Raw genomic sequence first — 60948 nt, forward strand, 5'->3', positions numbered from 1 at the left:
TAATAATAACTTAAACAACTATTTATTTTGAAAAAACCTATTAAACTAACCATGTTTTATATAATACTTTTCAAAACCCTTATCAAATTAACAATATTCTTATAACAAAGGCCTTATTTGCTTGTTATAAGAAATGCATTATGATGATGTGACAACGATAATGATGGTAAGATGAAGGCAATGAAGATGATGAATGATGATGATACGAAGACCATGATGATCATAACAATATCAATAAAATTATTGGAACAACAATAGAAGTAACAACTAATATAGAAACATCAACAGCAACAACAACACTAAAACAACACAACAACAAAATACAACAATTACAACAACAAAAAAATAAAAAAAAAATAATAACAACAACAACAACAACAGCAACAACATCATAAGCAACAAAACACAACAAGAACAACAATAACAACATCATAAGAAATAAAACACAACAACAACAATATCTACAAAGCATAACAACAGCAATAACATCTACAAAAACACAACACCACCAACAAAAGACAACAATTTGCAGAACACCAGCAACAAAACACAACAATAGCAACAATAATAACAACAACTAATATAGAAACAACAACATCACCAACAGTAACAACAAAACACAACAACTACAACAACAAAACACGAAAACAATAATAACAACAATAACAAAACACAATAGTTACAACACCACCAACAAAACACAACAACAACAACAACAACAACAATAACAATAATGACAACAACGATAATGATGATGCTAATGACGAAGGTTAGAACTGTGATGATGGTCAATATCAATCACAACTTTTTTTTTATTTATTGAAAAAATTAGTTTAGTTAAAAGTGTAAGAAAGATACATTAATACATTAGTGTGGATTATTATTTTTTAACAAGTATATAAGTTTGAAAATGTTATATACAATTATTTTTTATAACTTGTTTGATTCAGTGATTTTTGCAAAATGCTTTGACATTTTTTGTAAAACAAACTACCATTTTTTAAAACTTTCTTACTAGAAAAATGATTCCAAATAAATTTTTAAACGCAAATTAAGATTGATGATTAAAATCAAAGTGATATTTTTAAGAATCCAAAATGTCACTAGACTTTTTGTGTCACTCTAAGCCCATTTTTTGATCGATTTCACTAATTTTTTATTCTTAATAGATTATAATGAATTATTAACGATTTCACACATTCTGTGCTATAGTTTCATAGAAGGTAGATTTTTTTTACTATTTTTTATTTTAAAAAATATTTATAGATATTTTAATTGATCTTATTCTTTATTATACTTTTGATCTACCCTGGTTGCTTAGGTTTTAATTAACACGAGTTAATGAAAGTCATGAACACTATAGATATCCAAACCTCAAAAAACCTAAAAATCTAAGCAAATTTGGCAAGAATGATTTTTCTATTTGATCATTTTCATGTAAGGTCTTGTTTCGAATTATTATTATTATTACATAATATTAATTTTATATATTTATTTTAGTTTTATAATGATTACATCATTTTATATTATATAATTTTAATATTAATATTATTTATGAATTTCACTTATATGATTGGATTATATATCTACATAGTCTATATAAAATATATGTGTGTGATTGTTAATCAAAGTAGCAACAACAACTACGATGATGTTGATGATGATGATGATGATGGTGGTGATGATAATGATGAAGGTGAGGTTGACAAAGATGATGGTCGACATTGATCACATATGACATATTTTGTGGTACTTTTTAATAGAACAATATTTTTGTGGTTTCTTGAAACAATATAGTTTAGTTAAAGTTTATACAAAACTTATAATAATACGTACACGTTTATAATTATTTTTGAATAAAGAAATAGTTTTAAAAATAAGTTTATACAATCAATTTAAAAACTAGGCTGGACCAGTAATTTTAGGAAAATACTCCAACTTTTTTTGTGAAAGTTTATACCATAGATGCTTTTGCAATTGTATCAAAAGCATTAGTGGTCCCATCCACTTTCACTTCAAGAAGTGCAGTATGTATTCCTGCCTGAGGTCACTTCAGAATTATTCATATTTTAATTTGAACCGAGCACCTAAGGGACTGTATAAACTTTGTTGGTGGTTATCTCCCAAGTACAGTATGTATTCCAGCCTGAGGTCACTTCAGAATTATTCATATTTTAATTTGAGCCGAACACCTAAGGGACTGTATAAACTTTGTTGGTGGTTATCTCCTAAGTTTTTTTCTTACTAAATTACAATGAATCCCACACTAATATTAATCAATCGAGCTTGTCTATTTGAATGGTCGATTGTGTTATTTTCCTTAATGACGCTACATATGTGCTACAGTTACATAGAAGGTGGATTTTTTTAATAACTATTTTGATTTTAAAAAGTACATGTCTATGTATTTTATTATTAGATATTTTACTAGCCTTGGGCTTTATTTAGATAAAAATCTAAGAAAATTTGATGAGTGTGATTAAAAAAAAAGTTTGAGAGCAGAAATGTCACCCAACCCCCATTCATCCAAGTGAGACCCATCTATCAATGTTTATAACTAAAATGGAAATGTAACATAAGAATGAATTCCTAGGGATTTCCTACATTTAGTTGGAGATTAGAGGGTTCAATTATCTCCGGTGGACTTACACACCAAAATTTTATTATATTGATGACTTCAAGTTTTTTGTAGTTGATCATTTGTCATATTTTTTGTTATTATTCTATAATTTTAATTTTATAAATGATTTTATATCATTTTATGTTGTTAAAATGTAATATTAATATTATATATAAATTTTAGTTTTTTATATGATTAGTTATATAAAAAAATTTAATCATTTTTATTTTAAAAAACCCAAAAAAAATTATTATAAAAAACCCAAAAAAAAAATAAAATTTTAATTCGTAAAAAAAATTAATTTTTAAAAAAATTATAAACACGAACCTTTTTCGACCTTTAAGGGCCGAAAATTTCTCTCTTATTTTCTCTCTCCTACTTTCCTCTCTTTTCTCTCCCTCGATTTCATTCTTTCTTCTCTCTTTCTTCGTTTTTTCTCTCCTATTTTCACCTCTTTTCTTTCATATACTGAGATCTTGATCTTAATCAACGTGATCATAATCATGATCAAGATTATGATCGTAATCATGATCATGATCAAGATTATGATCGTAATCATGATCGTGATTGTAATCATGATCATAATTGTGATAAAGATTGTGATCGTGATCCGCATTGTAGGACAATCATGATCACGTTGATTAAGATCAAGATCTCTCATATTTCTCTCTCTTCGATTTATTTGCTGATCGATTATAACAACACGATCATGATTGTGGTTGTGAGATCTTGATCGTGATGTTAATCAATGTGATCATGATTATCCTACGATACAAATCACGATATCTTGATCTTAATCACCGTGATTATGATTGTCTTAAGATGCGGATTACGATCATGATCAAGATCTCACGATCACGATCTTGATCATGATCAATATCCCACTATCTTAATCAAAATCCCACTATCTTAATCAAGATCTCACGATTAAAATCTTGATATGATCAAGATCTCAATATATGAGAGAAAAGAGGTGAAAGTAGGAGAAAGAAAATGAAGAAAGAGAGCGAGGGAAGAATGAAATCGAGGGAAAGAAAAAAAGAAAAAGTATGAGAGAGAAAATATGGATGAGAAATTTTTGACCCTTAAAGGGCTGAAAAAGATTCGTGTTTATAATTTTTTTAAAATCTAATTTTTTTTACGAATTAAATTTTATATATATAATTTCTCCTAAAATATATATTTGTGGCAGTTAATTATTTATACTTATAAATTTTTATCTTATATGATTGGTTTGTATTTATAAAATATGTTGTATATAAAATAAATATGAAATTAGAAATTAAATGTTTTATTTTTTTTCTTATTAAATTTGTATAAATATTTTATTTTTATTCATATTTTGAATTATTATTATTTCAATTCCAGTGTGTTGGTCCACTAAGAGAAATGTTACTCTCTTTTTGAGTCTTGATTAAGAATTAGGGTTTGCTAATTCTTTGGTCATTTACATATGAATTAGGATGACATTAGCAAAAGTTGTGGCAATAGGATCTCTCATGTTTTTAATATTTAAAATAATTATTTTTTTTACTTTTTTATTTATTCGATATTTTTCATATTTTGCTAATTTTTTCAAAAGCTTACTCTTGCCGAATTATTCCCGAATCCCGACTTTGTCACTATGCATGTTGAAACCGTATTTTGCAATAAATGCATATCAATTTTATATTGTTTGGACTTTTACTTAGCATTTGTAATGAAATTAACATACCTCACCATATTTTGAAATTGATAACTTGATTTCAGAAATTTGTCAATTTCAAGCACCCGTGACCGCGATCTTCTTCACAACCCACCATTTTCTTTGGCATCCAAATCTCCAAAAAGGGAAAAAATAGGGAAACCAAGTATGATATTTGCCCATTAGCTGGGAAACCAAATATTTACTTGCCCTTTACAACTTTATTTTAAACAACCTATACATATCTTTTAACTAAAAATAAAAATAGGGAAAAATCAAGTATGATATTCGCCCATTATTTGGGAAATCGAATATTTACTTGCCCTTTACATCCAATTGAATCAATATTCAATAAAATCATCCACCACCACCAACCATTCATTGATTTTAAATTGCCCACAATATAAAATTGATATGCAATTTAAATAAGAAATTTATCAAAATGCTAGAGTTTTCAAATTTATTTACCAAAATGGTAAATTGTAACAAATATTTCTTAAAATGGTAATTTACCGATTTTGGAATTTTTTTTTACCAAATCAGTAAAATCAATTTTTTTTGTACCAAAAAACCCCTTTTTTAATCTTGTAAGTTATACTTACAACTTTGACTATTTAGATTGGTCTTGTTACCAAGATTAATTTGGTACCTCAAAAACCTTTTTCATGAAAAACACATATGAGATGATTGAGAAGTAGAAAAAACACAATGATCATCAAGATTGTTTTTTTTTTTTTGGAGATATCTTAAATGTTGCTCTAATGATTTCATAATTTTTCAATTTATTGTAAAATAGAATCATTTAATTCGATATGGCTGAGTTTTTAAAACACTAGCAGAGATTTGTCTGAAAATCCAAAAATTTGAATCGTTTTAAAAATTTTCGAGTTCAAAGAATGGCAAAGGGTTGGTACTTTCTATTTAAAACCGCCCGAGTTATAAAAACTTTCTTTGATGAAAAAAAGCTCAGCAATCAAACAAACACCAAATAGGAACAAAGAAGAAAAGAAACTTACTTCAAAGGGACGAGGGGAAGGGGTTGTCGAACTCTTCGGCTGATTGTAAAGAATGCGATCCTGAAAATAATATTGAAGAAAAAACAAGCATTATTTGGAGAGAAATATGAACTTTTTTCTCTAATTATTACTTAAAGATTGTTGGAATGAAATTTGCAAAAAATCCAAATATTTGACTTGAACTTACTCATGCCAACATTATTATGTATTTAAATTTCATAATTTTATAACTTGAGATAAAAACCTCCCATTTTGTGTGTTCATCAGAAGGTAGAACCAGATATGTGTAGATAGGCTCCACCAAGTAAAAAACTCCATTTTTTTTATTTGACTTTAAAATCCAAATTATAGAAAGAAAAAAAAATAGATTTTTTTTTTCCTTGATTCATCCCTAAAAAGAAACAGAAACAAAGCCCAAACAGAAAAAATTAAAAAATAAAATGAAAATCCAAATATATGGAGAGAAGAATCCAATCCACTAGAATAAGCCAAAACAACTCCAAAAACAGAACTGCAGAAGCAACTTACATTTTCAATTTACACAAAATGGTAGAGAGAGAGAAGGAAATAAAGAAAGAAAATAGAAAATTTGAAGAAGGGATGGATACATTGGAGACGATATAAAATGGGGACTCAACTACACCTGGAAAAAATGTCGTTTAAGGGAATGAAAACTTTAGATCGGATCTAAGAGAAGAATGTCATGAAGTTTCAGATCAGATCTAATTAGGGTTACAGAAGATATAATTAATTAGGGTTCTTCATTTTCTTCAATTAGAGAGAGAGAGAGAGAGAGAGAGAGAGAGAGAGAGAGATCAAGCCCAATGATTCTGTAGTTCTTTTGATTTTATCTTCAATTGCAGAGAATTTCACAGCTGAAAAACATAGTTGCTTATAAATTCTTCAAGAGATCAAAGACAGAGAAGAAGAGACACTACTCACCTCTCGATTTCTGTGGAACAATCGGTCTTGATTGGATTCGATTCTAATTCTTCACACCGTTGCTTCGGTTCTCCCCTTCTCCTCCTCCTAAGTTAGAGCCACCTCTCTCTCTGTCTCTCTCTCTCTCACTCTCAATGAATCTCACTATTTTCATTGCTTTTGAACTTAGGAGGCACCTCTTATAACGGTCTCATATAGTTCAAAATTTGGCCGTATGATTGCTTAGATCGAATCCTTTTTTAACGGTCTAATTTCTTTTAAAATGTGGCCGTTCATTGCGGGAATCCAACGGCTGAAAAGGTGGTCTCCAATGCTTTGAGTTTAACATTCAAAAATGCCACTAATTTCTTTTAAAATGTGGCCGTTCATTGGTGATTTTTTCAACCGATTTTGATTTGAATATATTTGAAAGGGCTTAAAAATAAAAAAAAAAGGTTTTATACCCCTACTCACATGAGATTTGATCAAATGTTTAATTGTGATTTTTAAATCCAGCTTCTAGGAGAGAAAATTTCAAAGATTGTCGAGAAGAATAGTTTAGATATTGAATATCAAAGCCATATATGGTGCTTGGTCAATCGAAATTGAATGAGAACTTGGCCGTACAAGCAATTCTGAATATGGACTTTACCTGCCTTTTCTGACCTAATAGAAACAGATAAGAACCGTTTTCTTTTTCATTTATATCTTTTAAAAGTTGGTATTTCATTGATCGGGACAAACAATGAATCAGCGAGTAAATCGAGAAAGATGCACCCATTCCTAGAAATTGGCAAGAGGAGGAAGACAAAATCATGTCAAGGGTCCCACATTATTGGTTGATCGAGAATCAAAGTTGAATCACAAAATGCTATGGTTCATAATATTACACATATCCAATTACATCTCTTAGAGAAGACTAAGGTCAAGCGTATCTTTTTGAGTTTGAAAGGAGAGGGTATCTCCAACATGATTTTAAATCTCGTCTGATACATTTCAATATCATCAACTAATGATACTGATAAATAAGTCAAATGTATCAGACAAGATTTAAAATGTATCAGTAATACCCCTTAAATTCAATTGGTCCAATATAATTTCAAAATGAATAATTGTATGGTTTGGGCTCCGTCGACCCAAAACAAAAAAAAAACAAAAAATGAATTAAGAGAGCACACAATCCCCAATCGTGTAAGTTGGGAAGTCCAACTATTAAAATTTATACATATCCCCATTGAAATATGTATCTAGAGAATAAGTCCTGATCGTTGGATTTTGCACTAAAATCGTGGGGAACGTGTTTTGTGTGTTTTTTCTCGAGTCATTTTTCAGGAGTCAATGAACCTGAGCCTACTTATATTCTCCAATAATGTTTGATATAAAGCATTCAATAAAATTGTATGTCACTAAAATGCTTTAAAGTTTTATCAAAATAAAATAACAGAAATACCATATAAAAAGATTTATAATCTATAAATAAAGAAAGTGTAACTCACTCTATTAATATATTGAGTAATGATAATCTGACACCCTCCGTGGCATACTCAAAATACTTTCCTGACGTGGGATGTGCCAATCCATGGATTTTCTTTAATTGGGATACACAAAATCTGTGCAGTTTTGTATCTAGAGACATAAAGTCTATGGTTCTAGCATGTGCCACATCGGGAGAGTATTTTGAGTATACCACATGGGGGAGTAAGATTATCATGACTCTAATATATTATAGCTGTGAGATTATTTATAATGGCATTTCCATGGTGTGCAATTTTTATAGTGTTGGATGCTTGATGTTATGTACAATGGATTATAGCTGTCAATGGGTCTGGTTTTAGCTCGATCCGCCCGACCCGTCATGAACATGTGTTTAGTCCATTTAATTATCAGGCAGGCTAGGCCTGCTTTATTATTCACAAATGGCCCGAATATGGGTGGACAAGCTATAAGTGGATTGGGCTCGGATTAAAGTTTTATTTCTTAAACCCGGTCCATTGACAGCCCTATAGAACCATAAATCCTTTTCCTGTGTATCCCGGAGCAAAGGATCTACAGTTAGGTGAAGGGTACTGTTTATATTTATATATATATATATGGAAATGTTCAGCACCCTAAGTTTTACCACACAAACAAACGCGTTTTGTCTTACATGGGTTAGAAGTTTCGGAATGAGCTGATTTTTGGTGAGGATGATCTCTATGGTGAGAGATCATCCTCACCAAAAATCAGCTCATTCCAAAACTTCTAACCCCATCCAAATTGATTTACAAAATGGACGGTCCAGATTTTTCAACGTGTAAACATGGGGCTAAACATTTCGGAATGGGCTGATTTTTGGGGAGGATGATCTCTAATCAAGAGATCATCCTCACCAAAAATCAGCTCATTCCAAAACTTCTAACCCATGTAGGACAAAAACGTTTGTTAAAGTGTGGTAAAACTTAGGGTGCTGAACATTTCCCATATATATATATATATATATATATGGGTCCCGTTCGCACCTTAGTTTTACCACACACTTTAACAAACGCGTTTTGTCTTACATGGGTTAGAAGTTTCGGAATGAGCTGATTTTTGGTGAGGATGATCTCTATGGTGAGGAGATCATCCTCACCAAAAATCAGCTCATTCCAAAACTTCTAACCCCATCAAAATTGATTTCAAAAAATGGACGGTCCACGATTTTCAACGTGTAAACATGGGGCTAAACATTTCGGAATGGGCTGATTTTTGGGGAGGATGATCTTCTAATCATAGAGATCATCCTCACCAAAAATCAGCTCATTCCAAAACTTCTAACCCATGTAGGACAAAAACGTTTGTTAAAGTGTGTGGTAAAACTTAGGGTGCTGAACATTTCCTATATATATATTTATTTATTTATTTAGAGAGTTTGTAACAAAATTGTGAATGTAAGATTCTTAAAGAAAATTTTATTGATTTTTGGGGAGTCAATATAAATTAATAATTTTTTGGGTTGGGTCTTCCCAACACAAGAGTTGTTTTTAATATTTATTGTAGGAAAATATTTGTTTTCTTGCCGTCTACATTTAATAATATGGGCATAGAGTTGACATGGTCTCGATACCTACATTTACGTTTACAATTAGATATCAAAGCATATATAGATTGAATCGTGATAATTTGACGATCCTTTTTGTATGCTCTCTGACCTGGCAATTCAAAAATCATAAATCTTTGTCCTTGTGCATCCTAAAGCAAAAGATTTACGTTTATGTGAAGGGAGCGTAAAAAGAACATCTAAAAAAGAGCGTCAGATTATCACGACTCATATAAATTATATGGGTTCAAACCCATCCAACTAAAAAGCCTTACTTAGGTTTTCCGCGAGGGGGGGGTTGTAGAAGAAAATTTGGTTATAGTCAGTTACTCAATATGGGATAATTAACTATGGCCGATTTTTTCTCCACATGATCTAGTTCTAAAATATGAGAAAGGGAAATTTTATTGACACGTCAACAAATTCTAAGAGCCCTCTTATTTTCTAAAAATTTTAAAAATTATTTTGGACACTCCATGTTAAAATCAATTTTTTTTAAGTTCTAGATTTTAACATTGGCTGCCGGCCCTTAGAAGTTGGGGTGTGTCAAAATAACTTCCCTGTGAGAAAAAACACAACTTTCCTAATAAATAATATAAATTTTTCTAGGAATCTATATTTTGGAATCCTTGGGAATATCCTTTCATCTAAATTGTCCCTTTTATGGAAACTTATATTTTCCATAAGACTATTCAACTCTAGAAATCTCCTCGAAATCAGCAAAGTGTGATGGGAGAAGTCAATAAAGAGATTTCCTAGAAAAATATCTCTCTTAAAATCTGTATTGAATTCTAAAAAATAAAAATATAATACTATTCCCTAGAAATTTTGTGATTTTGTTGGAATAATGAATGATAAATTGAAGTTTGGGTTTCAAAATCTGAATTCATTCCAACCGTCAACATGGGTAGTTACAAAATCTATTCATAATAGTCATGTGTAGAGAAAATTATTAAGAGTTGCAATACATTTTTTTTAGAATTATGTACATCTTCAAAGAGTTGTATTAAATGTACTTTTTTCAAGAGTTATGTATCTCTTCAAATAGGTGTATTAAATGTTTTTTTTTTTTTTTCAAAAGTTATGTACATTTTCAAAGAGGTGTATTAAAGCGTAATAGTTGCAATATCTTTTCAAAGAATTATATACCTTTCCAACTGTAATGTCCCTTCATGAATATGTGTTTAACTGTTTTGTTTATTTTATTTATAGTCCATCTTTTATTATATTTTTTACAGAATTTTTCTTAATCATTTTTCATATTAGTTTTATAGAGAGAGCGTGTGTAAATCACAGTTGTTTCGTTGTTTTTGTGGGTTGAGATACTAGTATTACAAGAAAGAGATTGTTATATCCTAGGAGATAGTCGCCAAAGATCGTGAGTAATAGTGCAGGGCGAATATTGCCTTAAGGACATAGTGTCAAACTCTAGCCTTGATCTCATTCATTTATTTATTTATTTTTTTCTATTTTTTTGTATACATCATTATAAGTGTTTTTGATTTAAAAAAAAAAAATAAGTTTCCATTGGATATTTTTTCCTTGCTTCTTCAAGAAGAGAAAGTATATTGTCATATTCAATAAGAATAACAATCTTCAGACAATATTTTTTAGAATTTGTACTTTACAAGAATGACTATTACATCTATTACAATGGAAACCCCTACTTCAAAAGAAAATGAAGCTGATAGTCAAGTATTGACTGCCGTACATGCATGAAAACATTCTGATTTTTTATGTAAAAATTATATCCTTAATAGATTAGACTACACATTGTATAATGTGTATAGTCAAATCAAAACTTCTAAAGAGTTATGGGAGTCTTTGGATAAAAAATATAAAACAAAAGATGTTGGCATGAAGAAATTCATCGTTGGTCGTTTTCTTGATTTTAAAATGATTGATTCAAAGACTGTCATAAGTCAAGTCCAATAATTGTAACTTATTTTGTACTAAATACATGCAGAAAATATGATGCTTAGTGAATCATTCCAAGTAATTGTAATAATTGAAAAATTACCACCAACTTAGATAAACTTTAAAAATTAACCCTAAAAACAAGGCTATACGAAATATAATCTCGAGCTCATTGCAGCACGACTCATAATTTTTTTGTTTGGATCATCCTAGAGTTGTCAATGGCCGGGTTTTGACTTGATCTGGCCCACTATGAATTAGGTTTGGATTTAGTTATTAAGTCCATTTAACTATCGGTCCGGGATGGTCTAAACCCATTTAATAATAGGACTAGATTTGGGATTTGAATGTAAAGCCTGACGAGTGGTCCGGTCAGCTATATACTATATTAAATATAATATATAATAATTTTACTATAAATTAATAACGATCCCCTTACCTTCACAGTTGAAAATGGATTTGACCTGACCCAAAAATGGCCCAAATGTAAGTGGAAGTGAATCGGGTTTGAACTAAGGTTTTATATATTAAACCTAGTCCTTTGATGGGTTGGGTTAGGGTCTAATTTTTTAACCTAAAAAAACCCAACCCAGCCCAGTCCATCGACAGCCCTCATCATCCCAATACAAGATTCATTTTTTATTGTAGGAAAATGTTTATGCCTTCTTAGTAAACTGCCCTCTACATTAAATAATAAAGACATTTGATGATACAGTCTGTTTCCAGACATCAACATTTAAAATTAGAACACCAGATATCATATTGATGCAGCACTAATTTTGAAGCATCCAGCTAACATATATAGATTATATATCATTATGTATCCGAGTTGTTCTTTGTATTTCTTTGACTAAGGTAAAGTAGGGCTAGAAACATGGTTTCAAAACTCAGCCAAGCCCGAATCCAGAGTCATCTCAGTATTGGGCATGGACGAGACGGACAAGTCAAAATTTTCAGACGAGATATAAAATCCACGTTCATTTTTCATTTTTATGAACGAGACATCTCAAACGTATCGGAAAACTTGTCCGACACGACTCAATATCTAACATGAACAAGACGAGACGAGACGCGAAACCGAGTTTTAAAATCATGGCTAGAAAGCCATACTAAGGTGTTCGAGAGGGTGCGTAGAAGAAAAATTGGTTATAGCAAATTACTCAATATGGGATAATTGGCTATAGCCGATAGTTCCTGTGGTGCCATAATACATGGTCTGGGTCTAGAATACGTGGAAAAACACAAATTTCCTAAGAAATAATATAAATTTTCTAGGAATCTATTTTCTTGGGGGGTATAAAAGAATACTTTCTTTTGCACACATTTAGTATATGTCATTGTAAACTCCATTCCTCACCAGGAAATCAAAAAATAATTATAATAAAAGATAAAAAATACCATATATATAGTTGCTTTAATGTAGATATGACTGTTGTAACTATAGATGAGGATCAATCTATCTTAATGTGCTTCATCTACAAGTGAAACAATCGATGGTAATTTGTACGGTGCTATTATAGCTTCTAAAGGACAAGAATCCACAATGTGAAAACTGGAAAATTCAATGAGTTATGAATCACAAATTTTAAAAATTGAATTCGATAGTCCAGGGCAGTCGAAACATTTTTATGTTTTCAGATTCGATAGTTTAAATCCGTGGAGTGTCGAATTCAATTTTAAAAGACAAAAGGTAAAAACATTCAAACAATACTCAAAGTCTCAAACCCCTTTTAGTTTCTTTCATCTATTCTCTCTTCTTCAAGTTTTTTAAAGAAAACCTAACTGTTCGTCCCCCTCACCTCACCACTCGCCACCTTTCTTAGTTTCTTTCATATATTTTCTATATATATATATATATTTATGATTTTCATTTTTAATGTTTTATGTGTGATGCTCTGTTTAATATTTATTTTGCTTATTTTTAAGTTTTTACTATAAAATTTTACTATTGAAAGTAATAAGTATGAGAATCGAGAACCGATCCGAATCAAAGGTATTGAATCTTAAGCCAGGCCAATTGATAAAATCCAAGCCCCCCCTCCTAAAAAAAGTTATTTTTAAATTTGTTCTTTTTCATTTTACAAATCTTATCATATGAATTAAAGATTTCATCATAATTAGGGACTCACACTCCTTATATTATTGAGTTTGATAATATTAATATTTTGAGTTCAACATAATTATTGATGAACTCAATGCTTTTAAGTCATATTTAATTACCATCGAACTCGACAATAAAAAGTGTTGAACTCGATACTAAGTGGTGAGCTCAACAATAACAATGTTGAACTCGATGCTATAAATGTGATCTAGATTTTTTTAATTTTTCATTTAGTTGACTATGATATTAGATAGATCTTCTTGAAATACCTAAAATGCATATATGATAGTCATAAAATGGACACTTGGGTCGAAAGTTACGATAAAACCTTCAAAAACATTATAATCTTAATTTCGCTCTTCATTTTTTTATTCTTTTATAAATCGCCGAAAAAAAATCTAAATGCTCCATTTATCATTTACGATAAAAAAAAAAATCGTAGAAAATAATCATAATCTCCGTTTGAAAACCTAACTATGTTAAGAAAATGAGAAAAAAAGATAATTTGGGTATTTCAAAAACAATATAACTTCAAATGAGGTTTGAAACTAATTTTTTTTTTTTTTTCCCAATTGGACTATTTAACAAAACCTAGAAACTATTTAGAAAAAGTCCTTCCACCACGGTCCTTTAAGTAATTTTTTAAAAGGGGGTTTCTTCGACATGGGTAATTGATTATCAATTTGTGATAATTAATAATAAAAAAATAGTTAGCATTTTGAAAAAATTACTCAACCAACATGTTTTTGAAATATATATAAACCAGACAAGAATTTAATTTTTTTAATTACCATTACTTACGTATCTATAACAAATATATTTTGATGATGAGGAGGATGGTGACGATGATGATTACAAAAATGAGTTCGATGATGACAATAACAATGATGCTAATGATCTTTATGATGATGACAATGAATATTTCACTTATGATATTTTTATGTAGAACTTATTTTTGATTTCTTAAAGGGTTGGGATTTGTTAACTCGTGAGAAAATATGTGATCCCAACTATTCAATAGTTGGGATTTTTTCGTATCTTGATAACATAAATATAGGAAATACATATCTTGATAATGTATTTTTTCACGAGTCATTCTTCAAGAGTCAAGGGATCCTGACCCTTTCTTAAAATATATTGTGTTTTTTTTTTTTTTTTTTTGGAACATAGTATCCCTATTGGTAAAGGACCAAGAACTAGCCCATTAGGTGACATAGGAGGTCAACCCAGGTTTCCTGGCCATACCCAATAGGGCTAATCCATGACCACATGCACCGACTCACACAACACGTGGCATTTTATTTTAATCAAGAAATGGTCTTCAGTTTCGAACTCACAACCTAAAGGAGCAAACTCTAGTTGTTGGTCTTACCACTGAGGCACACCCCTGGTGGGTAATAGTGTTTTATTTTAGTTAAAGTTTGCAACATAATAATATGCATTTGCACGGATAATTATTTTTGAACAATTAAGGACATGTTTTACTGCAGGTAAAAAATATTTATCTAGCAAATCATTCGCCAGGCAAATGATTTCCTACGAAAATGATGTATTGGACAATCATTTTTTATTGTTTGAGCACATCATGAAAAATTATGTTGGAAATCTCTTTCTACTGTTTCATTTAAATTGGAGTGTATTGATTTTTTTCGTTAAGTTTATTTATTTATTGAGAAAGATTGATCTAACTACCTCGATAAATTTTCAAATCTTACAAGGGTCGCTGAGCACCTTGAGACATTCAAAAACATGATTCGATACCACAGGGATGTAGAGGACAAAATTCTATGAACTTTTGTATAAAAAGAAAACACTTAAAAATTTTCCATGAAATTTAGAGGGTTAGATCGCTAATTTTGTAGTCCATTTGAACTCAACAACCCTTAGTAAGATTTGAAATCTTGCTAAGTCAGTAAGGTAATTTTTTTCTCTTTTTTTAGTTAAATTAGAAGACGGTGTGACCAAACCTACATATATCAAAAGGTTTATTTATAATTTAAAATATTGATTAAAGGATTTTTAAAGATTATATAATTAAAAAAAGATATTTTTATAGTTTTAAAAACTAGTCACCTTGGTTATAGGGTCATTAATTACAATTTTTTTTACCAAGTTTAAACGAATAAATATTGGTATTTAGGAGATCTAAATTCTATGCCCTATGGAAAATCATCTTCTTAGTGAGGCCGCAAATCTCACATGCGTAGAAAATCATTTTCCTCATTTTTTCTATTTGTTTTGCATCCAAACATTCTCAAAATCGAAATTTTACATGATAAACAATTTCCTTAAGATGTGTCGTGCCCGAGAAAAAGTAGTTAAACATATTTTTTAATCGAAAAATGTTATGTTGTTCTAAGAAAATGATCCTATATATAAAAAAATGATCCTATATAAAGAAACAAATCCTATATATATAAAAAATTTTAACTTCGAACCATTGGTGATCATAGTGGATTTTATACATCCAAGTCGTTTATCAACCTCATAAACTAACTTTTGGTTGATTTTATTTTTTGTTCTTTAAAAAATGATTTCCTCAACACTATTAACTGAAACAGTCTTCGTATTTGAGAACCATTTATATATTAATTTGAAAAAATAACTTAAATAGCTATTTATTTTGAAAAAACCTACTGAACTAACCATGTTTTATATAATACTTTTCAAAATCCTTATCACATTAACAATTTCTTGAATTTTCCTTTATTTTTATATATTTATATTCTTTAACAAAAAGCCTTTGTTTTTTGTTATATGAAACAGCCTTATTTACTTGTTATAATAAATGTATTATGATGATGTGAATGATGGTGAGATTATGGCAATGAAGATGATGAATGATGATGATATGAAGACCATGATGATCACAACAATATTAATAAAACTATTGCAACAACAATAGAAGCAACAACTAATATAGAAACAACATACAACAACAACAATAACATCAACAAAACATAACAACAATAACAACAACATCAATAGTAGCAACAACACTAACAACAACAAAACACAACAATAACAATAACAAAACAACACAACAACTATAGCAACAAAACACAAAAATAACAACAATAACAATAACAACAATAGCAGTAACATAAGCAACAAAGCACAATAACAATAACAACACAACACCACCAACAAAATACAACAACAACTAATATAAAAATAACAACACAGCAACAACATCAATAAAAACATAACAGCAATAACAACAATATCAACAGCAACAACAACACTAACAACAACAACAATAACAAAACACAACAACAAAACACAAAAATAACAATAATAATAACAATAACACAGCAACATCAGCAACAAAACACAATAATAACAACATCTACACAACACAACACCACCAACAAAACAAAACAATAACAACAACATCTACAAAACACAACACCACCAACAAAACACAGCAACAACATCAATAAAAACATAACAACAATAGCAACAACAAAACACAAGTACAACAACAAAACACAAAAACAACAATAATAATAACAACAATAAGAAGAACAATAATAACAACAATAACAACAATAGCAAGAATAACATCAACAAAACCCAACAACATTTACAAAACACAACACTACCACCAACACAGCAACAACAACAACAATAGCAAGAATAACATCAACAAAACCCAACAACATTTACAAAACACAACACTACCACCAACAACACAGCAACAACAACAACAATAATGACAACAACAAAGATGATGATGATGCTAATGATGAAGGTTAGAACCACGATGATAGTCAATATCTATCACAACTTTTTTTTTTTTTTGGGTTTCTTGAAGAAATTAGTTTAGTTTGAATTAATACATTAGCTTGAATTATTATTTTTTAACAAATATATAAGTTTGAAAATAGTTATATATAATTATTTTTAATAACTTGGTTGATTCAGTCATTTTTGCAAAATGCTCTGACAATTTTTGTAAAACAAACTACAATTTTTTAAAACTTTCTTACCAAAAAAGGAGTCCAAAAGTATATTTTTAAGAGTCCAAAATGTCACTAGACTTTTTGTGTCACTCTAAGCCCATTTTTTTTTATTGATTTCACTAATTTTTATTCTTAATAGATTAAAATGAATTATTAAAGATCCAACACATTCTATGCTATAGTGGCATAGAAGATAGATTTTTTTTACTATTTTTTATTTTAAAAAGTATTTATAGATATTTTAATTGATCTTTTATTTATTTTACTTTTGATCTACCATGGTTGCTTTGGTTTTAATTAACACAAGTTAATGAGAGTCATGAACACTATAGATATCCAAGCCTTAAGAAACCTATTTCTGAAAAATACATATTCATACATCAAGATCACTAGGACTGATTAGAAAAATCTAAGCAAATTTGGCAAGTATGATTTTTCTATTTGATCATTTTCATGTAAGGTCTTATATCGAATTATTATTATTACATAATATTAATTTTATATATTTATTTTAGTTTTATAATGATTACATTTTATATTATATAATTTTAATATTAGTATTATTTATGAATTTCACATAGGTTATATAAAATATATATGTGTGATTGTTAATTATTTATACTTGTACATAATTTTAATCTTATATGATTGTTTGTGTTTATCAAAATATGTTGTCTATAAGATGAAAATTAAAAATAAGTTTTTTAATTTTATTTTAAGAGAACTACTATTGGTAGCCCAACTTTTACTTATTACACCCCCAACTTATTAAATTTCATTCACCCTCAATTAACACGTTCAAATAAATTCAGAAGTGTTTACAATTATGATTAGGTTTGAATAAAATCCTAAATCAAAAAATTAAAAATCTTGCATAGAAACAAGAGAGTTTCTTTGGGCACCCAAACTTTTACCTATTTTCAATCATTCACATATTTTCTTTATTTTTAATTGGGGTGTAATAAGTAAAAGTTGGGGTGCCAAAAGGCTCTTGATTAAATTTGCATAAATATCTTTTAATTCATATTTTGAATTATTATTATATATCAATTATGTCACTGACTACCATTGGTTTAGTGAAGGCAAATTTTATACATTCAGGTTATGGCATCAACTTCAAACTATCTTTCATTTTTGTTTGATTTTATTTCAAATTTAGTTTTCTTGTTCTTTAAAGTAAAAAAAAAAAAGTACTCAACACTGTTAATTGAATTAGTTTTGATTGAGAACCATATAATATTAATTGAACAAAAATATATTTTTTAAAAATTATTGAACCAATCTTGTTTTCTATATAATATTTTTCAAAATAGTTATCTAATTATTAATTTGTTGAATTATCCTTTATACCTAAGAGATTTTTGTAGATATAAATCTTTTAACAAAGGCCTTTTTTTTTTTTTTTTTTAATATAATCATAAAATAATGTATGATGATGATGACTAGGACAATGACACTATTGATGACAATGATGATTATCACAACAACATAACAATAGACAACAACAACAATAATCAAATAAATAACACCAACACCAACAAGAAGAGTAGCAACAACAACGATAATCGTAAAATCATCAAAAACACTAAAATAAGAATATCAAAAGCAATTGAAAAAACAATGATAATGATCACAACAACATAACAATAAACAACAGCAAAATAATTAAAGAAACAATAACAATAACAACAACATAGCAATAAACAACAACAACAATAATCGAAGAAACAACACCACCACCAAGACCCATAACAACAACAATACCAACACCCCCACCCCCAACACCAACACCAACACCAACACCAACAACGCCAACAAGAAGAGCAACAACAACAATAACAGCAAAATCACCAGTAACACTAAAAATAAGAATATAAAAAGCAACAACTACGACAATGAAAAATAGAAACAATAATTGAAAAAACAATGATAATAATGATCACAAACAACATAACAACGATAATTGAAGAAACAATAACACCACCACCAAGAATAGTAGCAACAACAATGAGGATGATGATGGTGACGATGATGATGGTGGTGATGATAATGATGAAGGTGAGGTTGACAAAGATGATAATGATGATGATTGACATTGATCACATACGACATATTTTGTGGTACATTTTAATTGGACAACATTTTTGTAGTTTCTTGAAAAAATATAGTTTACTTAAAGTTTATACAAAACTTATAATAATACGTACATGTTTATAATTATTTTTGAATAAAGAAATAATTTTGAAAATAAGTATATACAATCATTTTAAAAACTTGACTGGATCAGTAATTTTTGAAAAATACTCCAACTTTTGTGTGTGAAACAAATTGCCTTATTTAAAACTTTCTTCATGTGAAAGTGGATGGGAACCATAGATGCTATTTCAATCGTATCAAAAGCATCTGTGGTTCCCATCCACTTTCACTTCAAGAATTGCGATATGAAGTTCCAGCCTGAAAGTCACTTCAGAATTATTCATATTTTAATCCGAGCACAACACCTAGGACTGTACTGTCACTAAGACCATTATTAGTGGTTATCTCCCAAGTTTTTTTCTTACTAAATTACAATGAATCCCACACTAATATGAATCAATCGAGCTCGTCAATTTGAATGGTCTAGTATGTTGTTTTCCTTAATGATATACTACATATATGTGCTACAGTGACATAGAAGGTAGATTTTTTTTTTTTTTTTTACCATTTTGATTTTAAAAAGTACATGTCTATGTATTTTATTATTATGTATGTTACTAGCCTTGGGCCTTCTTTGGATAAAAATCTAAGAAAATTTGACGAGTGTGATATTAAAAAAAAAATTGAGAGCAGAAATATAACACATCTCCCATTCATCTAAGTGAGACCCATCTATCAATGTCCATAACTAATATGGAAATGTAACATAAGAATGAATCCTAGAGATTTCCTACCTTTAGTTGGAGATTAGAGGGGTCATAATAGAAAGAATTCATATCTCTAGTGGACCTACACACTGAAATTCTATTATATTGATGACTTCAAGCTTTTTGTAGTTGATCATTTGTCATATTTTTTGTTATTATTCTATCATTTTAATGTTATATAGTTATTTTACTTTTATAAATGATTATATCATTTTATGTTATTAAAATTTAATATATTTATTTTACCAAATTTTAAAAAAATTATACACACGAACCTTTTTCAACCCTATAAGGAATGAAAATTTTTCTCTCTCCTACTATACATTTTCTCTCTCCTACTTTCCGCTTTTATCTCCCTCAGTTTCATTCCTCCCTTTCTCTCTTTCTTCGTTTTCTCTCTCTTACTTTCACTTCTTTTGTCTCATATATTAAGATCTTGATCTTAATCAATATGATCATGATCATGATCAAGATTGAGATCATGATCAAGATTATGATCATGATCATAATCGTGATGAAGATCGTAATCGTGATCCACATTGTAGAACAATCATGATTACGTTGATTAAGATCAAGATCATGATCACGATCGTGATCTTAATCAACAAGATCATGATTGTCATCAAGATCTCTCTCTTCGATTTATTTGCTGATCGATTACAACAACACGATCGTGATTGTGATCGTGAGATCTTGATCTTAATCATGATCATGATCAAAATTGTGATTGTGTGATCGTGATCTTAATCAACGTGATCATGATTGTTCGACGATACAGATCACGATATTATGATCTTAATCAATGTGATTGTCCTAAAATGTAGATCACGATCATGATCAAGATCTCACGATTACGATCAAGATCTCGCGATCACGATCAAGGTCTCATAATCACGATCACTATCTTGATCATGATCAAGATCTCAATATATGAGAGAAAAGAGGTGAAAGTAGGAGAGAGAAAACGAAGAAAGAGAGAACGGGAAGAATGAAACCAAGGAAGAGAAAAGAGGGGAATGTAGAAGAGAGAAAATGTACAGGAGGAGAGAGAAAATAGAAGTGAGAAATTTTCGACTCTTAAGAGCTGAAAAATGCTCGTGTTTATCATTTTTTAAAAATCTAATTTTTTTACGAATTAATTAAGTAATTATTTATTTATTTTATAATTTTTCTTAAAATATATATTTGTTGCTGTTAATTATTTATACTTGTACTTAGTTTTTATCTTATATGATTCGTTTGTATTTATAAAATATGTCGTATATAAGATAAATATGAAATTAGAAATTAAATGTTTTATTTTTTTTTCTTATTAAATTTGTATAAATATTTTATTTTTATTCATATTTTGAGTTATTATTATATCAATTCCAGTGTGTTGGTCCACTAAGAGAAATGTTGCTCTCTTTTTGAGTCTTGATTAAGAATTAGGGTGTGCTAATTCTTTGGTCATTTACATATGAATTAGGGTGGCATTAGCAAAAGTTGTGGCAATAAAATCTTTCTCTTTTTTTTTTTTTTTTTTTTAAATATTTAAAATAATTATTTTTTTACTTTTTTATTTATTCGATATTTTTCAGATTTTGCCGACAATTTCAAAAGCTTTCTCTTGCCAAATTATTCCTAAACCCCGACTTTGTCATTATACCACGTTGAAACCGTATTTTGCTATAAATGCATATCAATTTTATATTGTTTGGACTTTTACTTAGCATTTGTAATGGAATTAACATACCTCACCTTATTTTGAAATTGATAACTTGATTTCTGAAATTTGTCAATTTCAAACACCCGTGACCGCGATCTTCTTCACAACCCACCATTATCTTTGGCATCCAAATCTCCAAAAAGGGAAAAAATAGGGAAACCAAGTATGATATTTGCCCATCAGTTGAGAAACCAAATATTTACTTGTCCTTTACAACTTTATTTTAAACAACCTATACATATCTTTTAAATAAAAATAGGGAAAAATCAAGTATGATATTCGCCTATTATTTGGGAAACCGAATATTTACTTGCCCTTTACATCCAATTAAATCAACATTCAATAAAATCATCCACCACCACCAACCATTCATTGATTTTAAATTGCCCACAATATAAAATTGATATGCAATTTAAATAATAAATTTACCAAAATGCTAGAGTTTTCAAATTTATTTACCAAAACGGTAAACTGTAGCAAATATTTCTTAAAACGGTAATTTACCGATTCTGAAATTTTTTTTTACCAAATCAGTAAAATCAATTTTTTTTTGTACCAAAAATACCTTTTTTTGTAAGTTATACTTACATCTTTGACTATTTAGATGGTCTTCCTACCAAGATTAATTTGTTGCCTCCAAAAACTTTTTCATGAAAAACACATTGAGAAGTAAAAAAACACCATGATCATCAAGAATTTTTTTTTTTTTTTTTTTGAAGATTTCTTAAATGTTGCTCTAATGATTTTGTAATTTTTCAATTTATTGTAAAACAGAATCATTAGCAGAGATTTGTCTGAAAATCCTAAAATTTGAATCGTTTTTAAATTTTTCGAGTTCAAAGAATGGCAAAGGGTTGGTCCTTTCTGTTTAAAACCGCCCGAGTTATAAAAAACTTTCTTTGATGGAAAAAAGCTCAGTAATCAAACAAACACCAAATAGGAACAAAGAAGAAAAGAAACTTACTTCAAAGGGATGAGGGGAAGGGGTTGTCAAACTCTTCGGCCGATTGTAAAGAATGTGATCCTGAAAATAATATTGAAGAAAAAACAAGCATTATTTGGAGAGAAATATGAACTTTTTTCTCTAATAATTACTTAAAGATTGTTGGAATGAAATTTGCAAAAAATCCAAATATTTCACATTGAACTTACTCATGTCAACATTATTATGTATTTAAATTTCATAATTTTATCACTTGAGATAAAAACCTCCCATTTTTTGTGTTTATCAGAAGGTAGAACCAGATATGTGTAGAAGGCTCCACCAGGTAAAAAAACTCCATTTTTTTTTATTTGACTTAAAAATCCAAATTATAGAAAGAAAAAAAATAGATTTTTTTTTTCTTGATTCATCCCTAAAAAAGAAAACAGAAAAAATAAAAAAATAAAATGAAAATCCAAATATATGGAGAGATAAGAGTATCAGATTGTGTTGTATCTTACTGTGGTGTAGACTGATACATTGGATCATTATCTCATGTAATTAGGGTGTAGTTATACAGTTACATATGTAACTGCTCCATGTAATCTTTATCTATTTCAGTTATTTTGAAAGTCTTGTCATGGAATCAGAGCCATGGCTGGCTGGTTTCGATCCTACAATCTGACCGGCCATGATCCTACCCTTTGTTTTCTTTCTTTAAACCATACTATTCTCAACCATCATATGGCACCGGGCAACACTCCCCTTCAGTTGTAAACCCTTAATGGGTATTTTATCAAATGGTTCATGTGCAAAATCGTTTGATCATCTCAGCCATGCTTAAACATCGGTTTGTTTCCTTCTGGATTTTCTTCAGATAGTTCACACGCACAGCCCATTCATCAGCCCACTAGAATTTCTTGCCTTTAAAAAAAAATGCAATCTTTGATTAATTGGGGTTCTTCATTTTCTTCAAGTAGAGAGAGAGAGAGATCAAGCCCTATCTAGTCTCAATGATTCTGGAGTTCTTTTGATTTTATCTTCAATTGCAGAGTATTTCACAGCTGAAAAACATAGTTACTTATAAATTCTTCAAGAGATCAAAGACAGAGAAGAAGAGACACTACTCACCTCTCAATTTCTGTGGAACAATAGATCTTGATTGGATTCGATTCTAATTCTTCACACTGTTGCTTCGGTTCTCTCCTTCTCCTCCTCCTAGGTTAGAGCCACCTCTCTCTCTCGATGAATCTCACTATTTTCATTGCTCTTGAACTTAAAGAGGCACCTCTTATAACGGTCTCATATATTTCAAAATTTGACCGTATGATAGCTTGGATCCAATCCTCTTTTAACGGTCTAATTTCTTTTAAAATGTGGCCGTTCATTTGCGGGAATCCAACGGCTGAAAAGGTGCTCTCCAATGCTTTGAGTTTAACTTTCAAAAATGCCACCTACAGTACTTTCCAGACCACTAACTCCTTTTATTGTTATATATATATACAAAGTAAAATTAGTCCTGATTGGTGATTTTTTCAACCGATTTTGATTTGAATATATTTGAAAGGGCTTGAAAAAAAAGAAGATTTTATACCCATACTAACATGAGATTTGATCAAATGTTTAATTGTGATTTTCAAATCCAGCTTCAAGGAGAGAAAATTTCAAAGATTATTGAGAAGAATAGTTTCAATATTGAATATCAAAGCCATTTATCGTGCTTGGTCAATCCAAATTGAATGAGAACTTGGCCCTACAAGCCATTTTGAATTTGGACTTTGCCTGCCTTTTCTCACCTAATAGAAAGAGATAAGAACCGTTCTCTTTTCCATTTATATCTTCTAAAAGTTGGTATTTCATTGATCGGGATTCGGGTAAACAATGATTCAGCGAGTAAATCGAGAAAGATGCACCCATTCCTAAAAATTGGCAAGAGGGGGAAGACAAATCATGTCAAGGGTCCCACATTATTGGTTGATCGAGAATCAAAGTTGATTTACTAATGAGTCGGGAAATGCTATGGTTCGTAATATTATGCATATTCAATTACTTCTTTCAGAGAAGGCTAAGGTCAAGCGTATCTTTTGAGTTTGAAAGGAGAGGGTATCTCCAACATGGTTTTAAATCTTGTCCGATACATCTCGATATCATCCACCAACGATACTGATAGACAAGACAAACGTATCAGACGAAATTTAAAACGTATCAGTAATACCCCTTCAATTCAATTTGTCCAAGATAATTTCAAAATGAATACTTGTATGGTTTGGGCTCCATCAACCCAAAACAAAACAAAAAATGAATTAAAAGAAAGCACACGATCCCCCATCATGTAAGTTGGGAAGTCCAACTATTAAAATTTATACATATCCCCATTGATATATGTATCTAGTGAATAAGTCCCGATCGTTGGATTTTGCGCTAAAATAGTGGGGATCATGTTTTGTGTGTTTTTTCTCGGGTCATTTTTCAGGAGTCAATGAACCTGAACCTACTTATATCATCCAATAATGTTTGATATAAAGCATTCAATAAAATTGTATGTCACTAAAATGCTTTAAAGTTTTACCAAAATAAAATAACAGAAATACCTTATAAAAAGATTTATAATCTATAAATAATGAAAGTGTAACTCCCTCTATCAATATATTGAGTAATGATAATCTGACACCCTCCGTGCATACTCAAAATACTCTCTTGACGTGGGATGTGCCAGAACCATGGATTTTCTTTAAATTGGGATAAACAAAATCTGTGCAGTTGTGTATCTTGAGACATAAAGTCTATGATTCTAGCACGTGCCACGTCAGGAGGGTATTTTGAGTATGACACATGGGGGAGTCAGATTATCACGACTCTAATATATTATATTATAGATGCGAGATTATTTAAAATTGCATTTCCATAGTGTGCAATTTTTATTGTGTTGGATGCTTGATGTTATGCAGATTGGACTAGAGCTGTCAATGGGTCTGATTTTAGCCCGATCCGCCCGACCCGCAATGGAACATGTTTGGGTTTACTAATTTAGTCCATTTAATTATCAGGCGGGCTAAGCCTGCTTTATTATTCGCAAATGGCCCGAATATATGTGGACAAGCTATACGTGGATTGGGCTTGGATTAAGGTTTTATTTCTTCAGGGCCGGTCCATTGACTGCCCTACAGAACCATAAATCTTTTTCTTGTGAATCCCGAAGCAAAGGATCTACAGTTAGGTGATGGGAGCGTATGAGGGCGTCTAAAAACGAAAAGAGCGTCAGGTTATCACGACTCAAACATTAATTGTTTATTTATATTTGATGGATTGCGAATGATGATGGGTACTGTTTATATTTATTTAAAAATAATTGGATTTTTTTTTTTAAAGAGAGTTTGTAACAAAATTGTGAAGGTGATTCTTAAAAAAAAAATTATTGATTTTTGGGGAGTCAATAGAAATTAATAATTTTTTGGGTTGGGTCTTCCCAATACAAGATTTGTTTTTTATATTTATTGTAGGTAAATGCCTGTTTTCTAGCCATCTACATTAAATATTATGGACATAGGATTGACACAATCTTGATACCTACATTTACGTATACATTTAGAAATTGAAGCATCCAACTAAGATATATAGATTGAATTGTGATAATCTAACGCTCCTTTTTGTATGCTCTCTGACCTGACAGTTCACAGAATCATAAGTCTTTGTCCTTGTGTATCTTGAAGCAAAAGATCTACAGTTCTGTGAAGGGAGCATAAAAAGAATGTCTAAAAAAGAGCGTCAAATTATGACGTCTCATATAGATTATATGGGTTCAAACCCATCCGACTAGAAAGCCTTACTAAGGTTTTCGAGGGGCGTGTAAAAGAACATTTGGTTATAGTTGGTTACTACTCAATATGGGATAATTAGCTATAGCCGATTCCTCCACGTAGCGTGCCCTTAAAACATGATCTGGCGCTAGAATATGAGAAAGGGAAATTTTATTGACACGTCAACAAATTCTAAGGGCCCTCTTATTTTTAGGGGGACCTCTAAAAATTTTAAAAATTATTTTGAACACTCCATATTAAAATCAAACTTTTTTTTTTAGTTCTAGATTTTAACTTTGGCCGGCCCTTAGAAGTTGGGGCTTATCATTATAACTTCCCTGTGAGGAAAAACACAACTTTCTTGATAAATAGTAAGTTTTCTAGGAATCTATATTTTGGAATCCTTGAGAGTATCCTTTCGTTTCAATTGTCCCTTTTATGGAAACTTATTATTTTCATAAGACTATTCAACTCTAGAAATCTCCACAAAATCAGCAAAGTGTGTTGGAGAAGTCAATAGAGAGATTCCCTAGAAAAATAATCTGCATTGAATTCTAAAAAATAAAAATATAATACTATTCTCTAGAAAATTTGTGTTTTTTATGTTGGAATAATGAATGATAAATTAAACTTTAGGTTTGTCTCAAAATCTGAATTCATACTAACAGTCACATGGGTAGTTACAAAACTTATTCATAATAGTCATGTGTAGAAAAAATTATTAAGAGTTGCAAGATATTTTCTAAGAATTATGTATATCTTTAAATATGTGTATTAAATATACTTTTTTCAAGAGTTATGTATCTCTTCAAATAGGTGTATTAAATGTACTATTTCCAAGAGTTATGTACATCTTCAAAGATGTGTATTAAATAGTAATAGTTGCAATATATTTTTAAAGAATTATGTATATTTCCAACAATTCCCTTTATGAATATGTGTTTAATTGGTTTGTTTCTTCTATTTATAGTCCATCCTTCATTATATTTTTTATAGAATTTTTCTTGATCATTTTTATATTAGTTTCATAGAGAGAGTGTGTGCAAATCATAGTTGTTTTGTTGTTCTTGTGGTTTGAAATGTTACTATCAAAAGAAGGAGATCATTATATCCTGGGAGACAGTCGCCAAAGACCATGAGTACTAATGCAGGGCAAATATTGTCTTAAGGACATAGAGTCAAACTCTCTCATTCATTTCTTTCTTCTATTTTTTTTGTATACATCACTGTAAGTGTTTTTGAATTTTATTTTAATTCAATTTCCATTGAATATTGTTTTCTTACTTCTTCAAGAAGAGAAAATATATTGTCATATTCAATAAGAATAACAATCTTAAGACAATATTTTTTAGATTTTGTATTTTACAAGAATGACTATTACATCTGTTATAAATTCTACCACTCCTATCACTATTCCAACTCATGTTAGTCATGGGGAAAAATCTGAGAAATTCAATGAGATTGAGTTTAAGAGATGGCTGCAAAAAATGTTGTTCTATCCCACTACATTGGATCTCATGAGGTTTCTACATAAAGAAACCCATACTTCAAAAGAAAATGAAATTGATAGTTAAGTATTGATTGCTATGGATGCATGAAAACATTTTGATTTTTTATGTAAAAATTATATATTTAATGGATTGGACAACACATTGTATAACATCTATAGCCAAATCAAAACTTCTAAAGAGTTATGAGAGTCTTTAGATAAAAAATATAAAACATAAGATACCGGCATGAAGAAATTCGTCGTCGGTTGTTTTTTTAATTTTAAAATGATTGATTCAAAGACTATCATAAGTTAAGTCCAAGAGTTACAACTTATTTTACATTTAATACATGTAGAAAATATGATGCTTAGTTAATTATTCCAAGTGACTGTAATAATTGAAAAATTACTACCAACTTTAAAAGACTTTAAAAATTATTCAAAGCACAAATGTAAAAAGATGAGACTTGAGGACTTGAATGTGAGATTGATAATAGAAGAAGATAACCATATTTCTAAAAAGAAAATAGAAAATGTTTCTATGAAATCCAAGGCAAACTTAGTGGAAACTAGACAAAAAACCAATAAAAAGAGAAAACATTCTAATCAAGATTTAAGTCAAGGCTATTAAAAAAGGTTCAAATGAAAATGTTGTGTGTCATACGTAAGGTCACTGTGCTAAGGATTGTCGTTTGAACAATGGACAAGAGAACTTTAAAAAGAAGACAAACCAAGTACATTTGATCGAGGAAGAGAGACTAGTAACTGAAGTAAATTTGGTAAGCAACCCCAAAGAATGGTGGGTGAACATTGGAGCTACTCGTCATATTTGTTTAGATAAGATAATGTTATGTTCGTATGAGGAAGTAGAGAATGAAGAAAAAATATTTATGAAAAATTCTACAACTTCCAAGGTTGAAGGCATAGGCAAGGTCGTACTAAAAATGACCTCGGACAAGGAACTCACTCTCAACAATGTGTTGCATGTTTCATATATACAAAAAAACTTGATTTCAGAATTGTTGTTGAACAAGAATGGGATCCAAGTTAGTTTTTGAATCCGATAAATTCATACTTACTAAAAATGGGATGTATGTGGGCAAAGATTATTTGATTGATGGTTTGTTTAAGATGAATATAATGACAATTGTGTTTTTAATTTCTAATATTAATAAAGTAAATTTTTTTGTTTATGCGCTCGAGTCTTTTAATGTGTGGCATAATAGATTAGATCATGTGAATTTTAATACTCTGTATAGATTAATAAATTTATATTTATTGATTAAATTTTATATTAACCCAAATCATAAGTATGAAAAGTGTGTAGAGACTAAAATGATCAAAACACCATTTCATATGTTGAAAGGAATATTAAACCTCTAGAGTTAATTGACAGTGATATATGTGATTTATAATTTGTGCAAATTAGAGGTGGTAAAAAATATTTCATTACTTTTAATGATGATTACACAAGATATTGTTATATGTATTTGCTAAGGAATAAAGATGAAACCTTAGAAATATTTAAGAATTACAAGAATGAAGTTGAGAGAATCAACTTAACAAAAAGATAAATGTAATAATAAGAAGCGATAGAGGTGGTGAATATGAAGTATTTGTTGGTGAATTTTGTATAGAACTAATAATTCACCAAACTATCGTTCCTTATTCGTTTCAATTTAATCGTGTTGTTGAACGCAAAAATTAAACATTAAAAAAATGATGAATGCTATGTTAATAAGTTCTGATTTACCCTTGAATTTGTGAGGGAAAACAATTATTTTCGCAAATCACATTCTCAACAAAATACCTCACAAGAAAAATGACCAAATTCCATATGAGTTATAGAAAGGACGAAGACCGTTATATAAATATTTAAAAGTATGAGAGTGTTTAGCTAAAATAATGGTTTCTATCAGTTTGTATAAGTTTTAAATTTTATTAAAATTTACACTTTGAAACTACTTTCTATTCTTATTCAATTACTAAGATTTGTGCTTGTTTGTTACAGATTTTGAAAATGATAACCAATGATGAGAAGCATGTATGTTATGCTCAAGAAATGACATTGGGTGAGTTATAGTATTACCTTACTACTTCTAATTTGTTGACATTTTATGTTTTCTATTTCCTATGGTAAATTTTGAAGGAATTTATGTATATGCATTCATTCCTTGAAACTGCAAATTTTACATGCATGTATTTAGTCTCATATATTTATAAGAATATCTATGCATATGTGTTTGTACTTAATTCATGTGTTGGATGCATTTTGGATAAATGTGTACTCGTGGCTTGATGAGTCTATCCTAACTCTTTATTTGATTTACATGTGTTTCTCTATTAAAAATTCCTACTTTAGTAGGAATCGATTTGCATTGCATCCTTACGCGCTCACATATCAAATCTTTTATATGATTTTTATAGTATTTGTTTAGATGTTGATTATGTTCCTATGAATTTTTACTGATTGCAAGTAGTGCATTATGGTGTTCATAATTAAGTATGGGAGTACAACAATGTCATAAAACCACATTTGAGTAGCTGATTTTTTGTTTCTTAATTTTATTTTCTTTATTTATAATATTAGTGTTTCAATTAGTACTTGGTTTATCACTATAAGAACTAACCTTTGTATGTTTTGTAATGTGAATGTTGTGTTTTATTTTAATTATGATGTGATAATTAATTGAAATATAATAAGTAAAATGTAGGGTGCCAGTAACATTTCTTAAGAAATTGAAGTGTGATACGTGAAATTTAGGGTGCCAATAGTAGTTCCTTTTCTTTATATAATTGCACATTTTATTTTGAAACGAAAAATTTAATAAATTTTTTTACAACATTAGAGGCGGTTTTGAACCGCCTAAAATAATATTGATTTAAAAAAAAAATTGTTATTAAGGGTGGTTTTAATCCATCAGGTATAGTTCATCTATTTAATTATAGAAATTAATTCGAGGCGGTTTTAAACCACCTCTAAAAATCTAATAATCGCCTTAAATCACATTAATTAGAGATGGTTTTGTAACAGTCTCTAAAAATATAACAACCGCCCTTAAATCACATTAATTAGAGGTGATTTTTAAATCGTTCATTAAATTGTTTTTATTAGAGACGGTTTTATAACCGCCGTTACTTGGCCACTTAAAGTAATTGACGACATCACTATAGTAGGCGTATGACTAAACCATCCTTATATATATATATATATATATATATATATATATATATATATATATATATATAGGGAAATGTTCAGCACCCTAAGTTTTACCACACACTTTAACAAACGTTTTTTGTCCTACATGGGTTAGAAGTTTTGGATGGGCTGATTTTTGGTGAGGATGATCTCTATGATTAGAAGATCATCCTCCCCAAAAATCAGCCCATTCCGAAATGTTTAGCCCCATGTTTACACGTTGAAAAATCGTGGACCGTCCATTTTTGTAAACCATTTTTGATGGGGTTAGAAGTTTTGGAATGAGCTGATTTTTGGTGAGGATGATCTCCTCATCATAGAGATCATCCTCACCAAAAATCAGCCCATTCCAAAACTTCTAACCCATGTAAGACAAAACACGTTTGTTAAAGTGTGTGGTAAAGCTTAGGGTGCCGAACGGGACCCATATATATATATATTGGTGGCAATTTTCAATAATCTGATGGCAGTTTAAGACTGCCACAAAAAGCTTCATTTTTTTACGAACGTGATGAGAAGAAAAACACGAGTTTCCTTGAGATCGATACATGTTCTTTAGGGATCCATTTCATTTGGATTCTTACAAAATATCTTCCCATCTCAGCCGTTCATTTGATGGTATTGAAATTAGTATTTTCTTGAAGATTTGGCTACCATGTCATGTATGGGTATGGATATAGGTGTTGGACTTGATTGACCTTTGAATCATAGAACATGGGCATTTTGTGAACTTTGTAATTTTCTATGACAACTGTATGTGTAGTGGGTGGGGGCATTAAAACCCTCATGGGTTTGAGTGGTGGAACATTTTCTCCCCATTCATTTGTTGGGTATTGGGGCATTAAATGATTCACTTACGTGCTTTTCTATCAATCAATTCCCATACAAGAGACCACATAGTTTTCTCAACTTGAAGAAGATGCACTAAACTAAAATAAAAATAAAAATAAAAAATAAAAAATAAAAATAAAAAATAAAAAATGGACTACTCATGATTCTGACCTTTGAGTGGAGTTCTCTGTTCCCCCACTTAATTTTACTCCATAAAGCTTCCCTCTTTTAAAAGAAAAGTCTTTATCTTTTATATGTAAAAGTTATTCCTCCTCACAAGAGAACATGAGCAAGGGACCAACACAATTACTCCTCTTTTAAGAGCACATATCCTTTCAACTTGCTTGCCATGGTAAGAGAGAGAGAGAGAGAGAGAGAGGACAAATGGTTTATGGGATACCCATTAATAAAAGAATCACCAAGGCTTCATTATGGGGGAATAGGGCTCCTTTTTCTAACACTAGGTTTGCAAGACTTTCTAGGGCAAGTCAACAATAAAGGTAGAAAGGTAGGCTTTTCTACTATAAAGGTCATCCCACTTAGGTTAATATGGGGACATGGGTTTAGTGTTTAAAGCATCATTTTGTTCTTTCTTTTTTAGTTTGTGTAAGTTTGGATTAAAAGACCATTAAAAACTGATCCAAATGTATCTACTTCGCACTGTCACTCACCCATATCAACCATACAATGCGAGTCAAATCTAATCTATGTGTGTTGGGTCCATCTAACCTTATATGTGTGTATGTATGTATGCATGTATGTCTGGGAGTCTCAATTGGTGGCATGGCTAACTAAATAATTGTTCAAGGGCCTCTTAAGGTTGATCTTGTTCTCTGAAAAGCAAGCATATCTAAGGGGTTTAGGTTATGGTTGTCTGTTAGGTCTACTACAGTTCTCTTTTATTGTGTTTTACTGCTTTTTTTACATGGATTTGACATGGATAAGGGTCCAAGTTATCTCCTTGTGTTGATTTTAAAGAGTGAAATGACACCTTGTGTGTGTTGATTGTTGAGAAAAATATATCTCGAGAAAATAAATTTCATGGGATTCAAATTTTTTTTGTCCGTAGCGCTTGGAAAACTGTTGAAAAGAGAATTGGTTTTTAATCTTAGGGTAGGGGTAATAATGAGAGAACAACATAAGGTTTTTCTTTGGGATGACAAGAAAATCATTTTCCCCAAGGGATTATCGAAAAATATGACTTCTTGTCGAGAAGGAAAAATGATTTTTTTTCAAAGAAATTCTTTTTTCTTCGAAAATGCAGTCCTGCATTTGCAAATAGATTTTCCATGCAATCATATACACCCTTTGGACAACGGAATCTAAAACTCATAGGTCAATTTTGAGAAGACTAATGATAAAACGATACGTTGACACATACGCAGTGTATACATGACTGACGTGGCAAGGGCACAAAACCGTAGATCTTTTCCCTGTGTATCCCGAAGTAAAAGATATATGGTTTTGTGTCTTTTTCCACATCAACCTCATACATACCGTGTATGTTTCGGTGTGTACATTTATCGCAATTCTTTTGAGAAATGACAACCCTTCACTTGGCACCATCATATCTCTAAGGATGACTCGTCCGTGCACGGCATGTGAATCTTACAATCAAGCCCCCCTATGAATTTATACCCTTTGAAAACCTCAATGATGCATGGGAAGAATGGTCCCAAGGGTGTGGGTTCATTAAATTAAATTAATAGAGCATCCATTCCTCTACTATGATAATGACTTTAGGGTGAGCCAATAGACCATCTTATTTAAGGGAATATATGAATCCTAATTATCTCTCATTTTAAATGAAAATTTCAAAATTCCCTTATTCTTTGATGCTTAAGTATGAAAATATGGAGATTCTTAATAAAAGAATATTGTTAGGAGGTGACAAAGTTTTTACATTGAGTTGTGATAATCTAACTTACCCTCGCGTCATACTCAATCGACATTCCTGATGTGACATGTTCAAGAATCGTAGATTTGCACTTCTTAGGATACAAAACTGGAAAAGTGCACTTTTGTATCCCGAGGAATGCCAATGTACGATTTCCGAACATATCACGTCAATGATGCCAATTGAGTAAGCAACGTGGATAAGATTATCATGATTCTTTTACATTATCTATCAGTCTAACCTAATCCACTTCTCGGCAATCTAGTGTAAAAATAATAATGTACATTAATTAATTAAAAATGTTAAAATTATAGAATTGAGGGACGGCAAGAATTAGTGAAAAATGTTAAAAAAATAAAAAAGAAAACGAAAAATGATTATTATATGACTTAGGTCATCTTTTCTTCTTCAAACTTGAAATAGTTGAAAGAGCCCACGATGGAATTTTCATAGAAAAGTCATACAGTGGAATTAATCAGTTATTGGACTGTAACGAAGGGACTATTGTGATGTAATCTGACTTTCTTTGTTCTTCTATGCTTTTGTGTACTTCAAAATTTTATGAAAAAGTCAACAATTGCAACAAATCTTTAAATGAACTTGGAATTATCTTAAATAGTGTTTTATAGGATATTTTACAAAAAAGATAAAAATATTATATATGATATTTTAAATTATTTATCATTCAAAGAAAATGATTGTTGATTTGGACTAAGGATTGTTAGAATCAAATAATAGAAATCAGTTTTCAAAATCTTGTTTGGCTATCCTATTTTTGAAAATTAATTTTTTGATAACTGATTTTATATAAAAACTTTTAAATTAAATGTCTTGATGTTAACGATTGTTGTAAAAAATAATCAAAAATATATAATAAAAAGAATAAAATATATAAAAGGATTTTGACAAGAGATTAAGGGCATTTAGGGTGTTTTCTATTAAATTTAAAAAAAATGTCCACGGTCAAAGATATGCCTAGATCATGCAAAAAAACATAAAATAAAATAATAATTTTAATATAAAAGTTATTATATATTATTATTATTATTGAACTTAGGTAGGTCTCTTAAAGAATTCGATTAACTCTTAAGGCATGTGCAATTCCCACCACGCACCAAGTAATTTTTGGGATAAGTCCTTGAGAATGGCTTCTAAGGGGGATTTAAACTCAAGACTGTGGTCGTGAGGGTATAATTAGCAATTGAATAATGATAAACTAACCCCCCCTCTTGATATACACCCCTAACGTGACATGTGGTAGAATCATATATTTTTTCCTCAAGATACACAATTGCACATATTTAAGGAGATGTGTAGTTCAGTATCTTGAGGAAATATATGATTGTGGCATGTGTCACATCAAGAGTGTATGTATGGGGGGGGGGGTTTAGAATATCACGACGGGGCGGGGGGGGGGGGGGAGTGTTGGTTTAGAATATCACGACTCTTGGCAATGTGACCCGACTTCCAAACATATCTTCACCGAGTGTACTAGCCATTAACTCGGCTTGCCAAACCCACTTCCTCCTCACGACTCTTGGCAATGTGACCCGACTTCCAAACATATCTTCACCGAGTGTACTAGCCATTAACTCGGCTTGCCAAACCCACTTCGTCCTCCCCTGCCCTTCACTCATTGACCTACCCCCCACCCCCACCAACCAAATATTAAGGCTGTTTTTTTAAAAACTAATATGGGTATACTATTTTATAAGTAGAAATTCTTTATCTTAAATTATTTGCAATTCTTTAACAGAGTTGATATTGGCACCTCAACTTTTACTTATTACACCCCAATTACAAATAAAGAAAATAAGTGAAGGGCTGAGAATAAATAAAAGTTAGAGTGTCACTAGAAGCTCTCTAGTTTTTTTTTTTTTTCTATTTTTTCAAGTTTAAGATTTTATATGAGACTAATCATAATTGTAAACATCTATAAAAATTATTTGAACAAGTGCTATAATATTGTTTTTATAATCTTGAGATTAAAATTTGAGCCAAAGGTAATGTTTGAAGAGTGTGTTCAAATCTTTAATTAGGGTGTGATAAATAATTTAAGAAATCGGGGTGTAATAAGTAATAGTTTGGGTGCCCAATACCAGCTCTCTTAAATAAACTTAGAATTTTTTTTTTTTTTTTCTGAAATATGAAAACTTTATGATAAAAACTTATATTCATAATATGTATATGCATGGGGTCTCAAAATGTCCACTTGATCTAAACCATAATGAGACAGTCTGACTAAAATCTCTCAAAGTGTAAGACTTAGATGAGTAAACTCCCAACAAAAATGGGGTTCACATGCAACTTGAATGATGTGATGCACGTGTGGATTACTTATTATCTCACAAAGAACACATCATGAAGCAATCCCACCGTTGATTTCATGCCTAACAAATCATGCATTTTGATGGGCCCACACACATACCTAGATAAATATATTCAACTAAAGCAATAATAATAATAATAAAAAAGTAAAGTACTCATGTGGTATCTCATTAGCTTTTTTCCAACATATAATGAAGTTTCAGAAAGTGGGTTTGATATAAATCCACTAACCCAACAGTAGTAATTAAAAGTGGTTTTAGTTTGCTTTTTTATCTCACTTTCTTATGTCAAATAGTAACTTACAAAGCTTTGGGGGCCTTTGACAATCAAAGGTTTTGACTAAATGAATCAACCATCTTTCAACCTTAGCCTGCCACGTGTCATATGTATATCACATCTGAAGATGAGCCATAGCTTCCAAACTACATTGATCTCAAGATCCTAACCATCCATATATAAATCATTTATCACTTTTTTAACTATTCAAACTTCAATCAAAATCAGAGTCGTTTTGGACTAGGGGCGCATTTACAGTGGGGGTACTTTGCCCCTACAAAAATTTTCAAAGTCTATAGATTAATGAGCTATTATGACAAATCTTAGTAGCGAATAAAAAAAATCTACCACTATTTCTCTCACAAAATATTTTTCTCACTCTAAGTTGCCCCCACAATTTTTTTTTCTACTCTTATTTGCCGTCATATGGGCAAAATCTTGGCTCCGTCTTTAGTTTAGACCATTTATTTAAGTAGATGTGGTAGTTAGAAATTAGCAATAATACTGATTTTTGGCATGTAGGTGTACCTATATTGGTGGACCTTAGTGAACCATGAACCAGTGGGTTAGAAAGTGTGCCATTTCACCTAAGGGAGTTGGGATTAATTGCTAGCTACCAACTCTTGGGGGCACAAGAGTCCTAATGTTCTAATTAATTGTTGCATCGATTTGCAAATTTTTGTCAAGTTTCTATCTCCTATCTATTGATGAGATGGTAAATTATCTCTTAATCTTTTGTATATCACACTCTAACAATCAAGTCTATAATAGAGTAATACGATACATGAGAGTGAAATTCCATACATTTGATTTTGTCATTCCCCTTTATATAATTTTAAGAATTCTTGATCATTTTATTTTTGGATTTATCTGGTGTGTAAATATTTTGTACTTAATTAGGGGTACGTTGAGCTACAACATGGAGGCAACTCCCCTTGTCGAAGGGTCTAATGGTAGAATCCTCAGACCAATTTTTTTAGGGTTATTGAAAAAGGTAATTATGTAATATTTTCTTAAATTTTTTCTATTTTAGTGAGATAAACATGTTTTTTTTAATTTATATTTCAATTTTTTTTAGAGATTTCTAAGATTATAAAACTCAAAAGAAAATAGTGTGATTGAATTTTTTATCTGATCCATGGACGTAGGCAAATTGTTGAACCACTTAAAATTATTGTGTTTAAGTGAGATTTTGTTTTCTTTATTATTTCATTTTTTTCACATTATCTACATCATTTCTAAATGACATGCTTATGTCATCGCAAACTCATTTCTTAGACCATGTTTTGTTATTGTTTTGGCCTTCGAAGTCTAATGCTTTCTTCCTCAAGATTATTTCAAAGCTTACATGAAAGAAGAATTTGGGAGTTCATTCCCGATTTAAGGATTATTAAAGTGACCTTTCTCGAGATCTAATATATTGTTTAGTCCTGGTACTCGGGTTGTCTTGGAATTTATTTTCCTGTCCATCAACGAACATGTGTCTTTTTCTTATTGGCCAAAGTATAATCTTAATAAAATAAGTCAAATTTTTAAATAAATAATTTATTTATATTAAAATGTAGATGTAAACACTATACATCCACCAACACACAGAGATCAGTTTAATAAGGTTTGATTGGTCCGAGATGAGAACACTCAGCCGAGTCAACTTGATCTTGATGTGTACTCAAGGCTGAGTGTAGAGTAGAAGTGGTAGCGAGACCTCAGAGGACTGATTAAGATAGGGAGTGATGTTTGGGTATACGTTTGTGGTTATCTAATTATAGGATTCCCATTAATTAATTAGTTGTTGTTCATGGTGGTTATATAATTATTCTCTCTTGAGGAAAGATCTGTACTCAGGGTCATTGATATTTTCATCATATTTTTCATTGTTTCTTGAGGAATGAAAGAAGAATAATTCTACGCCAATTTGAATTTTACTATCAAGCTTTAAATGTATTTTTTTTGTCCCCGAGAATTAGACTTTGAAAATAGGCTCTTTTGAACGTTTCTAATATATAAAAAATATTTCATTTCAAACACTTTGCTATGATTAATGTATTAAATATTGATTTTGATCAACGTAAAAGTGAAAATATTTGGAGTTGTATGATAATTAATAGAGTCGACGCCCTCCCTTTGACACACGTCCCCATCACAGAATCGTAGATCATTTGTCTCAGGATACACAAGAAAAGATTTATGATTATGCATATCCCGAGAAAAATAATCTATGATTCTGTGATGGGGACCTAGAAGGACGTGTGTCAGAGGGGGTATTATAAAATCATTACACTAATTGGTGTAGTTTTAATGAAGATGATGAGAATATTATAAAAATAATTGAAAGGTTGAGAATTTTTTTTTTCCAAATATTGAAACACATTTGAAAGTTGTAAAAATACAATAAACAACAACATGAAATTAGAATTTGAAGATTAATAATGTTCCACTGTTGCTAAATCCCTTCTCATATGTCACCTCGATTTACAACGATGTGATGTACTCTGCATCGTTGTCTCAGTAAACAGCTTCCTTTGATGACGATGACTCCCCTAATCACATGGTAGGACGATTGTTGTTAGAGCTATATATGATGAGAATTACACATGGTAATTGACTCAATTTCCTCTCAACTCTTAACAACATGACGATGATGAGACGATGAGCTTTGTGGTTAAGGTGGAAGTCAAAACTACCTAAACTAACTTTACATGATGCATGTCCAAGACCTTATCCATTATCTCCATTTTTTCACCCACTCATTTATAATTATCTTAGTGTCTTCTTCTTCAAGAGCCAATCATTTAAAATACTTTTGAGGTTTCATATTTGAAAATTTTCATTTTTAGGTGGGATATCAATTGCAAGGATGAGAAGTGATTGTCAACATGTCTTCTTCATTAAACTTTTTTTTTCTTCTAATCTCATATCCCTTTCTCTTCCTCTTTATTTTAATAGGTCTAATTCTTTTTTTTTTTTTTTTTCTTATTTGGCCTTTAAGAGATTTTTTTTTTTATAAAAAAAACTTATCCTAATTCGTTTAATCCTCTATTTTGTGATTACTTGCAACTTGTATTATACGTTCCTTTTTTATTTAAACACCAATGAAATTGTGTATTTCCACATGATATCCATTTTGGCGTTAGAAAGTCAAACGATGTGGCTTATGACCTAATTTACGTGTAATCCTCAAAACGATTATTGTTTGTAACCCTATCTATTAAGAAAATCTATAGAAAATTGATGGGTGACGATTCTTTAACTTGTAAATCACTTTTGATAGGGTTAAAAGTTTCGGGAAGAGTTGAACATTTTATTTTTTTAGAATGATTTCTTTGCTTCTAATAAATATTGGAAAGAAGTTGTCAAACGAGATTGTTAAATTCTAGTGTTTCCTAATCCCAAAATTAGTGACTAGAAACTCCCTCAAAGGATTTATCTCAACTTTTTTGATATGTGTGGTATGTAGGGTATTGCCTGTACCCTAGGATTCTCGGGTACATGGGTGATCAATTGCCTCATCGCTGCTAGCTTGGTACAACCCCGTAATCAAATATGCATTTATACTTTTTTAATTTTTTTTTTCAATTATTATTTAGAATTATAACATTCTTTAAAAAAGGGTAAAATATTTTCATATTCACAAAATATATATATATATATAGATATATATATATATATATATATATATATATATATATATATATATATGGGAAATGTTCAGCACCCTAAGTTTTACCACACACTTTAACAAACGTTTTTTGTCCTACATGGGTTAGAAGTTTTGGAATGAGCTGATTTTTGGTGAGGATGATCTCTATGATTAGAAGATCATCCTCCCCAAAAATCAGCCCATTCCGAAATGTTTAGCCCCATGTTTACACGTTGAAAAATCGTGGACCGTCCATTTTTTGTAAATCAATTTTGATGGGGTTAGAAGTTTTGGAATGAGCTGATTTTTGGTGAGGATGATCTCCTCACCATAGAGATCATCCTCACCAAAAATCAGCTCATTCCGAAACTTCTAACCCATGTAAGACAAAACGCGTTTGTTAAAGTGTGTGGTAAAACTAAGGGTGGCGAACGGGACCCTATATATATATATATATATATATATATGGGTCAGGTTCAAGGGCCATATGAGAAAACATATGTAAAAACTTTCATTTTTAATAAAATTTTAAAATATGGGTTAGAAATTTTGGATTGAGTTGATTTTTTGTGAGGATGATCTCTATGATGGGAATATCATCAAAAAAAAAAAAAATCAGCCCAATCTGAAACTTCTAACCCCATTAAAAGTGATTTAGAATGTAGACCGTCGATTTTTTACCAATTTTTATCACTAATTTGTAAATCACTTTTGATGGATTTAGAAGTTTCTGATTGAGCTGATTTTTTGTGAGGATGATCTTTTCATCATAGTGACCATCCTTGCAAAAAATCAGCTCAATCCAAAACCTCTAACTCTTATTTTGAAAAATGAAAGTTTTTTCATATGTTTTCTCATATGGCCCTTGAACCGCCCCCTATATATATATATTTAAAATTTTCAAAATCAAATTAAATCATTAGACAAACAATCCAACTCATTGGATTGTCCAACATTTTAAATGAAAATTAAATTGTTAGGGTGTTAAAGTAAGTTATTAAAATATTGGACATTCCAACATTTTAATCATGTTGGAGGTATTTTTAGTAAGCCAGTGTATTTTAACACATTAAAACATTAGATGGTCTTAACAAGTTACTAAAACAGGACTTAATTCGTTTTGGTAATTTTTTTAAAAATAGATTTTTTTTCTTTTTAAAATATTTAACCGTTTTTAGTAATTTTCCTTTTAAAAAATTATATATTTCACCTATCTAAAATAATAAAAAAAGAAAAAGAAAAAGAAAAAAAAAAAAACAGTAGTGGCATTTATGTTAATATATAAAAATATAAGGGTAATTTAAGAAATTAGAAATAAGAGCAGTATATAACCCTATCTTTCCATTCGCAACCAAATCGTTTCGCTCTTTCTCAACTGTAAAAAAATAAAATAAAATAAAATAATAAAAAGGCTGCAAATGTTGGTTTCGCTATCTACAAAGGTCAAAACCAGAGCTCTAATGGCGGCCAAGAAGAATAGAGGAAAAGCCTAAATTTCCTTTTACGACTAAGCCTCTTTGTTGACATGCGATTTCGTCAAATACGTTCAAACAAAGCTCTCTGCGACTATTTCTCCATTCAAACTACTTAGTCGCCGTTTTTTATTTTTATTTTTGGGAAGTTCTTTTCGCGTTCTCTCGTTTTTGGATCACCAACCTTAGTTGAAAACTTGAAATCTCCCCAGTTTTCGAGGATATCTGCAAAAGAGATAAAAGAAAAGAAACGAAAGCGAAAGCGAAGCATATCGATTCTCTGGTTTTGAATCTCAAAAACCCGAATAAGATCTAAGAATCTTTGTGAAGGACTGGTAGTCGAAGATCCGATTTTTTTTCCGCAAAGGCTCAGATCCAGGAGAAAATGGGAAGCAAATGGAGGAAAGCTAAGATTGCTCTTAGATCAAATCTCTGCATTTATGTTCCTAGAACTCTAGAAGAAGTTTCTTCTTCAGTTGATGTTGTTGGGAGATTCTCAGACTCTTCTTTGCCCTCTCCTTCACTTTCACCAGTGAACGGACGTTCAGATTCTCTACTGGTCGCTCCATCTACGCCAACTCCTTCTTCTGGCCTTCGATTGGCGAAAACCGGAAGCAGGTCTTCAAAGGTTTGCTAATTTGCTATACTTGGTGCTTGAAATTCCATTCGATTTTAATTTTGCTACAATTTTTTTAAACATATTTTTAGTATTTCACCCGAGAGATCCGTAGTTCTCGATCAAACGTTTTTATATGAAATATATATCGAGAAAAATAGAAATTTTGGTGTTTTTTTTTTCCGGATTTGTATGTTATGTTTGTTTATGAGATTTATACTGATATTGAGTCAGTATTCGTCATTATTTCTGCTTAAATTTCAGGGTAGTTTAAAATTTTTCTCCTTCTTTTGAATTAAATACGCTGTTATCTTTTTGTACAAATTTATAATAATAATGAACGACGATCTTCTGGTTTTTAGTTGATAAAATTTGTCTATAATTCGGATACACCCAACGGGTTCTTTTGGGGCTTTTTATTTATTTATATTATATTATTTTAATTTTAATTTTGGTTGGAAATAAGCAACCGGTGTTTGTTGTTTTGGCCTCTTTGTTGTGAGTTTGGCTTGTGAGGATAAAATTTAGTAGAATCTTGGAGGAATATTGTCATTTAGTTCATTAGGAAAGGAAAACTACAGGGGTACCTTTCCTTTTCATCCTTCCCTTGAAGGGGAAAGTAGCTTCTTTGGTCAGCAATTACTACACTCTTCCACATGTAGTGTTCTTCTTTAAACAAAAGTATGTGGACCGTTTATTGCTAGCTTTCCAGCGGTAAGCCTCATCAAAGGCACAATGAAAAGGAAGAATATGGTACCACTACTCATGATGTCTCCCTCCCTTGGCTTTGGTAATCTTTCTTGATTGACTTGAAAGCGCTTTATTACTAGTTAGTGTAAGAGTAAAATAGCTGACACCCATAATTTTTTTTTTTGCTTATTTCCTTCGGTTTTTCTAGATCCTGGACTTTACTTGGTTGTGCAATGCTGCTCTTTTGGTGGGACAGCTGGGATTATTGGAAAACAATGGCCTTAACCTTGGGTTGAGGCTCCTCATCAACGTGACCATTGGGATGTTAGGGATTCCCAAGAAAATGTATCCCTAGGAAAATGTATGTTAATCCCCCAGAAGATCAGAACTGATCTATAGAAAATCTGTGTTTTTCCTCAAATCCCAACGGCCAGGTTGATGTAGAGCCTCAGCTGGGATTATTTTCATGACTCTTGAGAGTTTTTGCCCCAGTTTCAGTGCAATTTGTTTTATTCCTTCTCTAAATCGCTAAATTTCTTCTATTCCTTGTCTAGTTTAGTGATCTTATTTAATCAAAAATATGATCCTTCACCTCCCCAAAAATGCCAAGTATTACACTCTTTAACTCCCATTGACCCCTTGAATGTTAGGCTCACCCCTGATAGACCCACACGCTGAAAATTAGCATGATTGATGATTTTGGTAGTTGAAATTGAGCATTTTCCGTCATGTGTAGTATGAGCAAGCCCAAGGGTGGGTTCCAAGTCCATTATGATAAAAGATATCCAATGAATTAATCCACACCTGCACAAACTAGCCTGATACACGATCCCTAGGAATTGGGTTTGGGCATTTGTTTTCATCATGAGCTTTATGGCTAGGCCCATGGTTGAATAGCATTGATTCAAAGTCCACTATGGAAAATGCTCAAATCTGACATGGAGGAGTTACCTATCAGGTTGACTTTTAGGTTGTAGGCTTATTGATGGGTGGGCCAAGGCATTCATGAGGTCGGGAGGCCAAAAAAGTATACCACGCGACATTATTTTGTTTGACCGTTGTGTTGGACTTCTACAATATTTTTATACGTGTTATCTACAGTATGTATAGGTTAAATTGAACACCGGAGTTGTATGGTTACTATTCAAATAACACCATTAATATAAATGAATAGTTAAAAAAAGAAGATTTGTTTTTTTTTTCATTCGCGGGAATATTTGGATAGTTGGCCTACCGTGATAGTCGACCTATGGTACACTTCTTGCACAAATAGTTGAGTACTAACTTGCTGGGTTCAGTTGACTTGTACAAGACTCGGGAATTTGCTTATTCAAACACTTGACAAAGAAAGTATTTTTAAAAATTCTGGAAACTTGATTAGTTAAAAAAAAAAGGAACTCTTGAATCTGAATATTTTACTTCTCCAAACTAGATTACTTGACTAAATATATATATCTGCGTTCATGTAATTCCAGGTAGTAGACTTCATCAGGTTCAAGTAGTGTTTCAAATTTTTACACTAAATTTTGACTAAATATGGTGTAACAGTGCAGTGATTCTCTTCTGCCTTATCACTGCCCATTAGCAGACATTGAATACTATACATGTCAATGAATGCCAAAAACAGCTATTTGGGGAATTTCAATTTTAACAGACTTCTTAACGAGACTCACCAAATTTTTTGTCCTGTACTTCTTTCTAGGCTCATCTCTTGTTTACTTAGATGAACCTTTTTTTGTTTTTAGGTTTTTATTTTTCTAAAACCTTTAATGTAATGGTGATGTGTTTTAAACGTTCTTAGATAAGATTTTCTGCGTTGTTCTTTGTGAGATTTTTTTGAGTTGAGTAATCTTTTTTGCTGTTATGATTGCTAAAAGATGATTGTAGTCTTGAATGTGATCGAACCGCTTTTATCATTTGCATATCAAAAAAATCATGTGGTTTTTAATCTGAAAATTATGTTTTCTCATGAAATGAAATATGATTGCTAAATTATGTATTTTTTTTTTAACTTGCAGAAGACCTGTGCTATATGCCTGGGTACCATGAAACCAGGCCAGGGCCATGCCATCTTCACCGCAGAATGCTCACATGCCTTCCACTTCCACTGCATCGCTTCAAACGTGAAGCACGGAAACGAAGTATGCCCAGTTTGCAGAGCAAAATGGAAGGAAATTCCTTTCCAGGGTCCCACATTGGATCTGACCCATGGTAGGGCAAGAGTAAACCCCGTGAATTGGCCGCCCCAAGATGATGCTATGATGACTGTGGTACGTCGGCTTCCTCCTGCACGTTCACTCTCCAATCGGCACATTGCATCTCTCTTCCCTGCTAACGAGCCAAGTCTCTTCAATGATGATGAACCCTTGGACCACCACCAACCTGAATTACCCGATAAATGCGCCTCCACAAGAGATGCTGCAGATAAAAACCCTATTAGAACTATGGAGATTAAAACATACACGGAAGTCTCAGCTGTTCAGCGGTCAACTTCACTAGAAAACTTCACTGTACTGATCCATCTCAAAGCTCCTGTTACAAGTTCTAGAAACAACCTGGGCGAAAGCCAGACTAATTTTCCATCGATCTCTCAAACTTGTCGTGCTCCGGTTGACCTCGTCACCGTGCTTGATGTCAGTGGCAGCATGGCAGGAACAAAGCTTGCCTTACTAAAGCGAGCAATGGGGTTTGTGATACAGAGTCTCGGTCCATCCGACCGGTTGTCGGTCATTGCATTCTCGTCCACTGCCCGCCGCCTTTTCCCTCTTCGTCGGATGACGGATTCTGGTCGGCAGCAAGCATTGCAAGCTGTAAATTCTCTGATGTCAAATGGTGGGACCAACATTGCAGAAGGCTTGAGAAAGGGTGCCAAGGTGATGGAGGAGCGGAGGGAGAAGAATCCCGTCGGCAGTATCATTCTGTTGTCTGATGGGCAAGACACATATACTGTAACTGGTCCCAACAGGGCGGCCCACACACGATCTGATTCCCAATCCCTCCTTCGATTCTCTGGTCAGCGAAGTGGCAACTCCGCATCCCAGATTCCGGTCCATGCATTTGGGTTTGGTGCGGATCACGATGCTGCCTCAATGCACTTGATTTCAGAGACTTCTGGTGGGACCTTCTCTTTCATAGAGGCTGAGGGTGTGATTCAGGATGCCTTTGCTCAGTGCATTGGTGGACTTCTTAGTGTGGTGGTTCAGGATCTGAAAGTGGAGATCGAGTGCGTTCTCCCTGACATACGTCTTGGTCCATTAAAAGCAGGAAGTTACGCAACACGAGTGATGAATGACGCACGGACGGGCCTTATCAATGTTGGGGATTTGTATGCAGATGAGGAGAGGGATTTTCTGGTATCAGTCAACGTTCCAGTCTGCAATCCTAGCAACGAGACAGCATTGCTGAATGTGCGATGTGTCTACAAGGATCCTGTTTTGAACGAAGCCTTGACGTCAGAGGGCAAAGAAGTTAAGATCCAACGGCCTGAATTTGTGGAAGAACGGGTGGTTTCAATAGAAGTTGACAGGCAGAGGAACCGTGTCCAAGCAGCAGAGGCCATGTCTGAGGCACGAACTGCAGCAGAGAGAGGTGACTTATCTGGTGGAATTTCAATCCTCGAGGGCTGTCGAAGGGTGTTGTCGGAAACAACATCTGCACAATCTGGTGATCGGCTCTGTGTTGCACTGGACGCTGAGCTGAAGGAAATGCAAGAGAGGATGGCGAACAGACACATGTACGAGGTGTCTGGGAGGGCATTTGTTCTATCAGGACTAAGCTCGCATTCATGGCAAAGGGCGACAACACGTGGTGACTCGACTGATACATCAAGCATGGTTCATGCTTACCAGACCCCATCCATGGTTGACATGCTTGATCGATCGAGGACAGTATTCTTGGGCAGTGGTGGCCCATCACCTAAGCCTCCTGTTAGGCCCGCTCCATCATTTCTAGTCCAACCACAGCCGAGGTAAACTATCCTCAAATTACATTTCATATTTTATTTACTACTGTTTATTTTAGTTTTGGGTGGGGGTATAAAGGAGAATTTTTTTGTTTTCTTGGGAGTGGTGTGGTTGGTTGGTGGGTAAATTTCCAGTCTTGTAAATGAATAAAAAATTGGGGAGAAGTGGAAAACTGGTTTTTTAGGGGGAGAGGTTTAAGGAGGGTTTATAACATTATCTCTATTTTATTTTTATTTTTTTGGTTGGGGGTAATGGGGGTTTACATTAAGAGAGAGGTTCTCTTTTGAGACACTTGGGATGCATTATTCACTTAATATATAAATATATCAACTCTTGATTCTTTTTTTGATGATTATGTGTGTGTGTGTGTATTGTGCGCGCTCGCACGTGCTACTGGCTGGTATATTGGGCACCAGCGATCAGTTTGGGTCAATGGATTGGATTTAAATCAAATCCCATTTTGTATATGTATATAATAATATAATGTCTTTCAATAAACAAATGCGAGTGAAGAATATTAAAATCGTACCCTTAAGATTGAGTTGACTTTATTGAAACAACATTATATTTTCTTCAAGAAATTAAGATCGAAAAATGCAGGTTGATCAATTCTCTAGTATGGGTCGTCTTCATTGGATTGGGTCCTTATCCGAACCAAAAGTGCCGTTTTGGAGTGACCTCAAGTTGAAAAGCATCTAATGGATCCTATCCAGGTTCATGCCAGTAAGTGCGATATATGAGGTTACAATCCAGAGGTCACTTCAAGCATTATTCTAACCTAAATCCTCAAATTCAAATGGACTCGTGCTGAAGTGACCTCAAGATTGGACCTCACACCGCACACCCTGACATGAAAATGCACAGGACTTGTAGGAAATTTTCACTCGTATCTCAATGAAAAGCATCTATGCTTTTTAATTTCACTTTCACGTCGGGGTGTGCGATGTGAAGTCCAATCTTGTGGTCACTTGAGCATTATTCAACTCAGATACCAAAGTTATGGGATTGTAAATGATCATATTTTGGGTTTGGAGACTCGTCCATTCAAACATGCCAGGAGATTGACAATGATTAAGATTGCACCATTATAATGCAGGTGGACAAGAGACCATTTGGGCTGATTGGCAATCTACCAAGAGAACTTATATTGCCACACCAATTTGAGAATTAAATAGATGCCCAATTTTATCATAAAACTGATCAACTAGTCAGGATCTTCAAATCCTGATGGGTAAGATGTTATGAAGAGTGGTCCAATAACCTATCTTCAGTTTCTTCCTCGACCACTTAACAACTCTCATGGCAATCCCTTAAACTTGAACATTATGTCAAAAAAATATAAAATGATTATCCACACTTCAAACACCATATTTAATTTAATTATCTTGTATTTTACAAATATAAGTTGATGTGACAGATGAGTTGTCGACTTGCAGGGTAGGGCTGTCAATGGATTTAATCAAACCCAAAGTCTAATCCATTGCAAAGAAAATCATCTGATTTTATAACTTGTAGGATGATTCTGGGTTAATCATGTTTTGATCTGTGATAAAATGTTAGAAAGCATATACAAATTAACCCCATCTCCAATCTTCTTAAAGATTTTGTCTTCTTCAACTTTTAAACCTCTAGAATAAGATACGATTTTTAGTGACGTACAATAATAGAATTTTGGATAGAAAAATTAAAGATCTATATAAAATATTGAAATTGATGAGATTGAATAAATTTAAAATGATTTACTTCAAAGGTTAAAAGCTTGAAGAAGATGTCTAGTTTTGAAGAGGAAATCAATGAGTTTTTGTTTTTCGAAATAGAAACCTAAGAGAAGAGCATTTAAATTATTTTATATTAATCTTTCGTACAAAACATAGGTAATGGGGCAGAGACGGATTCATAGTGGGGGTACTTGCCTCCACAATAATTTTCAAAGTCTATATAGATTAACGAGTTATTGCAACAAATATTAGTTGTGGATAAAAAATCTGTCACTATTGTCTCTAATAATAATTTTTTTTTATTTTTTTAGCACTTTTAAGTACTCTCACAAAATATTTTTTTCACTCTAACCTGCCCTATACATGGGCAAAATCTTGGCTCTCCCATCGAAAGGGGGTATATCATTGGTTTGAAAATAAGGGAGTATCTCTAATATTAATCAAAATGTGGAGGGGTTTGTTTAAATCACCCATATATTTTTTTTTCAAACTATTGTGTGAGGTGGGACAGGTCCATCAATTCATACCTACTCTAGGATATTTCTAGCTTGGGAATCCAAAGTAAGAAAAAGATTAAAAAAAGGAAAAAACATAAGCTTTTATAACGATCAATCTTTATTTTTTGATGAATATCTTCTCATCTCAATCGTACGTTTGATCCTTTGCCTCTAAACTTCGTTTGACATTAGAATTTTCTTAAACTTAATGAGGTTAGGTAGAGAGAGAAAGAAAAGTCAATCATATTGGGCCCTTATGCGAGCCCATCTTCTCATTGAAGCAGACCGCAGACGCCACTTGTCTCACGTACTGAAGTCGGTACTCCACTTTTCTCTCTCTCTCTCTCTCTCAAAAGCTTCTGATACTCTGTTTCTCGAGAATCAGATCGAAATAACCAGTCTAAGATTCCTTCATATCTTGCGTTTCTTAGAGTGATTTTTCGACTAAAAATCTCAGTTGTTCTACAGAGCTTTTCTGCGAATTCTTACCTATTGAAGTGTTTATGATCTTAATGAGTCGCATTTTAAAATTCGATCTGATTTTCTCATCATGCATTTGCTTTCGAGCTCCAATTTGAACCTCTGTCAATCTATTTCAACTTAATTTCTATCTCTCACTGGACCTCTATCTTCGGTTTCAATCTATCTTACACATCTCTTTCGATCGTTCTTGTAATTTTTTTTCAAATCATGGAATCAAATTTCTTCTTTTCTCAGAAATCCTAGAAGCCTGAAATCCAAATCTAAATCTTAACTCTGAAGCTGTTCGTCTTCTTAAAAGAGTACCAGTTCGGTTGCCCGTCCGCTTCGCAAAGGTACGCCTATTTATTGCGTTTTTTTAACGTATTTTTAAATATTCGGCGTTTCATGAGATTATGATTTACGGTAGAAGAATTATAGAAATATCAATTTCAGGCTTTATTTTTTTTTTTAACTCAGAAGAATTAACGGTTGCGATTCGATATATTTTCTTCGTATTAACTCATTAGTTCTGTAGTCTCAGACGTGTCCGTCAAAAGTACGGATACAATTGAAAGATGCTTCTTACAGCTTACCATTTAATGAAACTAATCTCTAGGAAAATTGCAACAAGTTTGATCCAAGTACGAACCATTACCAAACACGTGGTGAATTAAGGAATGGGGTGATTTAGACATGCCTCCTCCAAATTTTAGTAAATTTGAGATGCCCCTATGATTTCCTTGTTGATAGACTGAGAAAATGACTTAAATGCCCTCACCTTCCATATCTACCTATCATACTCACCCTTTAGCGAGTTAATTTTGTTACTAGCATTTTCTATTACCTTCAACCTTCAAATCTCAAGAACAAGATAGAGTTTTTTTTTTCTTTTTTTGTGATAATGATGAATTTTAGGTAAAAAAAAATCAAGGGTTTTCTATAAGAGATTGAAAATGATTTTGAGGTTACTAACTTGATAATGGATTTTTTAGAGTGGAAATTTTCAAAACTTAAAATAAATTATGAAATTAACATTTCAATGCACTATTCATTTTTATTTCAAAATGATAATTTTTTATTTTTTTATGAATTAAAATATTTCAGTTAAAGCGGAGAAATTTTTTATTTTTATAAAACAAAAAAATATTTACTCTTGTATTATATGGTAAATATTTTTGGTTTTTGTTCATGTGTCAAAGTGCAATAAATACACTTTGGGAATAAGCATATAGGGGTATTTTGATAAAAAACATAATTTTTTATGGCATTTTTGGTACAAAATTCAATTTTCCAAGTGTATGTATTGCACTTTAACGTGTGCCATTAATTAAAAAAGTCCAATATTTTTCTCGTTTGGAGTGAAATATTTGATGAATAATGGGTTGAAATTGGAAATTTTCAATTTTCAACCTATGTTTCAGTGAGTCAGCTTTTTTAAGAAATGAAAATAAAGAGGTTTTTTTTACTAAATGTTGAAGATGAGGGCATTTAGGTCATTTTATTTTATTTCATGAAAGACGTAGGTCAAGAGTTACGTCAGTTTCAGCCCCAATGTCTCAAAGACAAATATGAAGATGTCCAAATCACCCTTAAGAAATTATTATTGTCCCATATAGTCATGGCACGCATGCAGTGGGACCCACCATTGATAGGCATTGATCGTAACGGTCACGATCTTTCTCCATGTGATTTGTTCTGTTTTCAAGGCCGAAACGATGGGCCCAACTGTTTCTTGTACCCGCCACATTAACGGTCATTAGTGAGGACTTATCTTTAATTCCCATCCACCCCTCCTAACCCAAATATTTGTCTTGCATGTCCTAACAGCCGACACTGCAGTTGGTGGTGCAGGTGCACCAGTGATAATTAAATTCATTAATAAAACCTTTGAAGCCAAGTACTTTTTTTAACGGTTGGTTTACTAAGTTTTGAAAATTTGAAAACTTTCCCTTTTTTTATTTTTTATTTTTACACTTGGTTGGTGTGCTTCTATAGGGTTGCCAAAGGCCTGCTTTCAGAATTTAGAGAGGTGAGCAATGAGAGTGCTTTTTCTAGCTATTTATGTTTTGATTATCTGAAAAACCCATCAATCTTTATCAAACTTAGTTGCTGTCAAATTGTCTAGTCTCACTATAACCTTTTTCATTAATGGTGATTGGTTTGCTCAGATTGGAAATATCAAACTTTCTTCATTATTTGGGTAAAGTTTTTCTTTCAAATTAATGTTTGTGTTTGAATTTTGTCTGCTGTTCTTAGTCTTCTCCATTGAAGAACTGCTGTTTAAGCTCTTCGGGAAAGCTTGAGGTGTTGTTTGCTTCACTTACTCTGTTTCCAAATTTCTAATACTAGAGTGAAACAATGTGATTCTCACAAATTATGTATTTGGGTAGCTATTTTATGTTCTCCTTCAAACAGTTTTTGTTTGATAATTTTAGTGAAGAAAAAGTAAGGAAACAGAACTAGTTATTCTCATTGAAGATGACTGACAACAATATCCTTTTATTTGTATAGTAGGAAAAAAGGCATTTAGAGACAATGATAATGAACCCAAAATCTTTTGGTTCAACCAGTTATTGACAATTGTAGATGCACATAGTAGAAAGAAGAAGTATGGCCTTGGTTGCGTCTAGAAGGAATTAGGGGCTTTTTAAGTTGAAAGTAATTTGAACTTTCAGTATGTAGTTGGCCAGATATGTGTTTTCTCTTAATTGGTTGGCCAAACATGATTATCACAAATTATTACTTTTTTACTTTTGCGGATGTATATGTCAATGCTTCGTGGATGTCAAAATTCTAGAAAAACTATGGCCTCAAAGGTAGATTCTAATTTAGGAGCTCAGCATATTTAACATGAAATTTTCATTTCTTGGTCTTTAATAATTCTTGTATTTCTTTTCCTTGCCACTCTGATTATTTTCTTTTTCTTTTTTTTCTGGTCCTTCGACAGAATTGCAAGTTGTATCGTCTTCTTGTGAAGGTTGAAAGGTCTGAGGTCAAGAACATTTGAAGAGGATATATCTTATCACTCATGAAGGTTTTGTTAGATTCTTAAATCATCCCCCCACACTCATTTTCCACATTTTCAGCAATGACCAAGATCTGCTTCTATTAGCTAAAATAGAGATTCTCAAAATTTCCAACATGTAAATGCAGGGCAAACTCTTTCCTTTGTTTCTCCCGGTAAGACAGAAAATTTCAGTTCCCATTTTTAAATAACTGAAATTAGGTCATTGATCAGGCCACTCATTATGACAATAAATTAGTGCAGTTCATTTATAAAATTTTCGATCTTCTCATGGTAGTTGCCTTGCTAAATACATATATTTCTGTAATTTAATGGAAGTTCAAGGAAAATCTTTATAAAACTAATTACCAAATGTTCCTAACAGGCTTCTTTTGGTTTAACGTTTGGACCGAAGAAATGAAGACCCAAGAGGAATTTTCCCTTGCTTGTATCATTAGCGTAATCTTGTTTCAATGCATTTCTTGTGGTTAGTATGCTTGACACTTCTCTCTTATAATTTAGCTTTGATGAAGTATAACATTAACCCTCAGTTTATCCGAGAACGTGTGCTGTATGTAGCAATATGGTGTTGGTTGTATTGTCCCAATGTTCTACTCAGTTGTATCTTATTTAACTAATTAATCTCTTTTCGATTAATCTGAAAACGCCTTTTCTATTGTTTTAAATATATGAGTTTTGCATTATAAAACCATCTATAAATTTAATCCTCCCTTATGTAGACAATGTTTCTTCCATGAACAGCTTCCAAGCTAGCTAATCTTTCTGATTGTTTTAACACATTGGTGACAGATGAACTTCCCAATGGATCTGGTATAAACAAATGGACATGTTCATGTGCATCTGTTCATCAAGGAAATCAGACCTCCGCTGTTGCAGCTAAATGTTCTACATCCTGTGACTGCAGTCCAGGTATATTGCTTATCATTGTGAATTTGTGATGTATTTATGTGGTACTTCGTTAATTTTTTTTTTTCTGTCTATAATGGATGAGAAAAAAAAGAAGTTAATCTCAGAAAGTCTAATCATCAATCCAATAAAATCTGGAATTATATAGGGAAATATTTTAATATTATGTGGATGGGAAAAAAATCTAGTCCTGTTCACAGATTTTGTTTCTAAGGAAAATTCCCGACAGAATATAAAATATGAAGAAAATGCGTACTATGTTCTTTAGGTTCCTAAAATATGTAGGTGAGAAAATATTCTTTTAGGTCATATTTTGATCATACTAAATGCATTACTTATGGCAGAAGAAGCTGCAGGAGGATCAAGTGGAGATAGATGGACATGTCTTTGTGCTGCTGAAGGATTCCCCAATGTACCAGGCAGCATCCATGATGACAATTGTTTTACATCCTGCAACTGCACTTCTGGTAAACTTTCAAAACCATAATGAATTGGATTCAAATCTTGGATTGTAAGATTCATGAAGTGTTTCTTTAGTTAACAAATATGAAATAATGCCCCAAACATTTAAAAAATATATTGTATGCCTAACTAATCTTAACTCTTCATATACTGGCAAGGATGTTTTGCAAACACTGAAAAAATAATGATGAGACTATACCCTGCAAACCTGATAAACATTTTTCTCAATTCATTGTCATAAAAAAAATTCTCAAAAAGAAAAATTAAAAATCATTTATTGTCACTTTACGCCCAAATTAAAAATGTTTCCCCAAATTTCGTTCTTTTTAAATTATGGGCCTTAATATGCATTTCTTGTCATTCATACTATGAGATGTTAGGCAAGGTATTAAGCTTGGACTTCTCCCTAGACGTTGCTAAATTATAAAACAGAATCTTTCTAATAAGTTTAATTAGACGTGGAGATATCATGTAAAAAATACACTAATTAGAGTTCTTTAGAGAATTATTGCCAAAACATTCGAGAATACACTGATATTACGAGAGATGATAAAATGAGGATCAAGAAGACACTCACAGTCCATTTATCGAAAAAAGAAAAGAAAAACTAATCATTTTGGAGTAACTTATACGAGATGAATGATGCTCCGCGCAAATTATTGCAAAGGAATGAAATGGAACAATGCTCTTACAAGTTAAAATGGCACATCCAAGAGATTCCCATCTAATGGGAAGTTCCCAATAGATGTGCCAGTGGATTTTGAGGCATAGTGGTAGGATTCAATGAGGATGAACATTAGGCTAACCATATATTTTCTCTAATATTTATGTGAAGTTTAATTACACATAGATTTAGAAGATGCAGGCCTTATTTTTGTAGTAGAATGACAGGTTAAATGCTTCTTATACAGATTCTTCCAGCGAACCCAAATCTTCAAGGAAGCACATTTCCAGCAAAGTTGTTGTGTATATTCTCTTATTGAGTGTCATACTCACAACTCTAACATTTCTTGCTTCTATGGGATGCTATGCTTATCGAAGGGACAAATGTCCTCTTCCACCACTAGTATCTTCATCGGACAAAAACACAAGCTGCAACAGCATGACCAACCTAATAAGCCACAGGTCTACTTCATTGCCAGAGTCCAACATTATTATAAATTCTACAGTTAATTCTTTCACAGGTAAATTAGTGTCTTTTTTTTGTAACCCATTTTTTTTTCCGCTTTGAAGGACTTGAGCTGTAGCTATGCATTGAGTTCCCTTTCTAAAAAAAATATTTCAACTGTCTCAAGGTCTGTTTATTTCTACAAGTTCAACAATTATAATCCATTCTACATTCCATATACCACTCAATGTACTATTATTAAGCTGAACTTCACTTTGGTACTCAAATCAATTCTAATCTTATCATCTTTTCTTCAGGGTGTATAAGAAACCCATCTTTTATGTTTAGAAGCAAAAGAGGAACCATACCTTCAACACTCGTCCAATTTTCATACTCTGAGTTAGAGCAAGCAACTAATAAGTTCTCAAGTTCTAATCTGATAGGGCTTGGAGGAAGCAGCCATGTTTACCATGGTCAGCTCAAAGATGGTAGAATGGTTGCTATTAAGCGACTAAAAACTCATGGAGGGCCAGAGGCAGACTCTGCATTTATAACTGAGGTACTCCATTGAAATGCCACATTTTTCATTTTTTAGTTATTTAGATTATTGTCCTCCGAACATCTCGACAGGATAGGAACAACAAAATTCTTGGAGTCGTGATAATCTGACTCCCCCACATGGCATACTCAAAATACTCTCCTGACGTGGCATGTGTTAGAACCATTGATTTTATGCCTCAGGATACACATCTTCACTTCCCCATAAATATGTGCAGTTGTGTATACTGAGGAAAAAAGATCTATGGTCTAGTACATGCCACATTAGGAGAGTATTTTGAGTATGCCACGTGGGGGAGTTAGAAAATCATTACTCAAATTGTTATGGTTTGTGGAGCCTACTGGTACTGCTTAGCAAGGAGTACTGTTAATCAAGCCATGCGTCCGGTCAAGCTCGGCGCTGAGCTCGTTGGGGGGTTGGAGGGGGACCAGTGCCCCCCTTGCCAGAAAGTGAAGAAATTGTCCCAAGGGTATTTTTGTAATTTCATTGGTATTATGTAAAACCCTAGTTAGGTTTTCTTGGGGTGTATATACATATATATATATATATATATATATATATATATATATATATAGGTGAAAGGAGGTAATATGTACCTGCGAGTTTTCTCTTCACAATGGAATCGGTGTGATCCGTGGATGTACCTCAATCTTGATGTAACCAGATAAAATCTGTGTGATTGCATCTTGTTTTGTTCCTTTATGTTCTCCATTGTTCCTGTTTTCTTAACGAAAATGCCCTTTCTAAATAATGTTGCTTTTTAACCTTCACAATTTTCCGTTGTTTCCACAGATTGAACTGATATCAAGACTCCACCACTGTCATGTGGTACCTTTGCTTGGCTACTGTTCAGAATCCCGAGGACGACACTCTGAAAGACTTCTTGTTTTTGAATACATGTCCAATGGTAATTTGAGAGATTGTCTTGATGGGGTTCAAGGGAAACAACCCATGGACTGGGGAACACGTGTTAGCATTGCACTTGGAGCTGCAAGGGGCTTGGAATATCTTCATGAAGCTGCTGCACCGAGGATTTTGCATAGAGATGTCAAGTCAACCAACATTCTATTAGATGATAAGTGGAGAGCTAAAGTAAGTATCTCTAATGTTTTCATATAGTTTAGGAAATCACAAATATCACAAGAAATGATAACAAGCTTATGTTCCCTTGGAATGCTTCCTAGTCGCTTTGGCTGGACTTGGAGATCATTTGCTGCTGTTTCGAGTTCAACTTCTAACTTATTTACTCAAAGGGTAGACATGTTAAGCATTTCACCATTCTTTATGGTTCATTTATGTGTGCAGATTACTGACCTTGGTATGGCCAAACATGTAAGAATTGATGACCTTCCCAGCTGTTCCAATTCTCCGGCAAGAATACAGGGGACTTTTGGATATTTTGCACCAGAGTATGCAATTGTTGGAAGAGCCTCTCTTAAGTCGGATGTTTTCAGTTTTGGAGTGGTTCTTCTGGAGTTGATCAGCGGTCGGAAACCCATTCATAAATCATCCAATAAACGAGAAGAAAGCCTTGTTTTATGGGTAAGTAAATACTTTTTTTCTTGTGGGCAAGGTTACTATGATTCTTGCTTTATTAGATGACCAAGTTAGTTATGTATGAGATAGAATCGAAGATGCATGAAATGGGAAGTTGGTTTTTTCAATTTAGATCTTTGTCAAACATGGATACTTCCATACCCATATAATCATTCTTTTCCATGGAACAATTGAAAATTGATTACTTATTGATTCGGCTTTTAATACATTCATTATCATTGTAGGCTACTCCTCGTTTACAGGACCGTAAGCAAGTTATCGCAGAATTGTCGGACCCACTTTTAAAAGGGGACTTCCCCGAAGAAGAAATGCAGATAATGGCTTTCTTAGCCAAAGAATGCCTTTTGTTGGATCCTGATTCTCGACCAACTATGAGTGAGGTTGTTCTTATCCTTTCCACTATTGCACCTGATAAATCTATGAGGCAAAATTTCCGTGTAAATCATTTTCAGGTAATATATATTTAAATAATTTCTAATTGTTAGATTATTTTGTTTCAATTTTGCTCAATGATCATGCTATATCTAATAATGTTGTTCATTGTATGTTTATGTTTCTCATGCAGAGTTTATCCTCTCGTAGCATGAAAGGCTTAGCAGAAATGGAGAAGTATGGGGAACTGGCTGAGGGTCCGATTGATGCAGCGGAGCTAAGGAAAATGACATCCGATAGATGGTCTGCTCGGTGTTCGTTGCCACTAACATCAGACCGTACTCTCTGTGTTGAAGACAGCATGAAAGTTGGTGACACAATGTTGTCGGCCGAGTATATAGAAAGACTGATTCTCTTATCTTCAAACTCTAGGAGTTGGCATGCCCCTGATGACGAAACAGTGGACTTAACGGAACCCCGACTCGAATCATTTTGGCAGGCAAATGTTCAGACTCCCTGATATACTTCACTACTAGTACTACTATACTCGAGAGAGAGAGAATTAAGAAGCTTTGGCCAAAACATGGCAAAAAAATGTCCATAGATGTTCATACTTCATACCATGCAATGGTAGGTGAATGAAATTCAGAATCTGTCATCTGACATAGAACATGAATACAAATCCATCTATTTTCAGTGGTGAAGAGGGTGTTCTGGTTGAGTGTTTTTTTATTTTATTTTCGGGTACATATACTTGTTTTTTCCAATGTACATAGTTTTGTGGAAAGAAAGGTTGCAACGCCATTACAGACTTAAATCAATAATGTTAATTAGAAAGACAGCTTGTTATTGTTAAGGTTAGTGAGGGGAGACTATGCATGAGCACTGTCTGATCACCTTTGTGTTTTGTCAAAAAAAAAAAAAAAATGGTTAATTTGGTTATTTTGTTAGCTTTGGATCCCACAGCGAAGTGTAATAGAAAGATCACTTGTCGGTGCTTAGAGCCCAATGTTCGATGAAGGAAAATGCTGAAGTAACATTGAAATTGACATCGTTTCAGACATTGCTGATGTGGATGTGTCTATAGAACGATAGATACTTTTCACCGAGATACAAGCGAGAAGCATCTATGCTTCTATGCACACCATTGTCCCAAACGATATCAATTTCAATGTTACTCCAGCACGACTCATTAATGAAAAAAGTGTTGAGGATCGGTTGCATTTAATAATTTTCTCCTTGGACATTCAAAGGGACACTGGAATTTATTTGCCTTTGAGATTCTCAAGATTATGGGTAGAGGGATCCTTTCAGATGCTGATGTTGGAATAGTCCCACATCGCGTGGGTTCAATTGGGATGTGCAATGTATAAAGTCGGGGCAACCTTGCAAGCCAGTGTTAGGCCCATGGGCTTTTGACATGGTATCAAAGCAGGTGTACCTCAAGATGGGTGGGTTATATCCAACCCTATGTGGAGGGGGAGAGTCAAGTGTCTCTAACCCTGGCAGTGAGGGGGAGTGTTAGAATAGTCCCACATCGACTGAGCACTATTGAGATGTGCAATGTATAAAACGGGGGCAAGCCTCTCCTGGGAAGCTTTCAAGGGCCTTATGGGCTTTAACAGCTGATACTTTCATGTTGGATTGATGGCCTTTGTCATGAAGGGGTCATGTCCTAGAAGTCATAAGATATAAGATTGTATCAATTCTTTGATAACTAGATTGATTAGTTACAGTAACCTTAAGAGGGTTTTTGTAGAAAATAAAGGAAATCTTAACAACTTGTTTGCACTTCTAGTGATCAAAAGAGTATTCTGAGCTTGTTAAGATAAGTGCATTTTGTTTATGAGATTATAAATAATTTCAGTGCTTGTTTGCCGACTAAAATGTTCGTAGAAGAGCAAATAACTCAACTTAGATGGGTCTCAATTGCGTCATGTTCGGTTTAAGCCAAAATGAAACTAAAAGGTTTTTAATCTCAAATGGACTCGATGTTGGCTCCATCATGGGCTCAAATACTGGCCATGCCATGCCTCCATTGTGGGCTAATAATGGTCAATTAGATTTAGGGTACGTTTGATTGCACATGGAAAATAGGGTGGAAAATCAATTTCCATGGAAAATGACATTTTTCAAGTGTTTGATTGTACATGGAAATGGAAATTTATTTTCCACCCCATTCAAAAAGTTTACTAAATAATGGATTTCACTTTCCCACCCATATGGGTGGGAAAATGAAATCCACCCATATTTTTCATCCTCAATTCTTCCCTACCACTACCACCACCACCACCATTACACTAACCTCGCTGTCGTCGTCATCGCCGTCGCCGTCGACTCCGTTGCCGACCACCTTTTCTCTCTCTCTTTTCTTCTTTTTCTTCTTCTCCTTCTTCTCCATCCCTCACCTCCTTCGCTACCACCACCACCACGGTCTCCCCCCATCTTTGTCACTTACCTCCGTCGTCGCCGCCGCCACCGTCACAGCTGCCATCGTCATCGTCGCCGTCGCCGCCACCACCGTCGCCACATCCTCCCCCCTCCCTCTTCCTCGTCATCTTCTTCTTCCTCTCCCCTCCTCTCATCTTCTTCTTCCTTTTCCTCTTCTTCTTTTTTCTCATATTTTTTCTATGATTTTATCCAAGTGAAATCAAACAATGGAATTTGATTTTCCAACCCTACCTATTTTCTACAACTAATTTTCCATGGATTTCAAATTCCATGGAAAGTGACTTTCCATGCAATCAAACATACCCTTAGGGTTTTTTTGAAATCCCCCAAGTGAACCTTGGGCTATTTTATATCCACAAGCAATGAAGGTTTTTTTTTTTTTTTAAATTCCCTACAAAATTGATGATAGGAATAAATGCATGGATCTGCTTGTAGAAGTTGGTCGGATTTTGAACTTGGGCTAATGGGTTGATTTTTATGATAAAATAGGTGTTTGATGGGTCTATGGATTTGGACGCAATGGTGATCAGTCATAATAACTCCTTATCAATTGATCTTCATGCCTTTGCTTCAATTATAGAGCAAACCTATAAAGTGAAAAAAAAAAATTTAAACGAAAAGAGAGGAAGGAGTAGAGCATAGAAAAGAATTTTCTTTGAAAAATAAGAAATCGTAGAAGAAAGTGAAAATAAATTTTAAGAGAAGATTTTTTTTTCCCGAGGAACAAATCTTAGAAAAAAGAAAATATGTTCTAAGGATTTTAATAAAAAGAAATAGAGAAAAGTGACTTCGATATCATAATAGGATTCTCCAATC

General features: G+C 32.4%; 2 protein-coding genes across 12 annotated transcripts; both read left to right on the top strand.

The window, feature by feature from the left end:
- Positions 1-41638: 41638 nt before the first annotated feature.
- LOC147399791 (E3 ubiquitin-protein ligase WAV3-like) lies at positions 41639-47364 on the top strand. The gene is made up of 2 exons (XM_086445275.1): positions 41639-42375; positions 45072-47364. Exons 1-2 carry the CDS (start codon positions 42133-42135, stop codon positions 47022-47024), a joined length of 2196 nt encoding a protein of 731 aa, XP_086301401.1. The 5' UTR covers positions 41639-42132; the 3' UTR covers positions 47025-47364.
- Positions 47365-49555: 2191 nt separating this feature from the next.
- On the top strand, positions 49556-58561 carry LOC147399792 (receptor-like serine/threonine-protein kinase NCRK). 11 transcript variants are annotated; one of them, XM_086445280.1, is made up of 13 exons: positions 49558-50045; positions 51688-51721; positions 51949-51996; positions 52640-52872; positions 53082-53183; positions 53507-53626; positions 53968-54090; positions 54997-55269; positions 55511-55752; positions 56545-56844; positions 57058-57294; positions 57534-57761; positions 57875-58560. In XM_086445280.1, the coding sequence occupies exons 5-13, from the start codon at positions 53114-53116 to the stop codon at positions 58199-58201; spliced, it is 1920 nt and encodes a 639-aa protein (XP_086301406.1). In that variant the 5' UTR covers positions 49558-50045; positions 51688-51721; positions 51949-51996; positions 52640-52872; positions 53082-53113; the 3' UTR covers positions 58202-58560. The 11 variants fall into 11 exon arrangements, with proteins under 11 accessions (XP_086301414.1, XP_086301406.1, XP_086301413.1 ...); XM_086445287.1 differs by having other exon boundaries at positions 52640-52726; XM_086445282.1 differs by lacking the exon at positions 51949-51996 and having other exon boundaries at positions 52640-52726; positions 52846-52872.
- Positions 58562-60948: the final 2387 nt, after the last annotated feature.

This window comes from Akebia trifoliata, chromosome 6 (assembly GCF_017979445.1).
Source record: "Akebia trifoliata isolate Shusen 1 chromosome 6, ASM1797944v1, whole genome shotgun sequence".
In the NCBI taxonomy this organism is placed as follows: domain Eukaryota; kingdom Viridiplantae; phylum Streptophyta; class Magnoliopsida; order Ranunculales; family Lardizabalaceae; genus Akebia; species Akebia trifoliata.

What these genes read in the sequence shown, in the direction of transcription:
- LOC147399792 (XM_086445280.1), top strand. Translation starts at nt 53,114, where the DNA reads ATGAAGACCCAAGAGGAATTTTCCCTTGCTTGTATCATTAGCGTAATC. An exon ending in AAGAAAGCCTTGTTTTATGG is followed by an intron (nt 57,295 to 57,533) that starts GTAAGTAAATAC and finishes TTATCATTGTAG; the next exon opens with GCTACTCCTCGTTTACAGGA. An exon ending in TCCGTGTAAATCATTTTCAG is followed by an intron (nt 57,762 to 57,874) that starts GTAATATATATT and finishes TTTCTCATGCAG; the next exon opens with AGTTTATCCTCTCGTAGCAT.
- LOC147399791 (XM_086445275.1), top strand. Translation starts at nt 42,133, where the DNA reads ATGGGAAGCAAATGGAGGAAAGCTAAGATTGCTCTTAGATCAAATCTC. An exon ending in CCGGAAGCAGGTCTTCAAAG is followed by an intron (nt 42,376 to 45,071) that starts GTTTGCTAATTT and finishes TTTAACTTGCAG; the next exon opens with AAGACCTGTGCTATATGCCT.